General features: G+C 33.8%; 1 protein-coding gene across 1 annotated transcript; it reads left to right on the top strand.

The window, feature by feature from the left end:
- The first annotated feature begins 16,812 nt into the window (after nucleotides 1-16,812).
- LOC124359147 (neuropeptide Y receptor type 2-like) lies at nucleotides 16,813-52,437 on the top strand. Its single transcript, XM_046811638.1, has 6 exons — nucleotides 16,813-17,140; nucleotides 19,049-19,322; nucleotides 43,011-43,162; nucleotides 46,994-47,182; nucleotides 48,062-48,323; nucleotides 49,698-52,437. Exons 1-6 carry the CDS (start codon nucleotides 16,948-16,950, stop codon nucleotides 49,873-49,875), a joined length of 1,248 nt encoding a protein of 415 aa, XP_046667594.1. The 5' UTR covers nucleotides 16,813-16,947; the 3' UTR covers nucleotides 49,876-52,437.
- Nucleotides 52,438-72,089: the final 19,652 nt, after the last annotated feature.

The following is a 72,089-nucleotide window of genomic DNA, read 5'->3' as shown; positions in this document are numbered from 1 at the left end:
AAAATTTTAAGGCTTTATGATGGATACTGGGTCCTACAAATTACACACGACACTGGAGAGTAGGTGCATCGAATTCTGAGTCACCCTGATGACGCAGCAAATGATCGTGCACGAGAAGAGTACTATACAACTGGCTTTAACAGTGTACTTCAAAACAGAACTAGCTCTTTAATGAAGCCTGACTTACTGACCAAGAAAGGTCATATCTCTGAATATTTTACCATCATCTACAAAGACTAGGAAGAAACTGTCAAGTACACTGTCAATATCATTTATAAACAGGCAAAAGAAAAAAGATCCTAAGTGGCTACCCTGAAGAACACCAGAAGAGCGTTAATAGATCTTGAAAGAAAAATAGAAAAATTGACATATAAAGGTAACTCCAGAATCAAGAAAATAAGGGACTCACGATACCCAGTGCCTTCGGTTTTCGAATCAAATGAAGGTGGCTGACTCTGCGAAAGGCCTCATAAAAATCAAGCTAAAGGCAATCTAGTTGGTTTCTATTCGAAAAAGCGCAGAGGATCCTGCTGGTAAACATCAATAAATTATTAGAAGTTGATCTTCCTTTTGGAAGTCATGTTGTTGCGTAATTATTATACTCTTGAAGATAAAGGTTAGTCGATCCAATACAAGATTTTCAAAGAGTTTTGTCAAAGTTGGCTAGATTAATATTTGCCTGTAATTCTTAGCACCAGATCGATCCTCGGACCTATGGATCGGCAATAAACATCCTACTATAAGGTTAGAAGAGTAAAGTACAAGGCGGAGAAAGTTATGACCTACATATTATCGAAATATGAGGAGCAAGCACTTCACTGCAGAACCTGAGTGGACCAAAGCAAAGATCATGTTTGGTCCAGAACATTTTGAACAGTCAAGATTCTGTAGACTTCTCTCCACCTCAGTAGCACATATGCATATGGAAGAGAGGTTAATATTAGTGCAATATGATTAATTAAGAGCTGTAACATACGGAGTTGCAGACACGGAAGAGAACAAAATCAGCAACAATCTCACACATGGACTGGGGATCTTCAGCAGACCTGTTGTCTAGATGAAGGCTGTTATGTAGTAGTGCTGTCTTATTAATGTTTCGCTCATGGCTCCAGAAAATCTTAGTGTTACATTTTAGGCTACCATCAACTTTATTGAGTTAATCGGTATGACACTCCTTAGATAACCTCTTGCATTGTTTACGAACTTGTTTGAAATTATTGTAATCTTCGAAACTTGTAGTTTTCTTGTACGTAGCATGGAGCTGCTTTTTTCTTGTAATACATGTAATAAGGTGTTTGGAGAACAAACCTACGTAGGTACACTGGCCCTATCTTCTCGTAGGACAGTTTTTGGTAATGACGTCTTTCAAATTACCGCAGAATTCAATAAACATTCCCTCAGCGCTCACAGAGGAACAAATAATGGGATACGACTGCTACTGAATCCACTTATAAACCGCACCAAGATTGCACTTGTTAACATTAGGGACTAGAGTAAAGTGTTGGCTATTATAAATTGATTTGGACTAAAAATCAAATTCTAGAACAGGGTGGTTACCCTCTCCATTAAGTAATGGATCAGCACAATATCTTACTTGACGTTCAGCGTTAAAACTGAAAACCAGGTCAAGAGTAACTTCTCTAGTATTCTTAATTTTGTTGACCTGTTTCAATTGTAAGAAGGTAATTGTATCGAATAAGTGACCAGCGCTGAGTTTCAGATCAGTGTTCAACAAATTATTCCAATCAACTGTGGGTAAATGGAAATCATCAGCCATTATCACAGACGTATTACGTATTATACACGGATGAGCACACTCCCTCAAAGGCATCACAAAAGCAGGAATAAATCGCAGAAGGTGAACTGGGAGGGATATTACCTTTATCCCAAGAAATTGGCAGACACAAAGAGATTCTATATTATCGACTGGAGAGCTAATTTCATAGGATGGAAGGTCAGCTTTAACGGCAATCCATACGCCAACACCCAAAGATTTTGAAATGGTGAGATCTGAACTGTCCTTTCTAAAGATTGAGTAGTCATACAGACAAGGTTCAGTTCACAAGAAGTCCGGAGAGAGGTTCGTTTCGGTGAGTATGACTATTTTATGCAAACAAAAACTGACTGCTTCAACAAGATCACTAAGTTTTGTTCTCAAACCATTAACGTTCTGATAGTAAACACAAATCGGTATATTGACCCTTACATGTTTTTTGAATTTGTACTTAGGTTATGGTGAGATTCCTTTCGCTATCTCTGGAATGCTTATCAAGTTCAGCGCTAAGATCATTCAGATGCTGTCTATCTTTAGGAATTCTGTATCGGGAAATGCTGATGTTTTTAAAAGCTACATCGGCGTTAACAATAAGATCCCGAGCAAAAGACCGATGTGCTGTGTATTCACTTTGAAATAAAATCTTCATAGGTCGAGGCTTATCTTTATTAAGCTTACCAATCCTCAGTATTTCCAATTCATTCCCTGTATCAGGGATGACTACCTCGTCAGGGTTTTCATTTCAGGAATATTGCAAACCAATACATTAAAGGCTCTTCTTGATCGATCATTTAGATCTCCAATAACATCTTTAGTCTTGCCCGCAGTAGCTATTTGACCTTCAATAGCACTGAGTTTATTTTCAGTAGCCTCCAGGCGCTGTTCAAAGTGATAAATCTTCCTCTTAATTTTCAATAGATCCTCTCTTAATCCAGAAATACCAGTACTAACAATAGCCAAGTCATCTTCTGTTGTACGAGAAGAAATGCGTCTCAGGACTTCCGATAGTTGGTCGGACATAATCCGAAATCTATCAACGCCTTTGGAGCAGTCTGCCCGATCGCACCGCCACAGTTTGTTTGCATTAGTTGCATACTTGTTATATACAGAATCCGACATAATTAATACAGGATACGTGAAACCATGTGGAGCATTCTTTATCATATTGAATACCTTTTTCGGATTCTACAGCCTTTTTAACACACTGAGGGCAGATAGTCTCAGGAAAATGAGAAGCCTTATCATACAGTACGAATATCGGCAGGTTTACATGTAACACAAATTATGTGTTTTTACTAAACTATGCCAAAAGCAACTCCACAGATAGTTACTCTGTGTGTGAAGAGAATCCACCACAAGTTATACAATGAAGCAGCAGATATATTGAAGTATTATGAACGATAATGTGTATAAATAAAGAAGTTTAGATCTGAAAATTATATAAAAGAAGACAGATCAAACACACGCATAATAATCACGCAGGCTACCTGCAAAACTGAAGCAAAAACACAACATGCATTATTATAGTGTCAAACTATAGTGTCACCTAATGACGTGTTAGCTGTCAACAATTTATCTTGCTATAAACTATTTAGCTGACAATGACTTTGAACATGAATACTCAATACTGACAACTATTACAATATGAGATCGTCTGCTAAGTCCAACATTCAGTAAGATATTAAATCAACTGGAATGAAATATTTAATGTTAAGCAATTAAAAGTGAATTAATATTTAAAATTACTGCAATCCAAATCATGAATGACAAACGATTTTGAAATAACTAGAGCACTGAAAACAAAGTAAAAGCTATTAATTACAGATACTAGCAAAATAAGTTGCAATTCAAACTGCCACTCAAGACCAAAATACCATACTGCCCGGTATACAACATAGTTTTGAAATGCCAGTGTTATAAAATTCTGCCGCCTGAGGCCGCAAGTCATGTCTTCATTTCTGGAAACGGGTGGTAGTCGCTGGGTGCAAGGTCCGGACTGTAAGGCGGATGTGCAAACACCTCCCACTTAAAAGCATCCAGGACTTCTCGAGTACGATTTACCGTGTGTGGTCGATACTCATCTTGTAAAAAAATTATGGTAACCTAACTTCTGTGTAACACTTCTTTTTATTTGAAGAAAACTTCAAACAACAGTGAAACAGTGAAAGTTCTGTTATTGTGAATTGGTGGTCTTCTTTAACCTTCTCACCGACTTTAGAGACAATGCTATTGGCCACAATGCTTGGCCGTCCACTTCGTTTGTCATCATGTACATTAGTTCGGCCACTTTTAATCCCAATACACCACTGACGCACTCCACCTTCAGTAGTCACATCGTTACAATAAACGTCACAGAGCTGGTGATAAATCTCATTGGGCCTATTTTGTTTAGTCAACAAAACCCGTATTACTGACCGCCATTTCACAACTCGCGGGATTTTCAATTACGCCACACATTTAAAACTGCTGCTGTGAAACAACAAGGAGCGACAGTAACCTCTCACTCGCACAGCTGGATAGTCCTGACATCAAAATGGTTACTATAGTCCCGCCCCTAACGGCTACAGAGCGAAACGTAATCTACTGCATGGATATTCCTAGTATTTCAACGGCTACCAAATTTTAATGAATAAAGATTATGAAATGAGGGTTGTGATATTACTTTTTTAATAATGAAGACTATTAAAGTGATATGCACATTTACACTTGTTTGCATTTAAGATTTCTATGATACTCCCCACCGGCCATTCTCCCGAATTTAAGCGTGTGGTTTTTTTATCCTGAATAATAGGATTAAAAAGTAGATAGGATTAATATTAAATTTTTAAATTTATTCAAGTTTTCAGAAATGCTACATATCCTTTATATATATATATTGCAGATGTGTGGAGAACAGGTTATATTAATAAAGCACAAGAATTAGAGGTTGTATTTATATGTGATTGCAAGAGCTGTTTCATATTCAAAGTAGATTAAATGATGCAAATAAAATATTTTTATCACAGGTTCATTGTCCAGTAATGTGCAATATAATACATAGAATTTTACTGCAATGGATCTTTGTAATATGTTTCATTGGAAACTTACTGTTGATTTATTTAACACATTTTTGATGGCAGTTACAGTCGGTACTGTCCAAATAGACATAACAGGACATGGATCGGGAATCATCTGAGTCTAGCTTTGAAAAATGTTTTAACTGTTCTATAGCATCAGATTACCATCAGCAATGAAAAAAGAGAAAAATAACGATATTTGTTATAAGTAACGCCCTTATGTGTATGAATAATTTTACTGTAATAACCAACATGCACTTATATTTATTTTGCATGCAGTTTAAAATAAAGTGTAGCTGACTATAACGTATCAGCTTTAGTTACATTAATATTGCTAATACAAAATTATACCTTCTTCATTAAAATAAAGTACGAAATTATATAAATTATTTGTTGCATGTTTTAGCAATCTAACACAGTACATTATCTGAGGTTTCCGAAACTATTTACTGTTGTGTCACCGTTATTTCCTAAACTCGTCGCTCCGGGTTGTAACTTCCCCAGCAAATCCCACAAAGCCTAGTTTTATGTCCTCTCTTTGTGCCTCTCCTCGAAATAGACCACAATAAAGCTTTACCATCTCTGTCATTTCTACTCTTTTTCGCTCTGAAAGCTTTTCAAACATAAGGTTAGGTCACTGTATGTGAATGTTAGTGTGTTTTCTGCATTATAGGGAAAGAACTGGTGCATTGTCTACGAGAAATAACAATCTCCAATATATATATATATATATATATATATATATATATATATATATATATATATATATATATATGTGTGTGTGTGTGTGTGTGTGTGTGTGTGTGTGTGTGTGTGTGTTTGTGTGTGTGTGTGTGTATAATAAACGTTTAGTAAGAATAAAGAAACTAACCCTATGTTACGTTGACATTTTTACTGAAGACACGTCAGAAACAACATCAGTGCACAACTAACTCAATTTAGTTGAGGAAGCTTCCCATTCAGGAAAAGCGTTTCCTTTGCATAACGGTTAACAATCTCTCAAGAATCAGAAATTCTATCCTGTAATAAATCAAATAAACCAGGATCGTATGGATGTTGCCGATAAACTCTTTCAGCATATCCAAGTATAGCTCAATTGAACCTAACAGTTTCCACGTGTACTCGTACCTTATGTTTCGAAAGATCATTTCCTGGTTTCTAAGAAATTTTGGACAGTTTTTTTTATGTAACTTAACTTCTAATTTGTCTTAAGTTTGTTGAATCTTTCAATACTTAGAACTTGCAAACTTCCTCCAATTTTAATTTATTCCGCCTAACAGTTATTATTAGAGAATTGCATTAGGAAGGATTATTTTACAGGAACACCCAAGTAACCTACATGACAAATAATCTATAGGAAGCCAGGTAATCTTTTAGGTGAAAATTCCATAGAATGTTGATAAGCAGAAGATTGTTGTTAACACTTTTAAATCAATTATGCGATTAAACAACAATCTTCTGTTTATCAACATACTGTAGAGTTATATATATTTACCACAAATATATATTTACGTTGTTCCCACTTTTGTTAGCGTCTTGGATTCTCTTGCAGTTACTAGTAGGAACTTGTTTTAGAACTTAAAAACCATTGGCCTTTGAAAAATTCGAATATAATATTATAAATGGTAAAATACTTATGTTTGTTTTAATTTCACGCATAAAATATTAACCGATTTCATTGAAATTTTACATGAACGTTTTTAGGGTATCTGGTTAAGATATAGGCCTATTATTATTTCTGAAATCTCTCCAGGCTATGCCCCACTGGTCTCTACAGTTACGAAAAATCTCATCTTGGTCTCTAGAGCTGTGAAATATTAATTGAAAGAGCCTATCAATAGTAATCAACTAATCCGTGGAGACATTTTATTAGTTTAATTAACCATATGTTTAATTAATTTAAACCATTATTTTCAATTTGCTTACATTTAAAGTGTGTAAATTCTCTAAGAAGTAACCATTAGTTTCACGCTCTATTTTCATTTAAACGATTAGGTAAGTACTCACCTACGTTAGAAAATGTCCTAAAACATAAATGGTCAGAATACATTTAAAGACTGCTATAAAACTTATCTTAGTTGTCTTCTGACACAAGTAGGATTCTCAGAGATCAGTATGTATAGATTTTTTCGCGATATAGAAAAAACCAAAATCGTCTGTAGAAAAAAAATACTCAGACTGGAGAAAATTACAACTTCCATAAATATACACTTTTGAACGGACTTACTTGATCGTGGTAATAAGGAAAACTCAGCATTGGCGTCAGAAATACAATTCGCCCGAACCAAAAGTGCTCATACGGGTGCAAAAATTACGAAATAGCGTGTGAAACAGTGGGTAACTGCAAGTTACACAACCCATAATCTTTGGAATTTTATTGATCTTGTAACTAAAACGTAATACCGATTGGAGTGCTATCATAATAAATAACGACTCATATTTTCTAATAAAGAACGTAGCTTTTCAAATAATAACAAAAGAATTCATGTAGAAACAAGCATAATTGAACCACAAAGTAGATAGTCCTTCAGGCCATCCCTCCCACTTTCAGTCGCGTGCCTGATACGATCAGTACTCCGGTCATTATGTTGATTCTGAATGTAAATTTACCGTTCGCGCCTTCCCAATCAATAGTCTCTACTCCTTCAGGCCATCCCTCCCACTTTCAGTCGCGTGCCCGATACGATCAGTACTCCGGTCATTATGTTGATTCTGAATGTAAATTTACCGTTCGCGCCTTCCCAATCAATAGTCTCTACTCCTTCAGGCCATCCCTCCCACTTTCAATCGCGTGCCCGATACGATCAGTACTCCGGTCATTATGTTGATTCTGAATGTAAATTTACCGTTCGCGCCTTCCCAATCAATAGTCTCTACTCCTTCAGGCCATCCCTCCCACTTTCAGTCGCGTGCCCGATACGATCAGTACTCCGGTCATTATGTTGATTCTGAATGTAAATTTACCGTTCGCGCCTTCCCAATCAATAGTCTCTACTCCTTCAGGCCATCCCTCCCACTTTCAATCGCGTGCCCGATACGATCAGTACTCCGGTCATTATGTTGATTCTGAATGTAAATTTACCGTTCGCGCCTTCCCAATCAATAGTCTCTACTCCTTCAGGCCATCCCTCCCACTTTCAGTCGCGTGCCTGATACGATCAGTACTCCGGTCATTATGTTGATTCTGAATGTAAATTTACCGTTCGCGCCTTCCCAATCAATAGTCTCTACTCCTTCAGGAAAGCGTCACTACCCTTTTCAAGCGCATAAAGTAAAGTTATCAATAATACCCTGTAACAATATGAAAATAAATAATTATATTCTAAAAATTGTATTAAAAGTAAAATACTTCTATTACACCCAAAAATATGTGGTTAACCTTGAATTAAACGAAATATAACAAGGATTTATAATAAAATGGCTTGTATCTTTAATCACCTACGTTCCTAATACAGTTTCGGTTTCACGTATGTAAAAAATTCATCATATAAATACGAGTGAGTGAAACAGAAGTAAAACGAAGATTGCCTAACAGGATTTCCTCCTACTCGAAGAGAGGATCTCATTTCTCCTTTTGTCAGAACTCACATCGTATTGTACTTCTCCGTAGTTCCTCGAGTGGGATTAAATACGACAGACAGTTCATGCTTTCTTATATTATGTGACAGATTTCAGAAAGCAGGAACTAAAATAGATCACTATCTTTTAGTAATCAAACTTTAACACAAGACCTATACCATAAGCAAAGTAATTTAACATGTGTTGAGAATGCGATGGAGTGTGGTTATCATCGTTAAGCCATTATTAAACTTAATTTTATGAAAAAAGTGATCAAGCCTTTTTTCCCCTGCCCTCCACATCTACAGTTTAAAGAAACTAATAGATAATGATAAATTTAATAAAAAATGTTTTAGTTATCTTGTTTATAATTGGTACTTGCTCTAATATTTTACATATGGAAATGGAAAGCGAGAATGTGAGAGAGGGGGGGGAGAAGATTAATGAGGGGATAGGAGGGAGGGAGAGCCTAATTTGTTGTCACTCCTGCATGAGATTAATGAAAAGAAAATATTATGTTAAACAGAATTTCGGGTCAGTAGAAAAGGTTGGTTGATTAAACCTCCTCATGCCTTGTAATAAAAATCGTTGTTTATATATTTATTTTAATTCAACACAATATAAGTTTCTCTACATATAAGTTATATATACTGTATATATATATATATATATATATATATATATATACACAGAAATGTTTTATATATATATATATATTATATATAACATACACACACACACACACACACACACACACACACACACACATATATATATATATATATATATATATATATATATATATATATACAGGGTGAATATAAAGTCAGGACCCCCCCCCTCTATTTTCTTCTATAGGTAATATAAGGAGATATCCTTTGGGTAGTGGTGCAATGTGGAAAGGAAGTTTCATTTTATGACATTGAAAATTTTGTTTGTCCCCCAAAAATGCGAAATTTTGGGGGCAACCCAAAAATTTCAAATGTAAACCCCTATCAAGTGACCCCTCATTTTAAAGAGCATGAAAAAACTTAAATAGTAGTGAAAACCAGAGATTGCTATCTCTTTCCTAATCCGAAATAATAGCCAGTATTACCAAAACAATTTTAATAACTCACCACGTCACGAAGATACGAAAGATACGAAAGTGACAATGTTCCAGCTGCATGATCAGCTGTTGGTGTCAGCTCTACTGTCTATTATAAATAATAATGCATCAGCTGACTCATACTGCTTATTATGTTCTGACGATTTATTTACATTGAGGTTATGTATACTGATGATAGTCCAGTTGATTTTGATGTGAATATTTCTTAATTTTTGAAATCAATTCTCAAAAAAAAAAAAAAAAAATCTCCAAATAAATCACTGGATGAATAACTTTCTAAATCACTCTGTGCCATTTTTTCCAATTTTTGAAATTAAAAAAGGCACAGAGTGATTTAGAAAGTTATTCATCCAGTGATTGATTTGGAGATTTTTTTTTTTTTTTTTTTTTTTTGAGTATTGATTTCAAAAATTAAGAAATATTCACATTAAATCAACTGGACTATCATCAGTATACATAACCTCAATGTAAATAAATCGTCAGAACATAATAAGCAGTATGAGTCAGCTGATGCATTATTATTTATAATAGACAGTAGAGCTGACACCAACAGCTGATCATGCAGCTGGAACATTGTCACTTTCGTATCTTTCGTATCTTCGTGACGTGGTGAGTTATTAAAATTGTTTTAGTAATACTGGCTATTATTTCGGATTAGGAAAGAGATAGCAATCTCTGGTTTTCACTACTATTTAAGTTTTTTCATGCTCTTTAAAATGAGGGGTCACTTGATAGGGGTTTACATTTGAAATTTTTGGGTTGCCCCCAAAATTTCGCATTTTTTGGGGGACAAAAAAAAATTTTCAATGTCATAAAATGAAACTTCCTTTCCACATTGCACCACTACCCAAAGGATATCTCCTTATATTACCTATAGAAGAAAATAGAGGGGGGGGGGGGTCCTGACTTTATATTCACACTGTATATATATATGTTACTCCTTTGAGAATATACATTCTATAAATTTAAGCAAACTGAATATAGTGGTTGAATTAATTAAACGTATAGTTATGCTTTCATAAAACAATGTTTACAAAGAACAGTTAATTGCATTTGTATTAATTAATATTTTCAATTAATATTTTACAACTTTAGAGATCAAGACGGGATTTTTTGCTACTTTAAAGACCAGTGGGGAGTAGTCCGGAGTGTTTTTCGTTAAAATAATAGACCTATTTATATACCGTAAGAATGTTCATGTCAAATTTCAGTACAGTCAGTTGAATAGTTTACGCGTAAAAGCAAAACAACCAAAGTCACTTTAGTATCTATAATATTAGTAAGACATACCCGCGGCCCGCAATTCCCATGCAACATTAAGTGTATTTATTTGAACAGCTCCCATGATTTCAGTAACACTTGAACTATTTTATATCAAGTGTAGAGGATCTCCTAAGTCGAAGTTCGTAGATTTCTTAGTAAATGTAGTTGTAGTGTAATACGATGAAATTTTTAAAATGGAATTACTCAAATATTATGCATAATTACTCATTTTTCAATCTTCATGATTTATACCAGAAGGTAAGCAAAACTACGAGTAATTATCATTTCAGGTTTTGCACTTTCGGTTCAAAATAATTATATTTCCATCGCAAAATTTGGGGTTTGCTATTTTTCCCCGAGAAAAAATATAAATAGACCTATGTATAATTTTGTAATGAGATTGGATTAAAACAGTACAGTTTTATAAATTGTATGGATGTACACATTTGAATTCTAATTAAAAATCAATATCAATAATACTAAAAGAATTCAATACTTATATTATGACAGCTATCATCCATATATAAAAATGACAGTTTCCAATACCGTACCATTTTTTATATAATTGTTTGCAATATCATAATATTTCCTCGGTCCAATGTAAGAATGATATAGACTAGTTCTAAAACAAGTTCCTATTAATAACTCCAAGAGAAACCAAGACCAGTCAATGTCAATAAGTGTATATATATATATATATACTTTTTTGTGTACTCACTCTTATAGAGTCTTACAAATAACAAAAGAGAGGACAACGTGAATATATATATATATATATATATATATATGTGTGTGTGTTTTTAGATTTCAGCGAAGATGCTCTAAAACATAAATGGTGAGAATTTGACTTGAAAAACTCCCTTTGAAGCAATCGTCAAGAACTACGCTACATGTCAGTAGGACTGTGCTTATAACCTAACTTCAGCTCTTAATATTCTAAAATATAAAATATATTTTTCAGCTTATAAAGAAACACACATAAATAGTGTTATTGATAATATACTGGTGACTCTGAATATTTTAGCAATTATCAAGTATTAGATATAAAAGACAAACTTAATACCTAACCTTTACTATAAAAGTAAAAACTGCTATAAAACCCATCTTATTCTGTCAGTTGACTTTTAACAGAAGTAGGCTTCTCAGAGCTTTGCGTGTATATATATTCTTGATCGGTTAAAGTAAAAAATCAACTATGGAAAAACACATAAAAAAGGAAGAAAATTAAAGTGGTCATAAATATACACTTTAAACTTTATTTTCTTGATGGTGACGACAAGGCAAATTTAATATTATACTAAGACCGGAGAAAATTACAATGACCATAAAAGTATACTTTTAAATGTATTCTATTCATCATGGTAAGAAGACAAACTCAAAATTGACGTCGGAAATATAAATAACTTGAACCAAAAGTGGTAAAAACCCTACGAATGTGTGTGTGTGAAACTGTGGGTAACTGTTAATAATTATAATATTTGAACGTGCTGAAAGAAATTTTACCATTTAAATAAGTTATTGAAAGGATTGTTGTCAGGCAAATGTAATTATTACTATCGAAAGAGATCTGAGGAGTGTTTGGAGATAAATCCAATATCCTCCTATCCTCTTCTTCCTAAGCTTCCAACCAGAATGGCTTATTTGCCTTTTGATCCTTTGAGGTTTCACGTTGCAACGTGAGAACTCCGATTTGACAAATCCGACAATTTTGTGGAAAACGTTGTTTGCGAAATTCTATTTATTCGATATCCGAATTCAATCAGATACACTCATCGATACAGATGTATCTGTCAGTCTCACATACATCGAATATAAGCTGTAATTTCCTCCAGTTTTAACGATTTAACAAATATTCATTAGCAGATGTAGCAATTAATTTACTTTATATGAAACGATACTTGGGTCTGTTGAATAAGTGAACTGAAGTCTCTTGTTTATAGTTCTATTCTGTATAGGTTTTAATATCTGGCATTCGATTAGTTTCGTGGGCCATCATACTATTCAATAATCGCATGCTAAATAAATTTACTAATGGGCATTCTCTTTAGAAGTCACATTAAATGAAATAATAAAAGAATCAGAGACATATAAGTCTAAGCCAAAATGGTATTATTACGCTCTGTCACGTTTCTAGTTACATAAATGGTCATTGCTTTGAGATATTGTTTTAGTTGTAAGGGTTAAAAGGAAAAATATGCCAATGTATGATTTCTGGCTTCGGGACTCCGCCCTATGGCCTTAATACTTATCAGAGTTAAGTGTAAGAAAGGACTATTTACTCCTAATTTCATTCATTCATATTTCTATAACTCTATCAAATACAGTACTGCTTACTTTCAAAGAGAAGTCTGCAACGTACAGGACAGTGATATATTGTGATTCCGGTCTAGCCTATTTAACTTAAAGTATTACTACCCAAAATTGTATTTATTAATTTATATAATCATGCATATTACTTTGGCCAAAAACCAACTAAGATGGGTTTTATAAAAGTTTTTAAATTTATATACTGTAAGTTAGATAGTAACTTTTTCATTTATACCTGCATTACGGTTATGAGCAAGCACTGGATATTTTCCCCAATGTACAGTTAAAAGTACATTTTTAGTAAAACTTTCAACTTTACTGTCTGGATACTTTCTTAGTCTGTGCTCAACGGCAGTTTAAGAAAAGGTAGACAGAAAGTGTTGTTGCTATCAAGCTTACTATATGCTTCCATGGCTATACATGTAAAACATGTAAATAGTAGGTACGGTATATTAATTAGATATATGGTTGTGCTGTCATAAAGTAAATTTTTCGCGGAACAGTAATAAAATGTTTCCACGGATTAGTTGATTAATATTGATAGGCTCTTTAAATTAGTATTTCATAACTCTAGAGACCAAGATGAGGTTTTTCACGACTTTAGAGACCAGTGGGGCATAGCCTAGAGAGATTTTAGAAATAATAATTGGCCTGTATGTTAACCAGAGACCCTTAGAATCTCCATGTGAGATTTAGTACAATCGGTCCAGTAGCTTTTACGTGATGGAGCAACAAACAAGCAAACTTTCGCATCTATAATATTAGTTAGGATATAATAATACGCTTTCAATTACAGGTGTATTTAGACGAGCATGAGTCGCTTTTGAGTCCAACATGTGAATTATAATATAGGTCACCTTTCATATGACGAAATTGTATTAAGATAACTTCAGCAAAATTTCGGGGTACAACCATAGTAGTAACTAACAATTACTATCAGTATAATAAAGTGAAGAAATAGTGATCACTCTTAGTTTGAGTAAAATGAAATATTTTAGTACATGCCTGATTTCATTGCGTACACCTAAACCATACACTGATTATGGGTTTCATCCTTTTAGTAATTAGAATAAACCTGTGGAAAGAGAAACCATGAAGTTACCTTGAAGAAAGACGGTCAAACAATTTGTGCAAAACTTCCGTCTGGCACGAAGTACTAAGAGATTGCCTGACAGCATGCCCGGTTCACACAATCTGGTGACGTCACTCAAGTTTACACAGACAGTGATTGGCCCTCTCACCTTCAAAAATCGTTCAAGACCTACATTGGCATTGTTTATAACGTAACACTGAAATCAAGTAGTGCAACCTTCACGTCTGTATATTCTGAATTAATTTGAAGTATCACAAGTGTATCACTTAATATAAAGCTAATATAAAATACGTTTTAAGGTTATTTTGATTTTAATTGTGCTTTCAATTCTAACTAACCAAATTGAAATACCCAGCAGGGATAACTTCTGGCTTGTGGCGGTTTATACCTTCGAGTTGAACCCACCACTGGTCACAGCAAAAAGCGATGTGTCACTTAAATCTGGGAAATCTCATGGATGTTCTTGAGCGGCACATCACTAACCGCAAATGTCGAGATTCTGGGGTTCATGGGCAATTCTATTAGTATACAGTGGAAGATGACTATTGGAGTTGGTGGGGTTTGTTCCCTACCTCAGAAGTTCTTGCTAGCCTCAACAAGAGTGTGCCACCCCACGCCTACTTTGACTGGAGAGGCTGGTTTAGAGCTGGCCTGCCTTCTTCCGGGGAGACATGACTTTGAGATGTAGTGCCCTAATTCTTCCTCATGGATCTCGATATGAGACGGCTCCTACTCCCTAACCTTACCCATCCTGAATATCCTGTCACTCCGGAAGCAGCACAAAGGTTCTTACATGACTAAGTGCAATTTATAAGCTTCTTTTCCTAAGAGAACAAAAAAAAAACCAAATTAAAATACTGATTAATCAGGTTAAATCATATTATTTTAATAGCAGTATTCAAATACATAACTCTCATTTCATGATTGTATAAAGTTAACTGTTGTAAGACGGTAATAATCGGTCGGGACGGAGATGAACTGGCTCTTGAAGAATCCAATTTAGCAGTAGTATTTGCATTGCCTACTGGCCCATTTAACCACAGTCGCATTGATTGGTTCGTGACGTTCTGTCGACAATCGATCAATCGAGTGACGGAGCGAGCAATTGTCCACGCTGATTGAACCATTGTGACAGCTGGAGATGAAAAATAGCGGCACAGGTCACGCACGTCTCACAGTGACGTTTAAAGTGAACGTGAATGGCAATGTTCTGTCATACGTGTATCAAACAGAAACTTTCTTCAAGCTGGAATTGCATCGAATTATTAACAAAATTCAACATAAATTTAAGAACAAAAACACTTATAACACAAGTTTATCAGCCATTTACCAGGGATACATTTTCCGATGATCACTACATTCCCGCTGATAACTGCAAGATGTAGAATTTCAAACACTTTTTAAAAATTGTTATCTTGATTGGGAAAAAAGATTTATCACAATACATACGAAGATTTTTGTTACTATTATAGTTTTAACGATGATTGATTTAAAAGGAGGACAGCATTTCAGACATGTGCCTTAGATATATTATATAAAAATAGAACACTATGTTTTGAGAATTAGAATCTATACTCTTATTCATGTGTGAAAAGTCTTAACACGTAGGTTTAAGGAACCCACTAAAGTGGAGAAAATTGACAACAAAACGTATGTAAAAAATGTGGACACATACCTTATGAAGAATCACGAAATATAGACTGCACAATATAGGCGTATACACATGATATTCGAACCATACAAGTCTGACGAAAAAATCAATATCGACACATTTCGTAGGTAAATCTAAAACAATAAACGGTAATGCGTAAGTTGGAGGGGAGGGAGTTAAAGGGGACACAGGGTCATATCATTTCTCACAAAAATTTGTATGGCTGGTTTTGTTCTGTTTAACGTTGTACGAGCATTCTTCATAGAGAAACAAGTTACAAACTTTTAACTTACACATCAGTAGACAACTGGAATTGCCGTAATGGTGCACAAGTATTTCTTATTTCTAATAGATTTTTTAAGACTAGCTTTCGGGCCTTGAAGAGGTCATAATTTTTTTTACATATAGGCTAACAAGAAAGCAATGACAGTACTTTGGGTAGTACAATGCGTACTTAAAATTTTATACGCTGACCAAAAGTTTGCATAGAAAATGAATAAAAATTTACAGAAAAGTTGTTTTAGAAGCTGTTTTGTGGCTTAATCGTGAGGGTACTAAAACTGCCAATTGACCATTACTGCAGATCATAAACTTCCTGTCTAACGATTACCATCAGCAACCGTATAAGCTCACTTCAAATTTTTATCGCCGACATTTTTATATTTTAAAGTTAAACTATATATTTGTATAAGAGTTTTGTATACGTCTGATGCGATGTTTGGAAGATTTGAGATTCTAACCCCCTTTCTAAATACCTTTTATAAGGTGTCCAAATTTCTGCGAAATATAAAACTCCAACTCTAACTATTCTGTCAGTAAGTGATATAAGTGTAATGAGTAGTTTTATACTATAGTAATTGATCGTTATTGTACATCGCTATTACTAATTATTAATATACTGTAGTTTTGTTTAAAAACTATAGTATGCTAACTACATATTACTAATTTATTAAAACACAATAATGGTTACAGTGTTGTCTTTGTTGCAGAAATGAATCAGTTGCGGACTGTCAAAACTTCTGCAACACATCAGCAGTAGATACAGTGAGTGAAATGATTTCGAACAGTGTTTGCGTTCACTAAAGGTTCAGCTTAGAACGATATTAATGTGAGAAGTACTTTAGCTGAAAGTGAACTATGAACTTTGGTGCCGATGGAAGCTATTATGACGACTACTCGACCGACTCCTTCAACTACTCCGAGTCAGTCTTTAATTTCACCCCTAAGGAGTTCTTCAGGGTCTTCCACGAGCACCGGCAGTCTCGGAGGATATTGTTTCCTGACGCAGAGATCGTCCTCATAGTATTCTACTCCATCCTCATCACCTCAGGTACGTTAACTCAATATATCCTTTTTATTCCAGTTTGTATTCAGCTTGATAAGTTTATATGTTATTTATAATACTTGAAAACAAAAAAAATTTTACCAATTGCACTTTCAATAAATTTACATTTTGTGTTATGTATTTGCCATGCACTCTATTATATAGAATGAGCAATTTGAGAAAATGAGGATAAAATCATGTTTTATTCATGAGTCAGTTTGATCCAAATAGCTTCTGATTTTACATCGCGCTGTGTGTAAACGCTGCTACCGTAGCGCTGTGCACTTGACTGTAAACATTGCACAGGAAGCGCAAAGTTCGCTGAAGCAGAAGCGACGAGTACAAAATAACGAAAGACTTTAGGTGTGCTCTTCATTATAGGCGGCCAGTCACATGCATTCCAATTTTACGTAAATAACTTAGTTAGGACTATATGGTGTTTACAATTAGTAGATTAAAGCGTTTTATAATATATATATATATATATATATATATATATATATATATATATATATATATATATATATATAGATTAGCTGAGTTTTATCAACATATATTTTCGTGTAAGTAAACTAGTTGTAGTACATTTTAAAATTAACAAATTTAGGTACAGGCAGTTGTTACACATTTAAAAGACCGTTCCGGTAGATTCAAAACTGATTATGTTTTTGAATTAAACATTTGGATGACGTTATATATCGTTTTAAAGGTATAAATTTATAGATTAACAATTTTATGTAAGTTTGGTGAGGATATATATATATATATATATATATATAAAACAATAGTTCACAATTAATAACATTATACTTACTAGTTACATCAATTTTCACCTCCATTGTTAATTGAAAGATATCAACAACAATTCATAAAAATCTCACTGTAGATAAATACTACCATATATTTATTATTATATTAATTTGGCCTGCTATTATAACGATTATGATGATTTTAGTTCAATTCTTATTTCCATATCCAAATATACTAATGAATTTTATATTTAAAAATCAAACTCTGAAACATGCGTTTCGCGTGTTAAATACTTTTCGTGATTAAATACATTTTTTATTCCCGTCAAAGTTTGCCCTTAAAATTCATGTGTAGCTCTTACATTGCTGGTCATGGTTGTCACATCACTGATTTGTATACAACTTTATATCAAATTTAATATACGATTTTTTTCGAACTCCTCCATCACATACTAATTTATAGTTCATGTGGTCTTACTAACCCCCCCCCTTTGTTATCGAAAAGAAGCTAAAAGGTTTACAATTGTTATTTATGTAACACATTCAACTCTGTGCACATTTGTCAAGAACTATTTACAAAATGCAATATGGCTTGGCGAAAAATTTGCACCAAAACCATCTTTAACACGATATTTTTATAAAACACATTTTATTATCCCTGAATTCATTCCAAAGGAGTCTAAATTCATTAAAAATGCATTTTTACATTATGATATTAATTGTACGAAGGAGCAGCGGAATGTGAATTTACCAATCGTATGAGTTCTAACCTTTCTATACCAAACCGTACATTTGTGAGGTGAAAACAACCACATGGGTGATGAAAACTGTACACGAAAGTACCACGGTATGCAGTGATTAACCAATAAAGCGTTATTGTTTTTTATCAATACACATTTTCCTGTAACATGTTGAAGTCAATATCATGTATCGTGCTTTCCTGTTGTATCACAAACTTCCTTTATGAAGTTACAATGATTATTCTTGCACTCTGCAAAGTTCGTTCACAAAGATACCTATAACTGTATTCTATCGTTAAATTCCCACTTTGTTCTGCAGGTGTGGTGTCGAACGCGCTGCTCTGTTTCGTGGTAGCTCGGCAGTGTTCGTTCACAAAGATACCGATAACTGTATTCTATCGTTAAATTCCCACTTTGTTCTGCAGGTGTGGTGTCGAACGCGCTGCTCTGTTTCGTGGTAGCTCGGCAGTGTTCCCGCCGCACAATATCCAATTCTGGACCGACCCCCAGGAACCTGTACATCGTGAACTTGGCTGTGGCGGACTTGGGCCTGTGCCTGCTTGTCATGCCCTTCACGCTGGTGTCACTACTGCGCATGCGCTGGACCCTGGGTGTCGTGATGTGCAAGATGGTGCCGGTGGCGCAAGGGACCAACATCACAGTCTCCGCTGGGACTATCTCTGCCATTGCTCTGGACAGGTCAGTCATACAGACTATAGGAACGTTATGTGAATTATACATATCTAAAGTAAAGAAAGAGGTTGATTGTTGTGTTTAATGCCATTTATTCAAGTGTTCTCAGCCACGAAAATACTAGCAACGGAAGTGTCTAATTAGCAATTGCATGGGGAGAATCCCTTGCTGTAACCTACTACTGTGAAGATGTGTCAGAGCCGATGTCATGTTTGATACTGAGCAACTCAGAAACATCACAAAAACAGAACTAGACGCTGTCGCAAACTTTTGACAAATTGCAAACGCCAATTAAGAATCGAGCAAACTGGGTTTCGAGATGACATTTATTCGAAGTCACTGTTTGTCCATTGTGCGATTGCTTTTACAATTCCTTTTTGCAGATAAGTATTTTTGTCATAGTATCCATAATAATGTGGTACATGAACATTACAATTCAATTATAAATCATTAAAATTTAAAAAGTGATTGTAGTAACTTTGCAAATAGATTTGGTCTATACAATACGCATGAGTCCAAACATATTGATATCTAAACATCTTGTGGTGGACAATAACGCGTTCCAAAATGATCCCGTAAAGACGGTAACGGAAAACACTTAGTGATCCGTTCATTTTCGAAAAATTTGTTTTGGTGGAGGAGATCTTTAGCAGATTTTGATGACTAAAAACAATGTATAGCAATGGACGTTTTAAAAAATTCTTAATTAGTGAAGTTAATTTTGGTCTTGATTGAGTAAATTTTATAAATAGGTTGTGGCATTAGTAGCTGTTATTAAGACGGTCTTCCGGCCATAAACGAAATGCGGGGTTAGACGTTGATGGGGTGAGATGGGGGAAGGGGGGACAAGTTTAGTGCCACGTCTGAGCAATCTGCAGCTCGCTGATGTGCAGTGTTAACAGCGGGGAACAAACAGTGACGTATTTCAGCTCCCAGAGGAGGAGTAAACCCTTCCTTACCCCTCCCCTCCTCTATATAACATGCGGAAACACTGGTTTAATCTCAAGACTTCTCTCGAGGAATTAATTAACCTTTTGCGTCGTTCGTCTTTTCTCCCTAAACTTGGCCCTTTCTTCGTAAAAATGATCCACAGTAAAATTTTAGTAATGTATCCAACTTTATTTTTAAATATTGCAATGAATTAATGTTTTTTAAATTAATTTAGCTGTATTCGTCCAAGTACTTTTGTAGGAATATTAGCAATAAAAAAGATGTCATATCCAATTATTTTAGTTAATGGAAAGCCAGGACGCTTACAATTTAACTCTGAAAAGCTTCAATCTTACCCTTATTAATAATGATTCCCAGTGACCCATATTATTGTTCCGGGTAAAGACGCATTCTGCTTTAAAATGTCTCCGCCGTAATTTGAGAGACGGCTGCAGTCAATCATCTCTCGGTTTTACCCATAAGAACAACGTTAGCCCTCACTTTACACCCTTACTTTTTGTCATATTATAACAATGGGAGACATTTCATTTTAAAATTAAAGTAAATATTGTTTATATAGAGCTAAAATCAAGCTCAACAATTTTGTTCCACGTAATTTATTTGTATCGCATTGAATCAAGTGTTGAACGGGTTTTATCGGTCAATTTGTCTAATATTGTACACATATATATAATATGCTTTTGTAAAAATTTTCAATAAATACACCAAATGTATTACTCAGTCGGTTGATGTATTAACAGTTATTGACTGAATCATCATATCTAAATCAACGTAATAATAACTGGTATGCATACATGTTTGTAAAATATGTTGTATAGGTATCATAGTTATTAGATCTCTATTACATTCTACAATACTTAAAGTATTAATATCTCGTACGTGACCATGTGTACTCTCACCATGATATATTTTCTCGGTCAGAGTCTACAAGTCTTGTGCTCCTTTTATTTTACAGTGTATAGGTTATCAATTCCTCTACGTCCATAACTTTATCCTTTGGTCACTTAATGGGTACTTCTATGGAATATGGTATCGATCAGAGGTATTTTGTTCTATGAATTTCGAGTAAATTATTAAGAATTTCCACTCATTTTGACAGCTCTGTATTTGTGTTTGATCACATCACAGAAACATCTTGAGCGTCTAGGCTATTAGACTGGTATGATTGGCATATGCTTATTTGTATCTCCTTTGATGCTATGGGCATTTCATAGCCCCATGTGCCATAATTTTCCGTCTTAATAATTTAAAGATAAATTCATAGTGTTCCCGAATGTTACCAAATACAATTAAAATAAAAGCGGTCTCACTTAACGTACTTTTTAAATGTTGCGATATATAATATAACAACAAAAAATAAATTGATAAAAATTTACTATAATAAAATTGCATATAATACGGTTAGTGTTCAATTAAAATATTAGTACGGCAATCAACTTCTGCACTATAGTAGTATCACAAGAAAAAACGAGCACACGAATACAGCTTTTAATATCAATATATCAGGAACTACCCATATAACACGCGTTTCTTTGTCATGAAAGCTCTTTTTATTTTAAAATTGGAATGCCCACGTGGCGTATTTCTTTGTAAATGTATCGCTTTCATTTGGCATGTTTTGACAGATGTTATTTCCTTAGTCAACTGAGCGAACCCATCAACTCAGGTATCTGTCTGTCGGCCCGCCTATCAGCGTCATTTCTCAAGGACAGCTTTAATCTAGAATCTTTAGATTAAGTTTTAATACTCACATCGTCCCGGAAAAGGTTTTGAGACAATTTTATTTTTTTGCTATAAATAAATATAAAAGAATTGCATGTCATCGGGTTTACCATTGTTCTACGCGACGCCAACTGAAAACGCAGGTAATACATTACATCGGCCTCATAAGTCTAAGAATTAAGGTAATAAATAAGTGTCCGTACCTTACCGCACGCCATACCGTAAACCATTTGTGTACTTTTTGAAAAATGGCACCACGGAGTCTTGGAGATTAAAAAAATAATTTTGATGATCTTCGTGATAAAACATTTCACTCACCTTCAACATGTTTGTCATGGTAAAGGTATTTTTTTTATATAATCTAATAATCCATTACTGCACAGTTATCATATTAGCATTTACAGTTTTTAACTTGACTTTAATTGAAAAATATCAGTTAGAAAATAAACCACTGCAGAAGAGCTTGTTAGAATGTTTGATAACAATTTAATAACCGTTGGATAGGTCGCGTTATAGCATGGCTCACGTATTGCGATGACCTACTTCCGACCTTATTATTGTAGTCAAACTACAGATTGTATAAAATTAATAAAAATTTAATTAGACCTTTTCAAAAACTTTCCCCCATACATAAATCGTCTAACCAAATAAACAAACATTTTATCTCAGAAAGACTATTTAATAATTATTACTTAAGAACAGTTATTTTACTAATTGATTCTATTAAAACGAAAAGCAAACGATTTAAAAATGCTTATCATCCTAATATTATTTTTAACGATTACAAAATTTAAGATTGTATTACAGTTCTAACTATGTTTTACACCAGTGTTAATGAAACTCAGTTAATTAAAACTGAGCGCTAGTTTTGGACATTGTTGTCACCAATAAGGAGACGTGGTTAAGCTTCAACTCCTGCAATGACTGTTATATGAGATTTTCAGTCTATTTCTTTTGCCTGTACAACATATTGATATTATCAGATTTTACATTTATCTGTCCTAATAATGCGGTGTTAAAGCACTAAGGTGTTATATGTCTAGTTATTTCTGCAACAGAGGTCCTGTAATTAAAAATAAAATGGAAAAGATCTTTATTAGAAGCATGCTTGGTATTAAACTACAATACGTTAATGGGTTAATATAAAATAGATTTGTAACTTCTAACAGGTTTTAACTTGGTTATGGTTATTTTTTTATTTATAGATGGAGGATATTATACTTGAAATAACCAGTTCAATCATTACTAAAAATAGTTAATAAGGATACAAATACGGATGACATATTCATCATTTCAAACCTATAATGTTCTATAATCCGCCTGACAGTAAAAGAGTATTTAAAAAAATATATATTAATTGGCTTTTAATTATACAACATATGCTTAATCACATCGTAAATATTATCCAGCTTGAACCCCGTATTTTAATTCCCTCGTCTCCGGCCACACTTGCACACACAAACCTTTCACGAGTAACAACAGCATGGTGATTTTTCTACAGTAAAAATTAAAGAATATTTAATTGTCCCTCCGTGTCTATGATTAGTACTCTATTTACACTCACTTTCCGAGCGAGCATGCTAGCTATTATACTACAGAGGTTTAGAGGAGCAAATAGTTTCTGTGTATTGATATTTATTAAAATAAAAAAAAGATGAATACAGATTAATTCATCATTTGAATTTTATAATAGGAATAGTTTTTCCGGCTCATCATAACATTTACACGTACTTTACATTTTGCAATATCTTTCGAGGTACAAAGATGGTTATGTCAAAAAGTGTAGGGTATAATATAAGCATACCAGAACATTTTCCATTTTTCCACAAGGTTCATAAATTAAGGAGGTTTTAATGCTTGAATTTCCGCCATAATTGACCAAGCTGGACAATGAAATTACTCAAGAGATTTACAAGATCAATGTTTGTTCCAACTTTGAACTTCTATAACTATTCCAGAACCCTTTTAGAATTATTTTATAGGTTTATAAATAACAGATTTGGGAATTAAAAAAAAAAAAAAACATTGAACGCCATATTTAAACGGAAAGCGTATCGAGATGGCCAACGAACTTTACAAGATCAATTTTTGCACCAAGGTTTAACCTGTGTTTTGCCATTTTAGGGACCCTTATCTTGTCGGCAAGCTGCGTTATATAACAAAGTTTTGAACGGAGAGTGGTTTGGTCTCTGGAGGTCATGTTCGATGAGGGCTACTAAAAAGCTTGCAAATGCTACCACGAGGGCGTTTCAATAGGATGACTTTATAAGTAATCTACCGAAAATGCACAAATTTAAGCATGAATAGTGTCTCCGGAACAGTATTTCACCAAGTAATGAAACCATTTTAATCAACATATCGTAAAATTGAGAAAAAGTCTTAAAGTTATTGGTATTAAACACTTTGCAATCAGTTTGAAATGTGTTAAAAAAATAAGCACTAGTTCTTGGTAAAGTTAACATCATAATTATTTACAATTAGTCTCATGGATGAAAGGTTTCGCTAACCAACAAACAAAGAATAATGACGTCACTAAAGGTAAACGTCAACTTCCTAAGACAAAGTTAATTAATTTTTCGTTTAACAAGAAGGTGAGCTTTGGCTTGAAGAGGGGAATCGATATAAGGCTCGCAAAACAGCTACGGTTTCTGTCAGAGCTTTGAGTCGAGGCCACCTGAACCGGTATCGATAGTCAATAGTTCATTACAGCCAGCGATTGCGTGCAAATACCTTACTTTGACACTTCCTGGGAATCCTGACAAAGGAGTCATTTCAACTTCAATAAATATTTGTTTACCTCACCACGTCAGCCCTTGAGGTAAATTTCTTTACATATTTGTGGATCTTGTCATTTACTTTTTCCTCTAATTTTCCCACATAATCATTTAGAACGGCGCATTCGGATTTTGGTTAGAATTATTTAAAATTTAAATAGTCAACATTTTATTTTTAAAGAACATTTTGGTGGTAGTTTTATGAGAAATTTGTTTAAAAACAATTTCTTACCATGCCATGAGAAGAGTTAGGATAAGAAGCAGGAATTTGGGACTTATTACAATCACGCCGAAATAAAAACGCTTAAAGATAGGAATTCGAAATTGTAGAGTAACCCCATGAAGGAAGATTGAGGAGAACAACATGGTTTTTAAGATATAAATAAATTAATTTCCTAAAGAAAAATATTTAAAACATTTCATTTTCTTAAATTATAACTAGCTAATGCAAGATGTTGTCCTTAAGTCTAAATCAAGACTAAAACATGTCACTCCCTTGAGTTCTTGGAATTATATTTAATGTACTAAATATAAATCTTCATCCGTTTTTATATAATCCAGATTAAACATTTTCCTAAATTTCCTGCTTTACAACCTCTTATTCCTGGTGGAGTAATAAAAAAATTTGGTTCCATTTCCTGTCTTCAAAAAAGTTGTTATAACTATGAATTTAAAATAAAAAATATAACCGAAAAATTGACTACTACTTTCAAAGATTGTGTTATACAGTTTTAGAAATTGGATGAACCTAACAAAAGTTATCTACCCACACTCACATTAACGACACAACACACAGTCATGTGAGCAGTACTACAGTCGAAGCAAAAAAGGCATAGGCCAATACGTGTGACTTGTAATACACCAAACATTTTAATGAATCAACTTGATGTTCGACTGTGGCTAACAATAAAATCAACTATATCGTAGAAGAGGTATATTATTATAGAACAATATTTTCTAAAATAAATATAATAGGCGTAGTCTGCCCGAAACTGATATCAGTTCAAACTTGTTACGTCTAGGTTAAAAAAACAAAAATGAAATGAAAATTCGTTTATTTAAACAGGCAATGTCAGGGCCTCATTGCCCTTTCTTACACTTAACCTGTCTGAACAATAATTATTAACAAATGTAAAAAAAATTATATTAACACTAATCCACTTCACTAAATACATTAAATTAAACATTAACCTAAACATAAAAAATTATAAATATGATACTTCTAAAAAAAATAAAAATACTCACTCAAAAATAGGTTTTAATCACTCACTATTTTGGATTAAAAAAATCACATCTCGGCAGATGTTGTTGCAACGGATGACAATAACCATAAAACACACAGGGACATGTGCAATGATTAAACAGACTGAAAACTTAAAAATCATTCAAGTTTACTTACAAAGTGGTTATATTTATTTTTTCATATATGTACTTTTTACGGTTTTAAAACGTTAGTTATTAATAGGAAACTCAAAATTGTTTGTCCATATTCTTAATTCACGTTATGTTAACTAGAAATTCAGTGAGGAACATTTATATTACACAAATTATTTCAATTCAACATTTCAAGAGTTAAAAACTACTGGGTAACATTCAATAAGAGCTTGTAAATTCTCACTAAAAACGTTTTTCATATAGGTTCAGAGCACCAACCCAAATTGACCAAATTGTGTATGAAACACAAAAACTACTGAGTTGTCAGAAATTTAAAAATGATTCTACCCTTAAACTTTATTTAGGTATCAATTTTTGCATTAAAAGTCAGTGTTCCATTAGTTACTAAAGTGTCTGTAAAATTAGAATGGTTTAATATTTACAAAATATAAAATTTTGACAAACGAATACATAATTTTAATTCATAGATTTTACCTGGAAAATGTAGATAACTTGAATATATACTGTTGAAAATGGAACCTTTTTTATTAATTATTATTTATTTCTCATTATTATTAATGGTTTTAACAATTATTATTTTATTTCTTAGTAATTATGTATTTAACATTGACTTTTTGAAGCCTACCTGCCTAGAAAATAAAAAAAATCATTACATTCTGAGAGTATTTAGCTTGTCATGGTCTATACACATGCCCTGTCATGTGACAGCCATTGACAATGTCATTACCACTATGGTCAAATGGCTGTCTGTATCTAAAAGTGACAAACTCACACTATTCAAATAAAGGAAATTTTTATCCTTTTTTATTTCTAAGATATATAAGGATCGCGAACACGATTCTATTCTCTATTCTCTTTATCTTCTAAAACGATATCGTTAGCAATGTTTAATTGAAATTATAGAATTTAAATTTCAAAAATGCAATAACGGAACTTTTATTCATTATTATTGTTTTATGCGCATTAAAAATGATAAACGATACAATATTATTTTTTATACACAGTGTTTTTAGAAATAAAGTAAAAACCTACAACATAAACATAACAACTAAAATTAATTAGTACAGAAACAACAAAAAGTTCACTCCATTTACTGACATACCTGTAAACAATACACATATACAATTTTACCTGAAACCCGTTCTTACAGTATAGGCAAGTGTAAAGAGTAACATAAAAGAATAGGTTTCAGATGCATTAATTGGATTTAGCATTAAAATGCATTTTTAGGATCCAAGCAGCGTATGACGACAATGGAGACTAGGTCATACACTTGTTTAGCCAATAAGTGGATATATATAGTATCGTGACTCAATAAGTGATACATACAGTTCAACTCTTCGAAGATGGATTCAATCAGATCACGTGCTAGTTTAGAAAAATTTCTTGACCCAATACCAGTGATACTTACAATCCAGGTATCCAATAGGGGATTCAACCAAATTAACCCCTAGTTTAGCCAAACAGTTTCATGACACAACAGTGATACATACAGTTCAACTCTTCGAAGATGGATTCAATGAGATCATGTGTTAGTTTAGAAAAATTTCTTGACTCAATAACAGTGATACATACAATCCAAGTATCCAATAGTGGATTCAACCAAATTAACCCCTAGTTTAGCCAAACAGTTTCATGACACAACAGTGATACATACAGTTCAACTCTTCGAAGATGGATTCAATCAGATCATGTGTTAGTTTATAAAAATGTCATGACCTAATAACAGTGATACATACAATCCAAGTGTCCGATAGTGGATTCCACCAAATTAACCCCTAGTTTAGCCAAACAGTTTCATGACACAACAGTGATACATACTATTAAACTGCCGAAGATGGATTCGTCCAGATCATCTGTTCGTTGACTGTAACAGTGTCACGTTCTGTCTGTGCTACATAGTGTAAAATTGATCCCTACGTCGTCACATCCGACTGATCTTGTTCCTGTGACGAATGGCCTACAAGTCTGTGACAATCTGTGTTAACCACATTATAATTGTTTGATATTTTGAATATGCTTGAAATACACGTCGTTACCTCTCAACGAGAGTTTCTTCAAGGAAGGTACGCAACCAGTTTAGTTTCGTAAATTTAATTTAAAAAAATATGATTTTTGGTTTCGAGCTGAAATATGGCAAAAAAACACAATTGTAGTATAAGCGGCCACCACAACAATCGAATAATCTATATTAACCAACCTACCGAGACCAAAATGTCGGACAGAATTACGTTATAGGTATTTCAATTTTCAGTATAGTTCAGCTGTTTTTCAATCTAAAAAAACTAATAATTAAATTATGAATAAAAACTATCTAGGCTATGTGTATTTAAAAAATGCAATAAACTAGTGTAGCATTTAGTTACTCTTTACCATTTCGAAGGATAAACGTGTCTGACAGATAGTGACACAAATAAGACATGCATATCGCCATTATATTTACGGCCATTACTCAAATACCAATACATTTTATTTACTTTGTTCGAATTAAATTTGAACAATATTGTCATGTATTGAACATTAAAAGGTGCTGGCAATAGTTAATTGTAAATAACTGTAATTTCAACGTTTATGCATTTCTAATTAATAATTTGGTACAATAATGCATTGATAAATATTACTAATAAATAAAAAATAAAATCACTGTTTTAGGAAAAATTGAAGCTTATTGTTTTTCACAATTACCAACTTAAGAACACACGAATTGGATATGAAATTGTGTAGTGAATTGTAATAACGAAACACAGACGTATAGGAGGAAACGCGAGGGTTTGTTTGTTTCAAGTATTTGTACTGTTGTTGGATTGAAGGAAATGTCTGACGAGAGTAGAGATAAGAAGTAAGAATTCTATATATAGCAAGAACATCATTCAACAGACAATATTATGAGGAGCAGGGAGCTTGTCCCGTTTGGAGAGTTTGAAAAGAAGAATCGGCCGGTTACAGCCCCATACACTACCTGTTATTTATGGATATTTATAGTATTATATAGCTTTGTATAGACGACTTGTAAAGAGAGTTATTGAAGGAGAAAGGTCAGAGTTAAAAAAATTATTAGTGCTATTTTTATCTAACTGTCTTATCTCACTAGAAACTTTTATTATTAAACCCAGGCGTGACAAAGATAATTAAAAACTGTAAGGAAGTTCTATAATTATTAACTTCTAACATTTTAGTGGTTAAGTTAGTATTACTGTGATTAATTAATTCCATGTAAATAGTCATTCCGGTTCAGTTGGAAAAAGTAGGTTTGTGATAATTGAAACATATGACTCATGGGATTTACATGTACTCGATATCTCAAAAACAGTTCGAGATGCAAACAAATCTTTATAAATTAAAGCTTAGGGAATATTATAAGGATTCCAAAACAGTTTTAGTTTTTTATACGTTCATGCATAACGGAGTTGTGAATATATATATTCATGTTTTGCGATTCAATGTTCATTGAAATTATATATATATATATATATATATATATATATATATATATATATATATATATATATATATATGCCGATTATATCCCAAAGTTATTGTGAGGCTGTGTAATTTAAAAGTATATTTAATCCCAAAACAATTCAAATAACAGTTTGCAGTTCCATCAATTATACAAAGTATTATTTGCACTACCAGCAATAAATCTTCTCGTAGAAGAGCCCACGCTGAATCCTAATTAACATAATACCAAGGGCGGTATAACTAGACGTCCTGGGGGATGATCTTATCAGGGCATGTAAATAAGAAGTAGAGGACATAACACCGACGCGGTGTCCTTGCCCTGTTCTGGGCCAGTAGGAGCCGTAAAATACACGCCCGGGAGGAAGTCAGGTCAAGGTTATAGTATTTGCTTCTATTATAGATGGGAAATACCACTATTTGTCAAGTCACTATTACAAAAACAACGTAGTTAGTCGATATTACGCTCTAGTAACCTGTTACCGTGGTTAAGTTTCAAGTTCAAATTCAAATTCAAATTCAAATCCAAAAAGATTTATTTCCAAAAATTTACAAAATAAACTTTACAAACATTCAAGGAAATTGACACCCACATAGGCTGAAGCCTGTGCGTGGGTGCGAGCCGTTAATGTAACATAATATAATATACAATATTGAGGAGGTTCAGATTAAAATGACATTTTATGGTCTGGTACATTATGACGAGTATGGAGTATTTTCATTGGTAATAAATTGGGCGAGAGGAATCCAAAATTTAATAATAATAATAAAAAAGAAAGGAAAGTCTGTAATATAAAATAAACAAAAAAATGCATGTTGTGGTTATGGACATAATTCTGCTCTAACGAGAGAGCCAGCCCGACGAGAAACGCATTCCAGTACGACCGACGCACCACATCCGCGAACCGGGCCACCGCCAGCGACCACCGCCCCGGCCCAACGACGACTACTGTTCATAAACACCAGTGGTCTGTGATTTGGCAAACCGTCCAGCAGCCACCGCCGGCCCAACAATAGTCACCCACGAAGGCCCAACCAACAGACAAGGCGCGCCAACCGCCGGAGGATGTGATTAACTGTAAGATAACGGATAGTGGATTGTTTGTCAAGGTCAGTGAAGAGGTCAAGGTAGGCTTATCTGTATCCCGAGACTATGACGCTTTCGGCCGCGTCTTTGCCAATACTAAGTATCCAGCCATGCACTCTCTTTTTATAAGAGCTTACAGAACACCCTCCAGAGTTTCTCAAATAGCTCGGAATATTCCTATATAATATATGCGCAATATAAAATGGACTTGTTGTTGAAAAAGACCTGTTTAGCTGCAGTGGCTGTATTCCTATCGATTCTGCGGTTCGTGTAGAGTATGTATGGGATACATTGTTAAATATTAATCTCGGTTGTTTGAATATGTAGAGTAAGATGGTTTTTACATAAAGCTGTCTTATGCTGAGAACTTCAAAAATATTAAAAAGATCATGTGTCGGAAACCCAGTACCAACTCCAATCGCGGCCTTTAAAATTGATTTTTGGACTATATATAATGGTTCCAAAGTTGTTCTGAGCGCTCCACCCCAAGCAACAATACCCCCCAAAAACAAAGACTGACAGTACGCAAAATAGACAAGTTTTATTTCAGAAAATGTTAATATTCCGTGTAATTGTTTGAATCCAAATATGTATTTCCGAATTTTGTTTTTTAAATATTCAACATGGGCAGTCCACTTCATTCTCGTATCAAATATTACACCTAAATACTTGTATTTCTCCACTTTTTCAATCTGTTCGCATTTGCAAGTTGTATTAATGCAGTTGCCGCAAGTGTGCAGAGTAAGAGAATTAAAATGTGGGTCTGATCTCTGTGTTAGTGATATTGGCATGAATTTCGTTTTTGAAACATTCAGAGATAAAATATTTTGATCAAACCACTTTTTAAGAACAGACAAATCATGTAACGCATTGTTATAGACATCGTCCCAGTTTTTACCCCGACATAAAACCACAGTGTCATCGGCAAATAAAAAACACTGGCCGGATATATTTAACTTGACAACATTGTTTATATAAACAAGAAAGAGAATTGGTCCAAGGGTACTTCCCTGAATAACACCGTAATCAATGGCCCTCTCCCCACTGTCTACCCCACAAACCGTGACAAACTGTTTGCGATCAGAGAGGAAACTTCGGAACCAAGATAGGGATAGCCTTCGACAACCTATGGACTCCAGTTTGTGTAATAGTTTACTTCTGTCTACGGAATCAAACGCTTTTGCAAGGTCCAGGAAGACTAACAAACAACGATCATTGCAAGTGATAGCATGATTAATGTTTTTTGATAAAGCAAACAAAGCGTCTGAAATGTTTTTTTCCTTTCTAAATCCATACTGGTAATCGTTAAGAATAGATTTTTGATTCAAATACTGAACAAACTGACCTTTTACAACTTTTTCAATTACCTTAGAAAAAACACTGAGCAATGAAATTGGACGAAAATTATTTTTGCACGTGACATCATTAGACTTATGAAGAGGAATGACTTTAGCTGTTTTAAATTCGTTTGGAAAAATTCCTGATGTAATGCTTAAGTTAACAATGTGCAATAATGGTTTTACAAAAATATGTACATTTTCCTTTAACAGAGAAGCAGACACGCCATCATAGCCCGGGATAGAGCCACCTCGTAGACTATTCACAGTATTCAGTATGTCAGTTTCAGTAACCGTGTGCATTACAAAGTCAGTGTCAGTAGTAAAGTCGCTGTCGTTCACTAATGGAGTCCCACTGTCGTCAATGGCTGAGGCCAACTGCGATCCAACCTTGGAGAAAAACGCGTTAAACTCGTCGGCCACTCCCTTCACTTTATTTAGGTTCAACTCTCCCTCATAGTTTTTCAAATATTTTGTGATAGGGAAGGAATCTTTCTTTGTTCGTCTGCCAGCAATTTCGTTGACTGTTTCCCAAAAAACTCTAGGATTGTTTGACGATGAGTTAATTTTCTCTCTGTAGTACCGTTTCCTTGCACTTTTTATTAGATGATTTAAATTATTGCGATAATTTGAAAAATAGCGTTTCAAATCGGTATTAAAGGGCTGTTTTTTAATTTGTTTACTCAATTTGTCGCGTTTTCTTATTGACGTGATGAGGCCTTCCGTTATCCAGGGTTTAATTTTTTTCTTTTTGGATGAACATTTGTTTGGAGATTTTTTAGAATTTTCAACTATAGAAGAAACAATTTCCCGAAAACACCGAGAGCTCTCTAACACATCGTTCGTCCCAGTCACAGAATCCCATTTCTGTTCGCGGAGGAGAGCGGTAAATTTGTTCTTATCTACGAACCCACGACTAACTGTAGGATCGCAGCGAGCCTCAACCCCATTTTCCACAACCTGTATAGTTAGTAAAGTACTTGAGTGGTCAGTGATGTCAGTGCGCCAAACCCCGGCCCTTACCTTATCAAAGTCGTTATGGTCCACAAACACGTGATCCATACAAGTCCGGCTGTCGTCAGTCACTCTGGTCGGCAAGTTTATACAGTTTAAAAACCCATGTCCACACAAAGTATTCAAGTATCGGTCTACATGCAAGTTGTTTTGTGATATGTCTATATTAATATCTCCAAGAAAAATGTATGTTTTATCTTTAGTTTTTCTTTCGTAAAATCTGTCCAGTTCTTCAATGAATATGTCTTTGTTACTGTCATGTGTCCTGTATACCGCCAGTAAGCTAAATATAGTTTTGTGAAAAGTAAAGTCAACAGTCAATCCAAAAACGTCACCAATCACCACTTCCGTTACAGTAGCTGATAGTCCCTTTTTCACGTATATAAGTGTCCCATCGTTCCTGTTTAGTTTCTGTATCGTGCGTGCAACATCGTAACCGTCTAAATCAAAGCAAAAAGCGTCCGCGCCCAGCCAGGTCTCCGTCAAAATGATGATGTCAAACTGAAAGTTGAGTGCCTCGAGTGACACTAATAAATTATTGAAATTTTTAATTAACTCCTTATATTTAAATGAAGGAGTTTCAATCTATTGATATCTTCAAAAAGTACATGATTACAGACATCACGTGATTCTTCAAACTCCTCACACCCAACCCCATCATAAACATTTGCAACACCTTCATTTACTGCCATTAATAGTAAGTTACTTAATCAAAATAGTACAAAGATAAATAATATTACAATTGAAATGAAATGGAAAACTATAACTATCTCCTCCGATCAAGCACTAGGCTATTTACGTCCTACCCAAAACAATAACTCTGTGGTAAAAAGATCTATCTTTATCAATGAATTAACATAATAACGTCATGTTAACATAGTTACAAGGAATACATAACACAAAAATGTATCTTAAAAGCAGGATTAAGGAAAAATAAGCGTTATCCTACTGACACTCTTTTTCACGAATCTTCACTCCTTTCCTTGCGACAGTTGTACATAAAGCATCTTTTAATTCATATTTATAAATATTACAACATAATTTTCCCAGAAACATCACATTCTTATAATACCAGGCATGCAGTTAATGTCGGTATACCTGTTACAAGGTTAGTTAAATCATTTTCAATAACAAATTCCTTTTATATTTCCCATGTATTATTCAGAAACATTTGCAAAAACTTCAGTCACTTCAAATTATTCGAATCAACTTCAATTTCAATTTTTAAGAAAAACGTTAATTTTTTCCTTCTACAGATTGGCCTCGAGGGAGCCGAGGCCCTAATCTTATCAGAATATGGGCGGGCTTGACCTTGGTCCTTTCTCTCACCCCTCCCCCCTCCGATATCATCTGTCATTCATCTACATTTCAAAGTGATAACTATTTCAAATAAATTATATATAAATTTTTTGGTCGGTTTGTTTAATTTAATTTATTATTGTTATTGTTGCTCTTTCGTTTGCGTCTGAACCATACCCGGCAAAACAAACTAACATTAATTTCTGTAAAAGATAGCGTCTCTAGCCTACGCACAGGCTGCTTGCCCATGTAGGCTAATTTCCTACAAATATATATTAAGAAATTACAATGTTTAAAATTTCATTGTTAACAAAAATTTGCAAACGCATTTGTAATCTCTGTACCTATAAGAAGATTGTGGAAATAAATTTATATTTCATTTCATTTCATTTCATTTCATTTCAATAAATACATTAAAAAAAACTGTTTAATTTTAAGCCCATCGTGCAGAAAAAAATGGTTATAATGTGTGAGTGAAAAACATATCCAACTATCAATAAAATATTGAATATGCAGTTTCGAGTAAAATACATTCATGGTGTTTGATCAATGAAAATCAACTACAACTATTTAGCATGATAATTTTAGTGTTATACATATCAATTATAATTAATGAAAAATAAGTTAAATGTTGATAAACCAAAGTTATTTTTGGAATGTTAGATCATGAATTAGCTGTGCTGTTATTATTTCGGAAACATTGATTTGAATTCCTGTATATTGAAGTCTTGTAACTATGGGACAATAAATATAAGCTTGTAATTGTTAAAAAAAAGAAAAAAGAAAAACAGCTGCAATTCATACACAACAACTTAAAAATGTTCTGATACTTTTTATTCAAGCTAAACAAAACCAAAAATTAAAACAAAAACATCTTATCTTGGGGTTTTTAAACTTGTTTAAATTGAAAATATATCAAATGTTTTATCACTAGGCGTACTGCACCAGTTTGGTTACTTGAAACAGTATTCACTTAGACAGTTGGAAAAAAACATTATTTGCATTGCTTTAATAATCATTCAACTATTCACTTTAACTTAACATATTAATTTCGAAATTTACATCCTCAGATAAAAAAAAGAATAACAAGATTCAGTTTTACATTACTTTAGGCCTACTTATAAATTGCTACTCAGAGCATCAGGACGATTTAAATAGTACTCAGCGCCCATACGAATAAAAATATTGGAGCCTAGGATATATGACTTAATTTAAATCTAATTTATTGGATATCTAATTGCAAAAAGAAAAATAAAGCACTTGAAAAAAGAAACTGCCATCTTATTCCTAAACTACAGCTACAGAAGTGTACATATGTGATTTTACGGTTTGATATTGTGTTCCTAAACACAATGAAAAATGAAAAACTCTTTAACAACATTCAAATAAGCATCCAAATTCCAAATAAAAATTAGGATATAACACTTGATCTTTAAGCTGATGAGAAAACCAGATAAAATTTAAGTTCTCATGACTTACAGTTCTATTACTCAGAAGCGAGCAGTTTATCCAAGTCCGAGTGGCCACTTATTCTAACGGCCGGAGCTCCATCCACTTTTCGCACCAGCAGCTTGTTGTTTGATACCCATGCGTACGCCAGTCGTCCTTCCTTCACCTGGGCTCTGCACTGGGCGAGTAGCGCCTTCATGTACACCGTCAAGTGTTCATTGATGTAAATGGCAGATGGCTTGAATTCTTGATGGATATTTGAAGCGCAGATCCGTCTTTTAACAGCTCGTGCCGCAGTTAACCATACGTCTCTGGTTCTTCTGGAGACAAATTTGGCGACAATTGATGGGTACAGCGTGCGTTTAGATGATTGGAGACGATGAGCATAGCGATATCTCCGTCGTGTAATGGGACCGACAACACCCTCGCCACCCGCGCCATAATCTCGTACACATTCTCACCCTGCGTCACAGGAACACTGGTAATTTCCAAATTGTCGTTCCGGGAGTATTGTTCGAGTTCATGAATTTTAGAGTTCAATTGTGACACATCCAACTTAATCTCGTTATTAATTGCTTTTAGCAACGCACACTCCTGTTTAAGGGCCACATTTTCAGCTTTCACAGAGTCCAAGGATTCACTTAGTTGGCAGAAATCACTCCTTAGTTCTGATATCGACGACTGCATATCTGAGAATTTCGTATCCATTTTAGCGCTGGGGGCGGCAATCGCTTTCAAAATAGCACCTTTGTCCTCGCCGCTCTCAGAGCCTGTCAGAGACGCCGCATCGTCCTTACACGCGTCACATCTCCAAGCTGTCTTATCCCGAAGTCTTTGAAATTTCCGATCGCCACCTTTTATACACGATGCATGATAACACATTTCACAAGCACAACACTTTGCCACTTCTGCGTCGTTTATTAATTATTTGCAATTGAAACACTGGGCCGACATGATTAAAAATAGATGAAGTGAACACACTCAACTTGTAAACGATAAAATGCTATCGTAAAATTTATTAAAAAGTCGATTATGCTAGTCGCGTAATATAGAATGAAAAAGCACGATCTAACATGAAACGCGTAATGGGCAGGACGCGCCTCGTAGATCAGATAACGAGACCCTCACTCATCGGAGGTCTGATAACGACTGAATCACACTGAAGTTAACTGAGTCACACGAAATCTGTATATGCCGGGCTATATCCCGGTAATAGTTTACCACTAAATAACCATGTTACTGACACTACCGTATATTTCTAGACAGTATGAGTATATTAGACATATTAAATCTTATGATTGTGACATGAAATACTAATTTTTTATCATCTGATAATTACAGTGTAAAGATTATCTCTTGCAATAAAAAATATAGACAAATGCGTATAAACGACATCAAAATACATGTCACTTATAATCATCCTTACGATATCACAGGAAGATGAAATTTGGAACACGTATCTCTCATGACTAAAATAGAAAAACATCATTTTCATTAAGATCAAACATATTGGGGTTTCATTCCTTAAGAGAACTATATGTCACAGAAAGATAAAATTTGACACACACGTGGTCTTATGCTCTCAACAAACAAATAAAGACACTACATGAAGAGAACCACGCGTAGGGGTTAAAGTAAGGTTCGACCCTTAAAATAACAACATTTTTGTTTCCCATCTTCTGAATGACCCAGAAAAATGAAATTTGATATACACCTAATAACTTAAAGAAAGAAAATACATGTTATGTTTTATCACCGAATAGGTCTTTCTAGATTCATGTATTAATGAATTGTTTTGTAAGGGCAGCAATGCAAACGCTGATCTTTACATGAAAGCAACCACTAATAAGTGCAGGAAATACCTTAGAGCTCTCTCTCTCTCTCTCTCTCTCTCTCTCTCTCTCTCTCTCTCTCTCTCTCTCTCTCTCTCTCTCTCTCTCTCTCTCTCTCCCACCTCTCTCTCTCTGCGTATAATTTGGGTTACAAGTGAATACTACTGGGGTACCAGGAATAATTTGGATAGAGACAAGAATCAATAGCGTGATAGTATACAATACTTAGGTATATTAATATCCTCATGTATGTACATCTGTTTTTATGATGGCAACACACCAAACTCTACCATGGCTTGTGAAATATAATTAATTCCAACCAGAAATGATTCTTACGCGCTAATGCTGAAATAAGAGTCAGTGACGATCTAGTTTATATTTTGAACCCCTTAAAATGAACATTACAATAATATATTTCTTAATATGTCTACTCTCATAATCATTACACTACACCATAATTGCTCTAAATAAGATTACCATGGCCTCTCCAGTCTGGCTTAAAATAATTAAAAAATTACTGAAATTGTTGAAGCCGTTCATTTAAATACTATGCTATTCGTTGAGTTTTTGATTGCTACACATAATAGTTGCTTTAACCTCCGACTCCAGCGACCCTAAACCGTTCCTTTTTAAACTTTAAGTCCAATCCGAAATGGATCAGAAGATTGGAGTATCCTGGGGAACAATTTCAAACTTGCTACTGAAATAAATGCTTTAAATATCTTGCTTCAGGTCATTGGCCAGTTTAGTACACAATTTCATTCCAATATGGCAATTTAAACATAATGTAATAAATAAAATATCACTACTCCGTTATTTACGGACCTTGAGGGAATTACAAAGTATTATGAAATGCATATAACAAATCTTAAACTTTATATTGTAAACAAGCTTTGTGTATCTCGGACAGTTTTAGATCCTATAAATAAATTATTAATATCTCAGTAGTCACACAATCTATCTACTTCTTCCAACTAATTTAAAGTCTATAGTGTGATCAGTGTGATCAATTTGGATGAATGTACAAATTGGAATATTGGGTATTGTTTAATGTTCATGGAAATACAACGTAATGGCTGGCCACTTACGTCAGAAACCCCAGTAGTACTAAAATGGTAGGCTGACGTAATCAGCTTGGCACTGCAGTCCCTTAATTGATACCCGTAATTACCACTTGATAATTGAGATTAATACCCCGGCCGTAATGATTACCTGATCACACATTCCTCGAACACAGCTGCGTTATGTCCCATTGTAATCGCACCAAACGAATCCATTAGGTGGCTCAAAGCACGTAGATATTCATTACAACATTGGCTTTGTTCTCTCACGAGACGAGTTTTCATCAGAAATGAACATAAACTGCAAAGCATGTAAAGCACGCTTTTCATCCATAAAATTTAAATTCTAATGCATGGTTAGTAATCTTTCACTAGATCCCAAAATAAATCCCAAAAGTTGAATATTTTGAAAGGTTAAGAGGATTTTGGACATTTTTACATAGTTTATAGATAGTTTTGCCTCGTCTTGAGGTATCATAACCTTTTTAGTAGTGCATTGAAAATTAATGTTTAGTGATCATCATACGAAACTATTTTTAAAGCTTTGTGGTCAAATATGGCCATCATCATGGCCATATTTTGGTAGATTCTGTCCATGCTTAAACTTATATCTAAATTTGATTCGTGACTTAACGTAACTTATCAGTTTTTGTAACTGCAATAATAAATAATCCTCCAAATTCATTTAGCCTTAACTACCATGGTCTCTTAGGCGTCTTATTACTAAACACTAATAATAATAGGAAACGCTCACTAGGTACTTATGTGCCATTTAAACAAAATAATCTACGTTGCTGTTTAATATTGACTATGAGTGCTGGTATAACCATTGTCTTTAAAGAAGTGTCAGTATTCGTAATCTGAGTCTATATAGTGATTTAACTTTTCCAAAAATATGGCGTGGATATCAAATTAAATTCCTAGTGTTTTATCACCACATATATGGCATTAATAGTTCAAGATTCGGAAACGAAACCGGGTTTACATATTCACTTAAAGCAATCTTCTCTCTCGCCGCAAATGAAGGGTATCATTTTGCAGCAGGAGTAATTTGGAAACTCCACCCCTGCACTTAATGAATAGACCGCAGAAGGACGTTCACTTTAATTAAACACCAGTTAACCTGTAACCTTTCTTCTTTATACGAGTACTTAACTACTATTTTTGTTTAGTTTCCTGTATTCTGGAAAAAGCTTAAAATCAACAATTAATTATAAGACCAGTTTATTAATAAATATATTCTTATTCAACTAACTAATTTATAAACCCACATTAGATTATAAATAGATTATTAAAAGTTCGTACAGTAAAATAACTGTACATCATTACAATAATTGTTGTAATGATGTTTTGTACATTATTGTTTTGTAAATTGTTATTATTGTAAAATAATTATTACAACACATACATCATATTATTTGTTGAGAGGTTTAATTTGAACAACACTGGTGGGACGATAACCTTCAAGGTTGGCATATACGTAATAGTAAACAGCTTTACATATTCAGAAATTCAAATTAATAATATTATCTTGATACCTTTCAAAGGCAAAAATCGAGATAAAGATAGCAATTTATTTGAAAAAATGTGGATTTGATTTAATTACAATAATATGAAGTTACCTTTGTAAACATATTTACTTATAGTGATTAAATTTATATATATATATATATATATATATATATATATATATATAAATATATATATATATATATATATAGGAATAATAATACATTATTTTTTAAGTTCTCATGCAATACCTTTTATTGCATTTTTTGACCGATAGCTTTAACAAATTAATATAGTATTTTTCAATCGGTGAGAGAAGTGCGATATCAAAAAAATGGTTCATGGATAATGAAAAACTCTTATTAAAGCAAAATTGTTGTTTAAGAACGCCTATATTTTTCAGAAGGGAAATAATTAGTTATATTTATAAGATAGTTTATTTATTAAAGTGCATTTGCTTTTGGCTTTGCCTTAATATCAATCAAAAGCTTATGTTAAAAGTAGGTTTAAAAATTTGATCAACACGCACTCCCGTGTTGTGGTGCCCTCTTTAGTTCACAGGCAACGTTAGGTCCTGGTGTCCGTAATCAAGAGCATAGTAGTAATTTGAAACTCATAAATATCATATTATTTTTCTGCTAACAACTTATAATTTCTGCTGACTTAGGTTTATAGATATTTCGCTACAAATGTTCGGTTGTTTTCAATTTCACTTTCATTCTTCGTCATATTATAATATACATAGCTTACGTACATTTATTAAAAAAACTGTATCGATCATAAACACGTGACTTATAATAAATTACATAAATGTTCAAATAGTTATGGCAATATACCGCGCTAACATCAGTGTATTAACAATGAAAGTGGCAAATGACGCTTGGTCAAACTTCATGGTTGGACATGCACCATAATACAACTAGTTGTGTTTGTAGAAGTGAAGTTGCATGCAAAGTTAAGCGTCAAAATATGAAATTTTTCTCGTGATTTATTGCTACAAAATAAAATTTACATTTTTGGCGGTTAAGTGGGGCTACACAAAGTCACCGAATAACGATTATTTGTTAGTTAGTTAGGCTTAATGTCTAATAATATGGAACATGTTAAAATCTCATATGGCAGTAGTAAATTTTTGTACAAACTCAATTCTTTAAATTTTTTCGCACCATCATGATTACTAATAAATCCAATGTAAAAATATCCACTAATGCTCAGCCATATCCCATGGTTTGACATGTCCCATCATCAAACTCAGTATTCCCTATTTGTAAATAAAACTCCAAGCAAAATTTCAAGTCCATAGGTCGGTTCGCTTTCGAGATATCGTGGGATAGATACACAGACAGAAATGAGGATTAGGCCTTGCTAACGCTTAGCCAATGAAAACTGAAAAAATGAAAATAATAACTAATGGCGTTGATCTCAGCTGGTATTGTGACGTGAAACGCAATCAGCCAATGAATAGCGATGAACCATTCGGTGCAGTACCTATCTATACCTGAATACTATAGAGAAGGAGAAGTAAATCATAGCTCGGTAATAGTACGTGAGGCTCTCAAATACTCGTATAGTGACTGTCAGTTTCTCCTTCAGCTGTGAATGTTAGTTGGGTATTATACTGAAGGAGCACTGATCAAGGTACTTAGTTTTTTATTTTTTATAAGTGGCAATTTATACTATGGTTATCAAAGAAACAGGTGTTACAAATAAATTAATATAATTACTTATTGTTTACTTTCTTCAATATTCTTGCCAAGTGAATATTAACGTGAATTTTTATATTAAAATGAATTATTATTATAATATATATATTTTAAAAAGTGTTAAACTTGTAAAAAGTAGTCCTATTACCTTATTAAGACTATAAGTTTGATTACAATAATTTAAACTAAAAGAAGTTGAATAATTGCAGAGGCAACACGTTCCTCTGCAATACCGCTCCTCTGCGGCAGTACGTAGATACAGCATTACGTGCTAAAACTTTGGCTTCTCCTAACAAAGCTATAAATTCTTTTGGAATGTATAAAAAAATGTGTTTATACTATTGTGTGATTGAAATGTATCTTTATAATGATTCAGCGTGCAGAAATCATACTTCTAATTTACAAATATTATCTTTGGAGTATATTTTATAATAATATAATATAATATAGTAAACGCTTCTGATCAAGAAAGTGGTTTACTAGATTGCTATATTCACTTCAACGCTCTTGAGTTGTTCTTCTACTGATTCAAAAATATAATGTGTTTACAGAATGCTTAATGAAGTACGTTTATGCAATTACATTGTTAGCTGAAGAGACGAGAAATAATGTTGCAGTATTTTATGTTGCAGGTACTAAACAATAGTGCGGTCACCCAGTGGCCAAGTCTGCCAAATGGCTACTTGCAGTGTGGCCGATACTATCACTTTACTGTGGAACGTCTCTTTCCTGCTCATGTTACTGCTCTGCTGTGCAAAGATGTTGAAGTGACAAGAATAATGTTGCAGGTACTATACAATACTGCGGTCACCCAGTGGCCAAGTCTGCCAAATGGCTACTTGCAGTGTGGCCGTTACTATCACCTTACTGTGGAACGTCTCTTTCCTGCTCATGTTAATGCTCTGCTGTGCAAAGATGTTGAAGTGACAAGAAGTAATGTTGCAGGTACTATACAATACTGCGGTCACCCAGTGGCCAAGTCTGCCAAATGGCTACTTGCAGTGTGGCCGATACTATCACTTTACTGTGGAACGTCTCTTTCCTGCTCATGTTACTGCTCTGCTGTGCAAAGATGTTGAAGTGACAAGAAGTAATGTTGCAGGTACTATACAATAGTGCGGTCACCCAGGGGCCAAGTCTGCCAAATGGCCACTTGCAGTGTTGCCGTCACCATCACCTTACTGTGGACCATCTCTCTGTTGCTCATGGTACCCCTACTGTTGTACCAAGACGTTGAAGTCGTCAAAATAGCAGGTATGCACCATCTCTCTGTTGCTCATGGTACCCCTACTGTTGTACCAAGACGTTGAAGTCGTCAAAATAGCAGGTATGCACCATCTCTCTGTTGCTCATGGTACCCCTACTGTTGTACCAAGACGTTGAAGTCGTCAAAATAGCAGGTATGCACCATCTCTCTGTTGCTCATGGTACCCCTACTGTTGTACCAAGACGTTGAAGTCGTCAAAATAGCAGGTATGCACCATCTCTCTGTTGCTCATGGTACCCCTACTGTTGTACCAAGACGTTGAAGTCGTCAAAATAGCAGGTATGCACCATCTCTCTGTTGCTCATGGTACCCCTACTGTTGTACCAAGACGTTGAAGTCGTCAAAATAGCAGGTTTGCACACCAACAATATATCCTGCGACCACCAACTACCAACTAAAGTACGCTCTGAAACACGAGCAAATGTTCTCTAATAGCCCAATGTTGAATCTGAACAATCCGTTATGGAGATTACATAATCCACATATGAACGGTAAAACACTAAACTGACTATTCAGATATCCCTCCATTTCCGTTGATAAAAACCTTCTTTAGGGTTAGATTCATTATGCCAATCTTCTTGAACCTTTTTACAAGAAGGAAATGTTTATGTCCTCTTCTTACCTATTCAATTTAAGCCCACAATAACTTACTATAATATGCACAATCGGCGTGCACATTACATGCTTTTTTATAGTCAACCCGTCTAACACAAAAATGTAGCCTCATTATTATCGTTGGGGTGTTTTAATCTATATGCTTCATCTCTGGACAACACTGAAATTCTGATTCTTTTTTGATCATTTGATCATTTTAAATATTCATTGTGACCCCTATAGGTTTGAAATATTCTATGAAGTTTTATTTTTGGTACATATTTAAAAATGTGATACTAAAATGTTATTCTAATAAAATAAAAAATGTACATAACGATAATATAAAAAATGTCGTATATCTATGACAAAATTTAGAAGAAAATCTTAATTTGAAAGTAAACTTTTAATACGAACGGCGGCGGACGCACAGTAGTTTGTCACATCGGATAAAAGGATTATATAGCCGATTCTGCGGCTCTTTTTAGTCGAAAAACATTTATTTCACTAATACATGGACAGTCATATGGCGAAAAGAAACAAAACCAAAAAAGGAAAATAATTCTAAACCAACAAAATTGAAGTTATTGGTTTTATTTGACTTTATATAGGGTTTTCCGTTATAGTAAATAGGCAAGAGCCGATTTATATTGTATGAATAAACAATCTAGTTCTAAAATCGATGTAGGAAAGAAATTGATGTTAACCACACTAGGCTCAGGGAAGTTAAAATAAAATAGTTTTCTTTCAAACGATTACGTATTTTGGGTTTAAATACTTAAAACTAACCGTCCGACATATAAATAATAGCTATATGACCGTAAGCTGTGAGATAAAGAGATAGTAATACCATTTAAAACCAAATAGTCAATATTTATAAGATGGGCTGACGCTGATTTAAGTTGTATTTATGGTTGATTAAGGCCGTATTAAGGCGTCTGACGGTTGATTTGAAGTACACTTCAAAAAACTAAAAATACGTAACATGAGAAATAAATGATCCTTGGTTATTTTTAACCCTTTCGACATATCGAAATTTTGAACCCTATAAAACCTTAGGTTGACCTTAGGTTTATTTCATAACAACAATTCCTCTACAAATGTCACGAAAAACAATGTTTGGACATATAAACTAAAGAAATGGGTCTTGAATCCTGGACTATAAGGTTCTCGATAGCATTAAAATGAGTTAGTCAAGACAATGACAAACGTTATAATAAATTTTAGAAAATGTTATAATAAATATAACACTGGTAAGTGTCTTCTACTTTCATATGTCACATAAACACATTAATCCATATGCATATTTCACCCACTACTGGTGCGGAACTAGAATCTCTTAAACTGCTTACTAAATTCATAATATTGATAAAGTAGGTGGGACTGAGTCATTAATGGCCATCGTAGCTGTTTAAACTGTAAATATACTCTTATTACACTATTTGACTTCTATTTTTTAATAAAAAAATGCAATAAAGTTAGTTGGAAAATTAAAAACAAATAGCTTTAAAATAAATCACTAAAACAAAAATAAAATTAAAAAGTTTTATACTAAACAGTTATAAAATTAATTTATAAATATATCACTTATACATATAATCTGTATGTATTTGCTATGTACCACTATGGTGTTTGTTTTTAGAATTTAAATTTTCTAAACACACCAGCGGTTGTGTTACTCTAAGTGGTCGGATTAGGAGCAAACTGCACTGACAACGTTGATCTATGAAGAAATTTGACTATTAAGAATGTACTACATATAAACTGAAACCGTCAATGAACATGAAGGATTGCACCCTATAATTCGATAACAGCAAGGCCAATGCGGCTGCGCGGTTCTACTGTAATTGATTGAGTCAGACGCGTCACCGGTTAGCAAAGACGCCTCACTGTATATTCCTGAAACTTAAATATATTACTAGGTGAGAGTTGAAACAAATGACGTTTTCCATTCACCATACAGAGTTCTTTGAAACAAAAATGTTTTTGTCTACAAACTTAAAATATAACTGGATAAATAATAACAATTTTGTGTTTTTTCCAAAAGACGGCGTTATAATCATTAATGTGAAAGGCTTGTAAACCTCATATTTTAACGGTGCGATGAAGTAAAGCAGTAACGAAATGAGAGGGCATTATTGTAAAATTTTCCCTCAGGTGTGCATTTTTTGGATGAAATAGTTTTTTTGTTTTATTTCAAAGCAAAATATTGTCCACAGTCCTTTATCATATCTTTTTAAAAATTAGGAAAAGTAGAAAGTTTCTGATCATTCCAAGAAGAACGGTAGGCGTCCAAAGGAGGGGCGTTTTGTAATCAGAAAATGAAAGAATATCTGTTGTAGGTAAGGATATTAGTATACATATATAAATTAGGGCAGAAGCGAATGGCATTTGTTTTATTCATAAAAATAATTTCCTTAATTTAAATTTCTTGCGTAATCATTATTATATTTCATACAAAATATGACTTCCTTAAGTCAAAAATCGTAAAAAAACATGTCAATCACTAAAGGTGTAACTTCTTTAATACTTCTTTAGTGAGCATTCTTTAATATATTTACACTTTTTCCTTCCGAAGTTTTTATTTGTACCGGGATACCAAACTGCGTACTTTTCTAATTTACATACTACTTCAAATAACTGTGGAGTAGAAAAATTGTTTGTACTTGTTACAATTTCTTAAGGTAATCTCTAAAATTTAAAAATATTACAATTCAATACCGATTGCAGTGGTGTAGTCGATGAAAAATATCGTCAAGTATTTGTAGAATTAGTGTCACTCAAAAATTGTAAAGGTTGTTAGTGCGAGCAACATTATGGTGGCTAAATAATATAGATACTAGCAATCGTAAACGTTCAGCTTGTAACTAATGTTTACCAACATTTAACAATATTTTCTATTATTGACTGGCCTTTAGTGTGGACCATCTAAGATGGATGTATACATGGATGGGTGGTATAGTAAGATGTATATTACAGGATTGGTGGTATAGTAAGATGTATATTACAGGATTGGTGGTATAGTACGATGTATATTACAGGAGTGGTGGTATAGTACGATGTATATTACAGAATTGGTGGTATAGTAAGATGTATATTACAGGATTGGTGGTATAGTAAGATGTATATTACAAGATTGGTGGTATAGTACGATGTATATTACAGGATTGGTGGTATAGTATGATGTATATTACAGGATTGGTGGTACAGTATGATGTATATTACAGGATTGGTGGTGTACGAAGCGTGCGTGGAGACGTGGCCCTCCCCCATGCTACAATGTATATACACGCTAACCCTGTCCGTCCTGCAGTTCTTGGTGCCGGTGCTACTACTCAGCATTATCCACACCAAGATCTCCGCTTATCTGAGTGTCCATCTCATATCTCCTCCGAGAGAATCCGCTTGTAAACGAGGTAATTATTCAGTAGCCATTTACTTATACGTCAAGCTACAAAATATGTGAGGTTAAATTAAGACATTTTAGTTATAATGAAGGAGGACTTTACAGCATGACAAAATGAACAGGAATGTCAGAATGTTAGCTTGTTAGCAGTTGAAGTCGATAGCTAACAACTGAGATAGTAACAAATATATTACTTTTCTATTAAGTTCACAACATAGACCTTTTAAACGAAAACATACACATCAACGAATAGATAGACTCCATGTTATTTGTTACAACAGATTGATTTATTTAGAGTTATAGAAAGGAATAAACTAATTTAGATAAAAATTCTATACAGTTACAGTGGACTGTGATTTTCTACGGATTATTGTTAATTAACAGAGATGAGCTACCGAAGTAACCCATAAAATAGTAATATCAGACTAACGGCAATAGTGAGACAAGCTTTAATTTTATCTCATAAAAACAAGTTAAACTTGAAATTTTTGTACAGTTTTTGTTGTTAACTAATCCGCTTCTAACTTTTTCGAGTTATTCTTGAAAAGCACAGTTACTAATTTTTACACGATGAAGTAAAAACGCAGAAATTTCTTTCCTGATTAGCCAGAAACCAAGTATTTAGTGCGCACTGTCTTTAAAATGAGACATTCTCAGGATTCTTTGTCAAAAATAAAGGATTAAAATTCTTAATATTGAAGTTTAATATTCTTCTTGTCGGGCTAAAACTAAGGTGATAACCAAAACAGAGCATTTGAGCATTTTATACGCTATTTATTGAATGCTAAGCCATAAAATAAATTCATTAGAAGCGAGCATTAGTAAAATATGATATAATTAAAAAAGATTTCTGTAAAGTATTAATAGAGATTTTTGTACTTTATTTCAGCTCGAAGAGAGTTTCGACGTAACCGTCGCACGATGATCATCCTGTCATGTATAGCTATAGTATACGCGCTGAGCTGGCTGCCGATGACGGCGTTTACGGTACTGATGGAACTGAACCCTCGTGCTATCACATCCCCTAAGACCATCTACCTGGTGTTCTCTGTGTGTCACCTTGTCGCCATGTCCTCCACCGTCACCAACCCACTCCTCTACGGCTGGCTCAACACTAACTTCCGCAGAGAGCTCGGATCCGTTCTGGGCAGGTAAGCGAGCAATCATCTCGTCTGGATTTTGATACCTTATATATTGATGTTACTATCTCTCCTCCTTGTAGTTACACAAGGAAATAATACTAAATCAAAAAAGGATGTTCTGCCATCCATTCGGATGCAGATGATTATGTTATACAATCAGTGAACTACTATGGAACAAGCCTTTCAAAGTAAAAACTATGTTTCAATAATAGGAGTCAAAAATTAAAGTACCACCATTGTTGTTTAGTGGACGATCCTCTAATTTGTGTTTATCTTCTGGGTGTAAGAGCAGCACGATAAACAGGAATTTAATTTTCCCCTGACTGCCTGTATATCTGCCTGTTTGTCTACACGATAACTCAACCTAGAACGAAAAGACCTGTAAGATTTTAAATTTGAACGCAACCTCAGGAAAGCCTGATACGCGAAGCGGGTGGGGCTCTCCTATCTTGCTTAATTGTGATTATTATTGTTACGCGTGAGAAAGCTATTATAGAGAATACGATTCGGAGGCAAAAATATTGTTTAAGAGAGCACAAATGAAAGTAAAATTGAAAAAAAAAAAAAAATTACATCCGAAGATGAAAGGACAGGTGACACGCGAGGAATAAAGGGTGCAGTTAATTAGAATAGATGTCAACTCACCGATTTTGATATAGAATCTTGCCTCGCTTCAACCAAGTGGGGCCTCCAGCTCGTCCAGGGCATTCAGGGCTGCACTGAGATCCACTGGCTGGCCACTTTCGGTTTTCACTGAGAATAGTCACTGGCATTGTGGTTAGAACAAGTTTAGAGAAGAATCTTCTGTTCATCGCATACGAGTAGAGTTCAGTGTTGCATTCCTTCGGCAACCGCGTTCGCAAAGGGTATCGGGTCCTGGAACGAAACCGGTCAGCGACCGCAACCGGATCATTTCATCTCCGATGTTATACGATACAATTCCGGCCGTGAGTTAGACAGGGAGGTTACAATAACCACACACATTGATAGAGAGAAAGATGCAGCGAGTTCCAATACGATACTACAACGAGAACAAAGCGTGAGACTTTGTGAACGACCGGATCGACGATACACTAACTGATCGGGCGTATATGGGACGCTTCTGGACGGCGGACATACAGACAGACGGGACCACGCGATTAGTCCACCAATGGTAGAAGGCCTAGTTCCATCAAACGATATGTACAAGGGTCACTAAACAGCTGACCTAATTGATTTTCTTTAAACTATATCAAAGATAGCAAGGAGTTTTCTACCAAATATTGAAAACTAAACCTACTCTACTGGATATATAGCTAATATTATGCAATTATTGCTTGGGGCCAACGGTACTCTTTCGAAATCGATAAACTAATGATGACGATCTATTTTCCTTATTTACAGGGAGAAGAACCAACAGAGGGAACATCGTCAGCAGTATACTAGTGTGCACAGGCCTTCGGTGTTTGTCAAGGATCGAAGGATCAGCTTTACGTTCTTGACGACGCTGACAACAGGCACGACCAGTCACCGCAGTGGCGTTAGTGTGCACGGTGGCGTATCTAGGGTGGAGCATGTGTAAAGAGACTCGATATATTCCGGCGCGCGCTTATCCGGAACATCCGGTAATCCAACGTCTCGGGAATAACTCCGCCGGAGACTTCCAGTCGCCCGAAGAAATATGTGTGAGAGATGGGAGGTTTGAAAGAGCGAAAACACTGTACCTGAAAATAAAATCTTCTTCCTTAGGGAAGTAGATACCAAATAGCTTGTTTTTAAAATTTGTGTAGATACCCTTTAGTATCGGTTTATAGTGCAATTCTCTAATCCATTAATCTCGATTACGTATTATTAGAGATTAGAAATAGTTACGCGAAGGTATAAGAACATTTTGTAACCTACTTTTGAAGTGTTTTTAAGGTATTATCTTAACTTTACAATTACAGTCTAAGTTGTGAAACTATATATTTAACGAAGTCAAATCTATTACTGTATTTCATAAGATATTGCTCTATTGCTCAATTTTACTGAATGATTGCATAACGGTTTCGTGAATACGAACGGAATGTGGTTTCTTATCTAAAGACCTTCCCTCTCTCAGCATTTCGAGTTAACTGTGCCTTCTTTAAGTACCACTTGTAAGTATAGTTGGACTTTTGGTCACGATGTGGGCTTGTGCAGATTTCAACAACCTCCCATCCGTGACCAAGCCGTTGCTGAAGATTTGTACGGTTTAATGTAAAAACTGTTACCAATACTATGTCTATTACTAAGCAATGAATCAATCATGAATTAGGTAATGTGACTTTAGTTATATTTACTATTAGAAGCATTATTTATTGCAATAATTATTCGTTTAGTGTTTTGTAATCAAAGTGTATAAAAAGATTACAAATATTTGATTTAAATTAAAACGTTATACATATTTTTAGTAGTCTGGTCATAGAGTATGCGAGACATTATTAATGGAAAATAAATAAGAGAGGTTACCAGTTGGTTGCTGTCGCTACAGAATTAATTATCGAATCGTGCAATCTGATTAAACCGCTACCAGTTTTATATAGTCGTAATTGAACTTATGAATGAATCAGCTGTTTATTCCATCCTAATCTGTTTGATAATCTAAAACAAAATTCGCGGTTGACAGATTACTTCTTAAAATGACAATGACGATAGATATTCTCTATATTTTGAACATAATAATTAAAGTTAATTTCATCACAATGCTTTACACTTGATGCACCATAATAGCGGTTCTTTATTAAACTAGACACAATACGAGATATTTATCGCATTGATTTTGTTCAAGTAAATCTACAAGTTTCACAGTAAATCAGTTAAGACATTTTACTAGTGATTAAGTTTTCTCATATTCACACATTTAAAGTAATGAAATAAATGAAAATTACTGAAAATGAAATAAATATAAATAACAAATTGTCATATATACATAATTCTAACGGTGTTTTGCTTCGATGACAAACCGAGACATCAGCTGTTCCACGTGTGAAGGTTTTCATAATAGTACTGATGTAATAAGAAAAGATATTGTACACAAATTTATAGAAATATCACAACTTCTTTCCTCGAAACCCTTCTACTGGCCATGGGAGTAGTTGAAGTTTCGTGTTTCATTTTACCACACGTTAACCATCAGTTCAAATACTAACTCCCAATACATTAGTTATCTGTGTGTTTCTTACGAATTAAAGAATAAAACAGAGATAATTAAAAAAAAATCAAAACAGTATTACTAAACTCCTAATTTCGTGCTGTAAAAAAACCTATAACAAGTATAGTTTTCATGACAACATATTTGACAACCTATAACAAGACAACATATTTCATGTTAAAAAGGACTTAACAAATCAACAAAGTGACTGCTAGGAGAAGAAAAATAGATGGCCAGTTCTAGGGTTAAAAGCAGTAAAAATTTTTCGCTTTAAATACATTTAGCCATGCTTTGTTTGAAGGTTTGCAGATCACAGCACTGATGTAACCTTCAAACAACTGCAAGCAAGTACTGTTGCAGTAACACAGATTGCAGATATCGAAACGTAGTGTTACTGATTTCTTGTTTCACTGAACGATGGCAAATGTCCGGAAAAATCCTGTTTCCTTCATTTAGCCATGGTTAAGTGTAGCGAACAAAATTTTTTTAACTTTACTAGTATCTAGTACATATTACAAATATAAAACAGAATTCTTAACGAAGTGAAGTGATTGTTAAACATTGAAACGTTGTTTCATGCTGGAACGTTGGTGTCTTAAAAGCCGGCGTAGTAGAATTACGGTAAAATTCTCAGTTTACAGAATTATTTAATGTATATTTTTTACAAATAGACTTTATTTCCTAACTTTTTAGATTGTTACGCTTAAATGATATTTTACTATACACAATTATGCTTTTAAAACAAGAACTGTTGTACACAATCGCGTCTTTTGTGGTTCTGTTGTCTATTTTATGATAAGTGTTAGGTTGTAAATCCAGTATACTATAAGTAAAGTATTTTGATAGTATTTTGAATGACTTTGTGATTTTCAATATACAGTAGCTATAAAAGGATCTTATTTGGATTTATGTTTTGGAGTTATTGTGTTATGTGATTTCATAACGAATTATAGAAATATTTTGAGAACTAAACATTCTAGTGTGTTGTTTATTATTCCATTATACATACAAAAACTCCATTGAATTCTCTTTTACCCTGTAAAAAAATCATTCTTTCAATTTTGGAACTATATATTTTATACTACTCTAAATTATTATAAATTTATACAAGAGATTTTTATACTGACGTTGAAAACGACCAAACCGGCAGCTAGGCGACCTCTGTGAGTAGCCAGATACGTTTACAATATTTCGTACAGTACCAAAATATGTATAATTCAAAAATTTCTACTCTCAATTAGATTATATGTTATATTTTGTATAGCAAATCTAAATATTTGTTGTGTCTGAACACTGTGTATTTTTACATTTTCGTTATTCTTATGATTAAGGCAGTCTTGGTTTTACTTGTTCCATCGTTCTCGTACCTCTGGTAGGCAAGTTGTTTTACATTTTAGCCTACATATTGTTTTACAATAAGTAGACGTAGAGATAAACTGTCTATTCGAACTGAAAATATGTGTCTTAATCGAATACTAGTTGTATATATGTATGCAACTACATGGACTTGTACATATTCTGTATCAACTGACGGCTAATAAAAAATTATTGTAATTAATTGAACTTTATTTTATCCCTAAAGTCCAAGTGTTAAAGTATGAATTTATACATTGAAACCAATATTGTGGTTTAAGTTGGAACGATTTATTCGAATCAAACTGGTGTCTTTAATGTTTCATTTTAATCAACATGAAATTTTGATCAACGGACTACTCGAATAACACTAAGTAACAAAGATGCTATTGACGTTATAATAACTAGCTTAAAAATAATAATGAGTTTAGTAAAAACACAATCAATCTGGGAATACATACATGCCTGTACTATACCGTTTCGACTGAGGAGCTTATTTTCTAAACGCTTCCCGATTCCTCTCAAAGAAATTCGTTGAAAGAGTGTATCTTTTCAGAAATTGGAAAGTTGTTATTGCCGAAAAGTTTCAGTGGAGTTTATATTATGAAATCCAAAATACAGTTTACAAATTTTTAATTCTTGAAATGTTAAACATCGTTATACAACTTGGAAAAACAATCTTCTTAGATACACGTATTCTTACATGTTTTCCTCTGAACCTCTGAACTAAAAAATAGTAAGAGCACATATAGTTCTTAAAAATCGACAAATGTAAATTAGTAAAATTCATTTAATTTAGATTTGAATAAAGTCACTTTTTTGGAATACAACTGACTGTGAGAAAAATGGTTTTACGACAGGAAGATTTAGACTCAAACAAACAGATCAAACCAATGCGGAAATTTGTGAACAAAAATATAAATTATATCCCAACTATAGTTTCATTTTAAAGAAACCAAACTACATACAAACATGGAAATTGGCAAGAAGTAAAGATATCGCAGGGTATATAAATAATGATTTTATAAATGCTAGCACTATATTTGTCAACCAACTACCTGCTCTGTAGCCCGGATGCAGGTATCAGGCAAGTATAATAGCAGGAGTCTGGCTAATGTTCTGTAACAGAAATAGAGGCCTTGGTATCGCGTATGAGTAACGATGAAAGTTATTGATATCACCAGTTTAATATGATAATATAGAGTTTCTTTGGAAATAGGAGTGGGTATGTATTTACATGTGTAAGAATGTAGTACAACTCGGTCATATTTTTTCTAGATTTTATATATCAGCAAACTATTTCAGTTTTGAAATCTGAGAGAAAATATTCAACTGAGAACTTTAGAACAACCTCAATCCTGCTTTCTCGAAAATCCTTAAATCAGAGTATTGTGAATTTATTTGAACGCGACAACACATTAATACGAGTACCAAGCAATTTTAATTCGACAAAGGAAAATCGACATCATGTGTGATTTCTCAGTCTTAAATGTTGTTATCAATATGTTAAACGATAAGCAAAAGCACTTGGTATATTTCAAGACTAGATTAGATCTTTAGATTCTTTAATTATGAAGTTCATCTTTTGAAATTAGAAAAAGTACATTAGGACAAATTTTACAATTATTTTAGCCCTATCAATATACTTATAGTTCTAAAACTGTTCAAACTGTCCCAATACGGGAATCAAAGTGTGACATACTCCAAGGATCAATTTTTAGACCTATAATGTTTTTATTATACAAATATATCGAATGTCGCATGAAACATTGGTTTTGTTATGCTTACCGATGGCTGTTCTCTAATCATCATGGATGAAACGTATGAACAGAATGCGTAGTAAATATAACTTAACATAAAACATTATCTCACACCCTTGGAGAAAACAGCCTGAACTGGCAAAATATCAATAAGGCAAAATTTGTGCAATGTAACTTAGGGTTCAATCAGAATACGGGTTTACTAGGTCAAATGCACGAAGGAAACGATATGGCTGAGCGTGCTTATCACATACATTTATAGGCGTTCGCTTCGATGAGAAGCTATCATGGAGTGCGAATTTACACCTATGCATGTGGAAAGGTACGTTCAATGTATTTAGTAGTCAGGCTTTGCAGTTTAAAAATGCTGTATAATGTATATTTTTAAAAATTTAAATAAACATTCATATACAGGGTTATATTTTGGGAACTTTAGGGAAAATAGGTGGAGTTTACATTTTGAAAAATTGTTTAACCGAGTTAAATAATTGATGCGAAACAAAATGATTACTTACCTCTAAAGATCTCAATATAATACCACTAGCAGGTCTGTTTGAGTACGAGACATGTTTTTATTTAGTGAATATAATCATATGTTCTTTGTTTCAAAATGATTTTTCTAACAGTACCCACCAATTATAAAAAATTGTTTGTTGCGCACTCTAGCAGAAAATTTGGGAAAAAGTTTTATCCCATTGTCACAATATTTTGTAGTAAATTGCCAGTATTTTTTAAGTAGGAAAGGAAACAAATATTTAAAGGCAAGACAGAATACGTTCTGGACGGTGTATGTCTCTTAAAGTGATACAAAGTTCTAAATCAAGTTTGTACTTTCCCCTAATCTTAATCTAATTAGTTTGAGTTATCCACCTCATGAACGGCGTGTACAATTTTTTCACTTTATTTGTTCGAGTAAAGATTGATATTAAAACTAATAGGTAATCACACAAGTTAATGTCAACAGTCCTAGCCAGGTTTATTATGCAAGCATTTTTGCTGTTTACTGTATTTAAATGTGTATTTAGTTTTATAAATAAAATACTGTACCGAAAAAATTATTTATCTGAAAATAGATATTTTCCCTTAGACGAGCACGCAGACGGATAGGCCTATCCGGGATGCACCGCAACTTTAAATGCATTACGATAGAGGTGATATTGTGGCGGTCTAGTCTAAAAGATTCCTAAAAGATGTTATCCCAGGCCAGATCGATTCGTCCTGCACATTGATTATAGGTACCACACAGTAGAGGTTTTTGTGGGAGACTCTAGCCTAGAGGGTTCCGTAGTCAATCGACAAAACTGAGGTATGTAGCCTAAAGGATTCCCTAGTCAATCGACCAAAAGGAGGTGTCAAGCCAGATCGATACGTCCTGCACAGTGACTTTGGGTACCACACAGTAGAGGTGATCGTGTGAGACTCTAGCCTGGAAGGTTCCGTAGTCAATCGACAAACCTGAGGTATGTAGCCTAAAGGATTCCCTAGTCAACTGACCAGGAGGAGGTGTCAAGCCAGATCGATACTTCTTGCACAAAGACTTTGGTACCATACAGTAGAGGTGATCGTGTGAGACTCTAACCTAGAAGGTTCCGTAGTCAATCGAAAAAACCTGAGGTATGTAGCCTAAAGGATTCCCTAGTCAACTGACCAGGAGGAGGTGTCAAGCCAGATCGATACTTCTTGCACAAAGACTTTGGTACCATACAGTAGAGGTGATCGTGTGAGACTCTAACCTAGAAGGTTCCGTAGTCAATCGAAAAACCTGAGGTATGTAGCCTAAAGGATTCCCTAGTCAACTGACCAGGAGGAGGTGTCAAGCCAGATCGATACTTCTTGCACAAAGACTTTGGTACCATACAGTAGAGGTGATCGTGTGAGACTCTAACCTAGAAGGTTCCGTAGTCAATCGAAAAACCTGAGGTATGTAGCCTAAAGGATTCCCTAGTCAACTGACCAGGAGGAGGTGTCAAGCCAGATCGATACTTCTTGCACAAAGACTTTGGTACCATACAGTAGAGGTGATCGTGTGAGACTCTAGCCTAGAAGGTTCCGTAGTCAATCGACAAACCTGAGGTATGTAGCCTAAAGGATTCCCTAGTCAACTGACCAGGAGGAGGTGTCAAGCCAGATCGATACTTCTTGCACAAAGACTTTGATACCATACAGTAGAGGTGATCGTGTGAGACTCTAGCCTGGAAGGTTCCGTAGTCAATCGACAAAAGTGAGGTATGTGGCCGATACCCTAGTCAATCGACGAGAAGAAGGTGTCGTGGCAGATCGATACGTGCTGCACCGTGACTTTGGGTATCATACAGTAGAGGAGATCGTGTGAGACTCTAACCTAAAATGTTCCCTAGTCAATCGAAAAGACTGAGGTATGTGGCCTTAACGATTCCCTAGTCAATCGACGAGAAGAAGGTGTCGTGGCAGGTCGATACGTGCTGCACTGTGACTTTGGGTGCAATACGGTAGAGGTGGCGGTGGTGGGTCAACTGGTAACATTAATAGTCTGGGAACACGCGATCTCGACCGCACTAATTTTGTTTACCCTCGGCTTGTGCGGGTCATTTACTTTATTGAGTTTCACAATTAGTTGATCTCGGGGCAACTCAACATAACATACATTTCTCTAGACCTCTAATGTTTTAGTAAAAGTTATTTTCTACCCTAATACTAATTACCAAAGCATGCGATGTAAAATATGAATTGACAGTTAAGGCCAAGAGTTAATTTTGTTGTAACACATTTACAAATTATTTCAATTAAATATTATTTGGGCTTTCGTTTGGCGTTTATAATATATTTTTAAGCAATCTACAAATATTTTGCTAAATAACCCCATAAAAAGGTATTTTCAAAACTAAAGCGTATGTATAAAGTATATAAATATCCACAAATATAATGGAACTATAAAAGTCTATAAAAATAAATATGTTACACTTTAGTATAATACAAGTTTAATCTATTTTCTGTCGAAAATAAAAATAACTCTATAACACTATGGTAGTTATCAATGGCAACTAACTGATGTTAATGTTTCAGTCCCATTAAGGAGCGGCACACTAGTAATCAGAAATGTCGACCCTATTAATAAGCGCAATTGGAGTAATAGGGTTTTTCGATGGATTTACCATTCTCGGGAGTATTAATGGTGAGGGGATGGAGCTCCCTTTGTATTAAAAGCTGTAGCTATCCTAAATATGAGAGAGTACTCTTTCCTACCAGCTTTGACTGGAAGAGGCTGGAAAGGAACTAGCTTTCCCCTCTTATAAGGTAACATGACTGAAAAACAGAGCCCACTATCCCTCCTCATGCATGTTGGCAGAAAGCATCAACCTTACCTACACTGAATATCCTGACACTCCGGAAACAAGTGAAAGGTACTTTTATATTTTAAACCTTAGTCCTCCATTTCCCCTTAAATAAGTATAATGAGAAGTTCCCTCAGCTTCTTGCACTTGGCTGGAGAAGCATGCAAAATTTAAAATCTGAAGCTCATCATTTCAGTCTCGAGAAATACTACAGAGAGACAAACAGAAAATAAGATTTCCATTCTCATTAACGCTTAGCCAAATACCATGCATGTACATTCAAATCCCATATAGGAATATGAACCATGATAAAATTCGATATTGCCTATATAGAAATAAATATACATGCACACATCTCAATTAGTTCTCGAGAACGTAAGCCTGGCCTAAGTTACAGGCATTGTAAACGCGCAGCAAATTCTTATAAATTAACATTAACCATAATACTACTGTCATTGCCTATGTAGAAATGAGATTTTATACAAAATTTCGAGTAAATAGCTAAATTAGTTCCTGACATATCCTACGGAGTACATACACGCTGACATACAGACAGAAACGATTAACATTTTGTAGACCTATTGAGCGATAAAAAATATCCAAAGCTCCAAAGCTATATTTCATACCGTTCATGAGATATTCTGCGGGGTGTTAAATGCTATAAAAGTAAACGCACCGATATCAAACCTGTGTTGCCTGTATATAAATGAAAACTCATAAAACATTTCAAGCCTATACATAAATTACTTTTCGTGACAGCCGAGACAGAAGCTTTCCTTAAAGTAATTTTCGCTAGCGCTCAGCAAAATAATTTTGTAAAGTTTTGTTATTTTGATATCCTTGCATAATACACAATAATAGCATAGCCAATAATAATACACAATGTTGTGCTAAATTATATAACAATGCTGAATAATACTGCCAAACATTTGCTGGAAGTGTATCAAGAGTAAAATCTATATCAAGTGAATACAAGATATTATTCTTAGTAATAATGCAATTTTTATAATAATAGCCTATTTAGAATATTACAGTACATTTAAAGCTTATCAAAATGGAGATATTGAAATAAAAATTATGATTTACGCTTATTTAGCAACTTACTGTTTAAATAAAGTGACAGATATCCGTAAAATATTTGTGTTCGTTACTATTATTTTATAAAATTACAAGAGGCAACGGTACGGATTAAACGTAATGCGTGACTCTCACACAACCGTAATCAGGTGTATGTTTGTGTTGTTTATTGTGTTTGTTTTACTACTTATGTAGTAGTATAAAATGTATGTAACTATATAAAAGTGTATTGTTCGTTGGCAGTAAATTCTATAACCCCACTTAGGTGTTATAAATAATCAGAAAATCCATCCTAATGATTTTGGGCTGAAATAATAGCATGCCTTGTTTTAGCATGCTGAAATACTTTTTTCACATAAAGCTCTGAAAAAGTTTGCATTCCTACTCGAGCACCAAGCAGTATTTAAGTTTGAGGTAATTTATGAGTAGTACTGTATATGCAGGCATGTTTATTATTTTATTAATAAACAAATTAGTCACAAAAAGTTATATTAAAATATATTACTTTTGATCGGATATCGTGATATTTATAAAAAATTCTATTAAATTTAAGCATTAGTATAAAAAATAAGTTATTAAAAAAGGATTGTATTGAAACAAGAAATCTTCCTGGCAGAAACGTAAATAAAACACAAAGTCAGATTTTGAAACAACAGATAGCAGGGAGTGACAAAGTCGATGGAGTTACGCTGTCTCACTTACCTCTCTCCCGTCAGTAAACTCACTTCACAGTCACCACTCCATGCCTGTGTCTCTAACTTTATACCGCCATCAACTTTACGTCTGCTCTTGTGCGTAGAAACCGGCTTTATTGCTTATACTGGTTAAATTAATATTTAAGGTCATAACTGATACATATACAGTGTTACTGTTATAACTTTTCAAGGTTACAAACAGAAACCCAAATAAAACACAGAGTCAGATTTTGAAACAACAGATAGCAGGGAGTGACAAAGTCGATGGAGTTACGCTGTCTCACTTACCTCTCTCCCGTCAGTAAACTCATTTCACAGTCACCACTCCATGTCGGTGTCTCTAACTTTATACCGCCATCAACTTTACGTCTGCTCTTGTACGTAGAAACCGGCTTTATTGCTTATACTGGTTAAATTAATATTTAAGGTCATAACTGATACATATACAGTGTTACTGTTATAACTTTTCAAGGTTACAAACAGAAACCCAAATAAAACACAGAGTCAGATTTTGAAACAACAGATAGCAGGGAGTGACAAAGTCGATGGAGTTACGCTGTCTCACTTACCTCTCTCCCGTCAGTAAACTCATTTCACAGTCACCACTCCATGTCGGTGTCTCTAACTTTATACCGCCATCAATTTTACGTCTGCTCTTGTACGTAGAAACCGGCTTTATTGCTTATACTGGTTAAATTAATATTTAAGGTCATAACTGATACATATACAGTGTTACTGTTATAACTTTTCAAGGTTACAAACAGAAACCCAAATAAAACACAGAGTCAGATTTTGAAACAACAGATAGCAGGGAGTGACAAAGTCGATGGAGTTACGCTGTCTCACTTACCTCTCTCCCGTCAGTAAACTCATTTCACAGTCACCACTCCATGTCGGTGTCTCTAACTTTATACCGTCATCAACTTTACGTCTGCTCTTGTACGTAGAAACCGGCTTTATTGCTTATACTGGTTAAATTAATATTTAAGGTCATAACTGATACATATACAGTGTTACTGTTATAACTTTTCAAGGTTACAAACAGAAACCCAAATAAAACACAGAGTCAGATTTTGAAACAACAGATAGCAGGGAGTGACAAAGTCGATGGAGTTACGCTGTCTCACTTACCTCTCTCCCGTCAGTAAACTCATTTCACAGTCACCACTCCATGTCGGTGTCTCTAACTTTATACCGCCATCAACTTTACGTCTGCTCTTGTACGTAGAAACCGGCTTTATTGCTTATACTGGTTAAATTAATATTTAAGGTCATAACTGATACATATACAGTGTTACTGTTATAACTTTTCAAGGTTACTAACATTATGCTTGTATATTACCCGAAGATGGTAAAACTAATATCTCCCGGATATATCACTATACAATTCGGGTTAACCAATCTTTATAACAATACTACACTGTTTTAAAATAGAACACTAAAAGTATTCTGATTTGCTATGTAATATTATGAATGTATGTATAAAAATTATTTCCTACACATATAATTCCAACTTCTTGCGTCTTCTAAACACGTTTTAATTAACCTCTATGTCAATTACTACATAAACGTAGAATTTAAATACCAATCTTACGTTTTAGCCAAAAAGTTAGATTTTATTAACTAATTTACTAACTATTTAACTAACTATAAAAAACCAACACAAATTACCGGTTCAAAAATAATTATCGTACAGTATTGTTAATAATTGCAGACATTAATTGTTTGTTAATTGTAATTAGTTTATATTTTCAAGAAAATGCCTGGCACACAGAAATGTTACATTAAAAATAATTAAATGCAACAATTACAATACAATTTCTCATTAAACAGATATTTTAATAAATCCCTAGAACACACATAGGGGAACATCAAAACCATTCTAGTTGCTAATATTGATGAATGTTGCTTACCATACCGATTCATCCTGACACGATTATATGATAAAAGCGTTTAGTAACCTCCTTCACACTAGAGGAGGTACAAAGTAGGGGAGGTAGACGATCATCTTAGAATTAATTAACTTAAAGGGTTGATATTGGGTGTGAAATTCCTTCTTTTATATTGAAATTAATAGCTGTAAACATCGTAACATGGAAGTCACTCTCCAGGCCTTTATGTTGTCCTCTATGTAACGAACGCTAAGCCTCCCAAGCTGACCTGAAGTACGTGCATTATTTACGTAAAAACTAGACAATAGTTGCCAGTGTTAAAAAGTATTTTAACAAAACATATTCTTTTCGTAATACATAGAGACAATTGTTGATAGTGTCGCGGTCTATAACAGGAGTAAAGAGAAGGAAGCCAGTGGGTTAGGCCGGAATTCTGCTGTAACAGCCACCCCACAATCACGATCATTAATCTTGACCTTTCCACATTCCACATTGCAATATCCTCACAAACAGGAATGTTCTACTCTTGTCTCTATCACTCCTTAACTACAAGATATTTAGGTATTTTAAATAGTAACCAACTTCTTCACTGTATCGCATCATACATAATGCAATCATATCGGAGTAAGGGTAGAGAATATCAAATATTATAAGAAAGGTTTGAATAAAGTGACTAAGAATTAATAACATTAAAAAAAAATACTTGTTGCGTTATAACATGGAAGTCCATAAATCTTTACATTAGAAATGTGTTGTATCTAAATTTCAAATTATGTGTAATTTCAACAAGTAAAACATCTTTGTGAAGCCATGTTTATTGTTGTTTTAAGAAACTAAATTTATTAGATGCTGTTGTACTCTCAAGTATTATTGCCGATTTTAAGAAACGAAATAATCTTTGACAGTTGTTATTAGGAGTGATGGAATCGCACTTATAATTTCCTTCCTAATATGTAAGGTCTGATCCTGTGGTTCTTATACTTTTACCGTTGGAATATCTATCTTAAAACCTTCCCACTAAACATATTCACAACTCGATATATGTTATATCACTATTTTGCGCTGACAAAGACTTCTGGAAAATAAATTGGTTGGAGGTGTTTTTTCAACCTCTGTAGTTTAAATTACATATTTATTAAAAAATGCAAACAAACAAAAAATTGCTAGTTGGTTGCGTACGTCACTAAGAGCGGAATACAATAGCGGAATCCTGCTGTATCAGGACGTCCAGTGCGCGGCTTGGAGTTCCGGTGCAGGGTTGCTTCTGTGGTAGCATTGTTTAGAACTTTAACAGTCTTTAATCTATTCTATTACGAAATACAGCTTTGATGAGTATTATATTACGAGTTGATTCACATTGTTAGTCTGGACACGTCAGCGTACATACACGAGATTACAATAACAAAAATTGGAATATCGTAATTTTTAATATTTTTCAAAAAAACTCTGATACACCTAATGGTAAAATTAATTGGCGAAGCATTAACGTTGCGAAGGACTGGGAAGTGTGGATTTATTAGATTTGAAGTTTTGCATGAAGATTTTTCTCTAGACAAATCTAAATTGAATTCAATTATGGTGCATGACACTCAATATGATTTCGTTGAGCTTTAGTTTACACTTTTACATTGGACTTATGAGTAACCATGAAGATAACAAGAACATTACAGAATAAATAAATTCGTATATAAGTTGAATGCAATCAAACCACATTTTTCAAGTGACGTAGTAGCTTAACTATCCGCAAGATATCTCGAGAAATGTCATGTGTAGGAAGTGGTTTTCAAGAACTGGAAACATTGATCTCTACCACCAATATTGTCAAAAGTTTGTCTTGTTTCGACACACTTAAAACACACAGACTCGGATATAAATATTAAATCAGCGTCATCTAACCATATGGAGACTCTCAGAGTGTGACTTTCATTCTCTTCATCAATTGTGTAAGGTCATATGATAGTTATTTATATATCTGACGGTTGGTTTTATATGTGTCGTGGTAAAAGAATATGATGTAAAAAAATTCTCGTTTGATATTTTTATTCTTTAAAATTTCTCTATTGACCTCAAAACAAAACCCAGTTCTATTTTTATAGATTGAAAATTGTCTTTCGGCTCCTAAATTATAAATATAACTAGCTTATTATCCTATGGAATGGTCAAATTCACAACATTACTGATACCTGATTATAATTTCTAAACTGTATTTAACTTGCGAATCTGCATAGAAAAACAATTGAATGGTTAAAAACTTGAAATAAATATTATTTTAAACCAACCGGAAATTAAGGCTATAAATTAAGTCACTGTCTTCATTCTATTTATTGACTGCAGCATCTTCCCCCTTAGGGTAGTAACACATTCCTTTTATAAATTACACTATATATTTGATTGATTGTAATGGAATTTATAGTAATATTGTAAGCATAAACTAATTGAACCAGTTACCTAGATGTACGAAATAACATTTAAATATTTAGGTAAAAAATTACAAATGATATGGATATCCGAAGTCAATAAATAGAATGACGACAGTGACTTAATTTTATAGTCTTAATTTCCGGTTGGTTTAAAATTATATTTATTTCAAGTTTTTAACCATTATATAGAATTTAGATATACCTCCTACGAGAGATATTTTCTCTAGTTAAGAATAAATTAAAAGTTATATGCTCTTTCCATTAAAAAGTGAATTGTGTGATTTATAACTTAAAATGATGTACGCTTATATTCAATCAAACAAGTATTTGTGGAGTTCATTAAATTTTAAAAGTTAGTTCAAATCTTTTGAGATCGGTCTTCTCTGTAGACCAAAAGAAGTTAGTTAATTGGTTCTTGTTTACAAGTGTCATAAAAATAAACCAGAATACACTTCCCCCACGAAGCGTGGGTTTACTTCATATCGCTTTGCTCGTATTATTGTCCATTACAATATTTATATTATACAATTAAGAAAACCAAACCATTCTATTTTTATGTCCTGACATAAAAATCAGGGATTACATGGTTTAATTATATTCTAACCACAAAAAGTAGTTCATCTGTTTAACAGTTACTTAAATTAACTTGTGCTAAACCTAAGAGTGTAAACAATCTAATTAATAATAAAAGAAGAAAGTTATAATTAACTAATGAAGGTAAAAATGCGATGGTGTTTGTCGTCTTAAATTGTAAATGATGAATTACATCAAAATTAATGTTACGTAATTTTAACCTGACCTGATAGCACCAAATCTATATTTTGCAGGTCTCAAAACGACTTTGAAAATAAGCAGGATTCGCTAGGCCTAAAAGTTTCATCAGCTTCAAGATGACATTATTCACTTACGGCACAATCGTCCCAGTCACATTGGTATTTTTTTCAGTATTACGATCTCGTTGATTTCAAGAAGTGTTTGAGATTAAACCAGCTTCACGGGTAATACTACCCCTATAGATTTAATGTTCAATGACGAATAGCAAGCAAGCTCTGCCAGCAATCCTATCTCTTCAGCATAAACCAGAGTTTGAGAATAAGTGCTGCTTCGCAGAAAACGTTAACAATTCTTACTCAAATATTCAAAAGAACAAATAAAAAGTTTGTTTAATACTTACTGGCCACCTGAACCGAAGCCTTAAAAATAAAACTATTTATATACATGCTTTTTTTAAATTAATATATTTATAAAGGCTTATATGCTACGTTAGTAAAATTATGGTTTTGATTCCATTTTCCCCTAATATATGTAATTAATACATAAAATAACATGTAATCCGTAGTATTGTCCGAAATGAAAACTATGCTAGTAACTGCTAGAACTATTTCTTAGACAGTCCCACTATTTCGAAAAAAATCTGTATTTATTTGGGAACAAGTCATGTTAAAGAAGTTTTAGTTTATAAGTTACAATAAGTTTCATATAATGATGAACGGGTTTGAGTTATTTTTGTTTAGGATTTAATGAGGGCGCGCGTGATAAAACGTTTCCAAAGTGGGCGTTATTACTAAAATTTCTTAGTTGATTTTCTGAGCCTATAGGCTTTCATACACCATAAATATTTTTATATATTTTACATTAAAATTTACGTTTGAATAATCTTTTAAGTCGGATTTGTTGAACAACATTTTTGGATCGATCCAAGCAACAAGAAAGGAAGTAATCATGAATTACGCATAATTTCTGCGTTGTTTTAAACAAATTTGTTGTACATTTTGTGAAACCTCAACTATGTAGTGGGCCCGAAAGTTCCTTTTGGCAAATGTACTGTTGAAATAACGCGTATGGTTGTATGTAATCCTGCTAGTATACGGATATATACTAGTACAACCAGAAAGCAGTTCTATCAGAAAAATGAACTGCTGACATTTTGCCAAATCGCTAGAGGCAAGAATGACAACGTTGAGATTAAACACGTGGTTGAAGTTGGGTATAAAACATTCTAGTCAAATGATAATATAACATGAGGATTATATTGGATTATATTACAGTCTGCCCTTTCATCGAGCGACGTCTCTCCAGGGATTGCTTCGTTTATCGACGCTCTTTTATAAATTACAAGACGCAGCTTATGTTTCAGGCACTGACTTGGTTGCTACGATAATATTTGAGGCCCTAGAGTAATAAATGAGTGATACGGAAAAACGAGGAAAAGGAGCTTTGAATTCTTTGTTTAGCGTTTGTTATTGACGATGGAATGTTTGAAAGGATAACAAGATTTTGGATATCTGCCATCTCTATATAACTTAAAAAGGTATAACACAACGTTTTGAGGATTGGAATCTATCCTCGTTATCAGGTAGGGGGTGTGAGTATTAATAAGTACAAAAATAAAGAACAGAAAGTTGAAGAGAAAGGAAAGAAAAGGGTTCAAACACACCCGAAAACTGCTTGGAGTCCGGTCCAGACGTCAATGCAGAGATGTGATTCTTGTATTCGGCACTTGAGCACTGGACTCGCATGTTTTTGCTACTTGTCAGTGGACAGGAAGGATCCATGAACAAAATTGATTTTCCTATAAGGTAGAAGAATTGTAATGATCTCATCGTGTCCATGTTACAAAATACATGATCGTCAGGGCCAAACTGAAAATACGATGTTTTATGATTTTGAACTCGTGTTTGTTGCTTTGTTATACCTGGCCTAGATTAGAAATTAAACAAATCAGGTTTTACTGTCTAGCAATATATATATAACTTAGCCGAGGCCCAAATAATTATATTAGGCGATTTTATTGTTATTATAATATCACCTAGAGAATAACATTTTTGTGTTACAATTGTTTAGTTCATAACTTATTAATTATTTAAGTAGGATTAAGGATAATTCCCTGTTCTCTCAATACTAATTTTAACTCAAATATTTGTAACCAAGTTTGTGTCATGTATATAGTTGTGCTTGACAGTTATTCCATTATTATATTAAAAATTCTTTGTTCGCGTAATGTATTCAAATTCCAAATTATCCAGTCGCCTAAGGCCAGCAAGCAGTGAAAGTGCTTTAGTATGTTGATGAGATTGTTGAGTAAAGAGGGGCAGGGGTTACGGAGAAGTGGAAGCTATGTTTAAAGAGGTAGAAGAGGCTAAACCTCTGGAGTTCTACTGAGTCACGAGTTTAATTTATAAAGAATAGCCCAATCTTTTTTAATAATCAAATCATATGGAAAGAATAGAAAAAGTATTAAGTATGTAGTTTTTTGTTTTATAATGATACGAGTATAAACCAAAATAATTACATTACATGTTAAATAACAATAGCATTTACAAGAGATCAGTTACTAGCTTAGTTACAGCTTAATATAAAAGTATTATTGTTTTGTATTAAACATTAATACTAAAATGGAAATATAAGACTATAATGGTTGGAATTATAAAAAGAAATGAAAATTGACATAATATATTTTTAATAACAAAACTCAAAGAAACATAACATTGTTCTTGATTATTGATAATAGATGATTTGTAAGGACAACAAGATTTCGAACAATTTACACTGTTATTTGTTACAAAATAGAACACCACGTTTCGATAATTGGAATCCAACTTCTTCTTCAGAACTCAAATATACAAAAAACATACCTGAGCATACACAGCGTGGTTAGAAGAACCGAAACGCCTCTCACACGGTTTGTTGTTTCGTAGCTGTTACACACAAGGTTAGGTTTTACATTTCCTACTGTTCAATGCGCCTGTACTGTGCAATGACGTGAATTGTTCTGCATAAACACAAGTAAACACCTGAAAAATGATAGATTACAATCCTAGAAACTTAATATTTCACAGTTCTCGGAACTTGCAACACCTGACTTATTCAGCTAAGAGACCTTAAAACGTAACATTGAAACATGGCGCTGAATACTAAAGATGGCAAAGCACAACTTAGGAGTTTTACGTTAAAATAGCAGCCAAGTTAAACAGTAAAATAATATATTGTGAGAAATAAACCGGCAAGTAGAAAATAACATCACGTCTATTTGTGTCGCATATTAAAATGTCATATAACTATTCAGTTTGCTTACAAATTTATTTTGTTCCACGATCTTCTTGTTTTATCTCAGCTATACAAATTTACATGAAAATAAATCTTATGATTTACTCTAATAATTTCAAATGTAGCAATTTATAAAATATAAGAAATATGCATATTTACAGAGTTGTTTCAATGTAACAATTACATTTTTATAACATTGTAGTATATTTCCGTAAAAAAGTACAAAAATATTCAGAACAAATTTTCTTTATAATGTTTTAAAAACTTTTGTCATGGTTCTCCAAATAAAGCTTAATGTTAGGTTCGAATCTAGGAAAAAAAACTAAATGACTTGGCTTTACTTATGGACCATTTTATATGAAGAAATTTACAATAGTATTCTTAAATTTCCAGCATCAGGCTGAGAAACGATTGATGAAGACTTATGAGATAATGATAAACTTGTAGATTTCTTAAACTTTTTATGGGTGAAATGGGTTAGTTTAATTAATTAATGGTTTACAATATAGCATGGCAAACATAATTATCCATTAAACTTTTTTCTCGAAATGTTAGTAAAATATCTTTAAACAGTGGTTTATTAATAATATTCAAAATCAAATATCTATTTAAACTCTGAAATATATTTAATCATCCTAATGTTTGCAATAAAGGAGTAATATAATAATATCAAACTTACATTGATTTTACTAGTTTTTTCTTTTCCGAAAGTGAGACCGTGGTTAGGCAGTTTCTGAAATAAGCGAGTCAAATAATATGTTCACTACCGTTCAGTCAAGTGCCAAGGAGAGTACCATCATCGAACTGGACCTTGCCTATAGAAATTAAGCCTCATGAAAAATGTCAAGTCTATAACAGGTCAGTCCGTTCGCAAGATACCGTGCGGACAGACATACAGAACAAATCAAGCCTATCGAATAATAGGGTTCGCATACGCTCAGCCAACTAACCAACTCCAAAACTAAATGATGTGTATCATATATAAAGTGGTAGTATTTCGTTTACTTAATCGCTTGTGTAGTAATTCATGTTGCTTGTGTAATAGTCTATGTTGCTTGTGTAGTAGTTTATTTCGCTTTATTATTTAAAATTGCGAGTATATATGCTCAATCTATAATATAAATATTCAATGTAATATTGTATATTATATTAAAAAATTTTAACGCATCAGAATGTAGATATTTACCTGTTTATTAAAAATAATAATCTAGCACACTACAGATAGCCTTACAAAATAACTATTTTGATGTTTTTTTTTAATCAACATATCCCTGAACCCTAACTTCATCCACAGTCTCCAGGAAATTGATACTGAAATAAATCTATGTCTATAGTAAATAGCCTTAACGCTTTCCGAAACATTTATCATATAATCATGTGCACGTGAGATAGGGTGGACAGTTTTTATGACTCATCCATGTCCCGTTTCGAGTAGTATGAGAAACAAATAGCTTGGACTGTTATTCGTAACCGTTAAGAACATACATTTACAAATTATTTAAACTACGGGAGAAGTGGTGGACTAGAACGCTTCTTAGTAGAACGGGCTATTTTGAACTCGGAGTATATTATGTATCCGTTTCAACTTTATGGGAGGACTTACTAAATTTCCTAGATATTGATTATGTTCATTTTTGGATGAAATTTCTCGTGATGAAATAACCGATTGTTTTGTGTTGCCGCAATACGCCGACGGCGGCGTAATCCCGCGTTGATTTCATTGTTGCAATGGAGCAGTTGTGCGGCACACGTTAACCCAACATGGCCTTAAGTTGGGTGTCCTGCAGGATAGAAGAATGACTGGGATAACCAGTACTTAAGAGTTTATACCCAATGCTCGGATGCAAAATAATATTTATGGATACTTGGAACTTATTACTTGCTAATTGATTAAATAAAAATTCACTTTTTGAAAATAAAAGAGTTTAAACGTTGTGTTGAGTCAGCTTTAGTAACTGTGTTATAGGTTATATCAGTAATTTCTATTTAGCAAATTTTGATGTATATTCTCTAAAGCAGAGAAGACATAAATTTTGCCACAATTTTGTTATATTTGAAGATAAAGTATCCTGGTTATGTGGCCCCCCCTCCTTGTTAGCAGAAGCCCTTTCACAGCACGTCGTAATAGCTGTCTTTACTCTACGTGTCCCTGTATTGTTTTCATTTTAGTTTTTAATAGTTTGAAATTTACAAATTATATTTTTAATAATAGCATTTAAACCTCACTTTAAGTAAAAACATGATCACCAGATCACAGAAACAAACAAAGCACTAAAATGTAACAAAATACTCGCAAACGTATCACACGTGTTGCGTATTTCATATGTCAAAGGAGACTGCGAGAGGTTCTTAAAGGATCAGGATCAGTAATCCTTCTGAGCTCAAACATTTATCAACGAAATGGAGGTTTAGAGATTGCCGCAACTGGGGTTTCGAAAAAAGTGTTTAGTGTGACAGTGACACTCGGAGAACATCAGTTTAAACAATATCACACTGGGATTAATGCATTTATTCTTGAATCAGGAAAATTTAGAAAAAAATCAGAAAGCTTCTATCTCTATGCTTAACAAAATTCATACACAGGGTCTCAATAAAGTCCCAGGAAGACGTAATATTATTTTAACAGTTACAAATAGAGCTACAAAACATTACATGTTGTTATTGGAAAAGAAAAACATATTCAGTACACCGGTATGCTCCCAGGGAGGTAGCCCTCAAGGACTCAGAGGGAAAATTCAACGGGATCATAGCAATTTCATAATTAGTTTCATTTTTAACAAGTGGCTAATCAAATTATTAAACAACAATGCCACATACCCGGTCTCAATAAGTTGACCTTCATCAAAATGGCGGCTGGTCAAAGTTAAAAAACATTGCTAGTATCTGCTTTTATTATTGTATTATTTTATGTTGTCTGTGATTAGCACTTGCTAAACGTAGATGTTACAACAGCGACAGAACACGTTTTTAAAGGTTTTATCAATAAAACACAATTTACATATATTTATTCTTAAGACCCGGAAGTCAAGTCATGTTCGCATATTTATATCCTCAATCTTTAATAATTTCCCAAACCTGATCTCAAAAGGTTTATACACAATATATCAGCTGATTATAGCAGAGTACATTTAAAACGTTGAATACTTAATGTTTCATTTCTTGTTTAATAGTAAAGACTTTAGATTAAGAACGGTGATTACAAAAGTCTTCCCCAGCTGGGAAATCCGGGTCACCACTTTCACCTTAAAGAATAATTTTTACTTACAAACAGTCCCATGCTTAAAGGCGAGCCTGTCGTATTTTTCTAAAGAGAAATATATAATGATCATTCATTATTTCTGTAAGTGTAGTATACATTGAAAATAACGTTAAATAAATCAGAACAGGTTTGTATAAATCCTTTGGTAATTTAGAAACAACTTTTCACCTACTACTATATTTTCTATTGCAAATATATAGAGTGTCTCTACCAAATTCCTTAACCTAAGAGTATCCTAAGAGTATTCTCACTTTCAAAACCAGTAAAATACTCAGCCGACACTTGTTTTTATTTCACTTAGAAGTCATGGTTGAAAGACAGTAGCTTGTTAAAATTTCTTGCGCCTCACTGGTAGTGCTGACAGATAATGGCAGTTAACATTATTTAGTACTCAGTTAAAAAAATGAATTCCCTGTAATTATCAACCGATTTTCTTATATCAATGGATTAGTAGTTAAAAACTCATGATGACGAAAATGTTATTGTTTATATGTCACTTTAAATATCTTTAAGTATTTTAAGTAGCCGTCATTTAAAAAATATTTTTATTCTGTAATTAGATATTTGGGTCATTAATATATACAGTAAATTTCAACTTATTACAAGTTTGCGTGTGTATAAATCCAATATTTATTGCTGACTTATCAAGATGATCACGCCGAATAATTGAATCATATGAAACGTCCTATGAAGGAAATATTAGTTACAGACGTGTATTAGAGTTACTCATGAGACACTCGCTAGGCAGTCTCATTCGATTAAAGATTACAAGGTTGCTGTTCGTGGTTATACAAATTTTATCTAAGCTAC

The sequence above is a fragment of the Homalodisca vitripennis genome, chromosome 4 (genome assembly GCF_021130785.1).
Source record: "Homalodisca vitripennis isolate AUS2020 chromosome 4, UT_GWSS_2.1, whole genome shotgun sequence".
NCBI classification, from domain to species: Eukaryota; Metazoa; Arthropoda; class Insecta; order Hemiptera; family Cicadellidae; genus Homalodisca; species Homalodisca vitripennis.
The sequence above is the reverse complement of the archived record's forward strand: the minus strand, read 5'-3'. Positions and strand labels throughout refer to the sequence as shown.

Bases quoted from the DNA above. Each gene is read 5' to 3' on its own strand.
- LOC124359147 (XM_046811638.1), top strand. From the start codon at position 16,948: ATGAACTTTGGTGCCGATGGAAGCTATTATGACGACTACTCGACCGAC. The intron at 43,163-46,993 runs GTATGCACCATC...TGTATATTACAG, and splicing joins TGAAGTCGTCAAAATAGCAG to GATTGGTGGTGTACGAAGCG. The intron at 48,324-49,697 runs GTAAGCGAGCAA...CCTTATTTACAG, and splicing joins CTCGGATCCGTTCTGGGCAG to GGAGAAGAACCAACAGAGGG.